At 41.4% G+C, this 72,089-nt stretch overlaps 1 protein-coding gene across 1 annotated transcript; it reads right to left on the reverse strand.

Annotated features, from left to right (window-relative positions):
* Nucleotides 1-1,364: 1,364 nt before the first annotated feature.
* Nucleotides 1,365-56,042, reverse strand: pcp4b (Purkinje cell protein 4b). Its single transcript, XM_029773344.1, has 3 exons — nt 55,846-56,042; nt 28,334-28,385; nt 1,365-1,723 (listed from the first exon to the last, which is right to left on the reverse strand). The coding sequence occupies exons 1-3, from the start codon at nt 55,852-55,854 to the stop codon at nt 1,581-1,583; spliced, it is 204 nt and encodes a 67-aa protein (XP_029629204.1). The 5' UTR covers nt 55,855-56,042; the 3' UTR covers nt 1,365-1,580.
* Nucleotides 56,043-72,089: the final 16,047 nt, after the last annotated feature.

Here is a 72,089-nt window from a genome sequence, read left to right on the forward strand (position 1 = left end):
TTTTTAATAATGGATTTAATGTTGCTCCGTGGGATGTTGAAAGTTTCAGATATTTTTTTATATCCCAACCCTGATCTGTAATTCACCACAACTTTGTCCTTGACCTGTTTGGAGAGCTCCTTGTGTGTAGTGCCGCTTGTTTGGTGGTGCCCCTTGCCTGGTGGTTATGCAGACTCTGGGGCCTTTCAGAACAGGTGAGATCATGTGACAAATCTTGTGACACTTTGATTGCACACAGGTGGACTTATTTTTAATGAATTATGTGAGTTCTGAAGGTAATTGGTTGCACCAGATCTTATTTAGGGGCTTCATAGAAAAGGGGGTGAATACATAGGTGCGCATCAATTTTCCGTATTTATTTATATCAAAAATAAAATTGAAACAAGTTTTTTTTCATTTCACTTCACCAATTTGGACTATTTTGTGTATGTCCATTACATGAAATCCCCCAAAAAAATCTAATTTAAATTACAGGTTGTAATGCAACAAAATAGGAAAAACACCAAGGGAGAAGAATACTTTTGCAAGCCACTGTATCTCAGTATTTGTATTATTTATTTTATAGTCTTTTTTGCTCATCTTTATCAAGGGATCCAATAATTCTGGACCTGACTCACTGTTTCCAACTGGCTAAATTATTGGGATTTGGAAGGCAGCGTAGCGATGACCCTTCTAAAACATTCAATAGCCAATCAAATATTCATCAGTGTTCAGGGAAGAAATCCCAGTTAGTTACGGATTAAGCAATTTGTTTGCAAGTAAGGAGAGCTCTAACAACCATGAGTAAGAAGGAGGAGGACGGAATCGAATAAGGAGAATGAATCAATTAGGATTATTAGTCATTGGGATGGTAACACTGTAGAGGGGAGGGAAGGCATATTCTATTTTTTTGAGTTCCAGAGGGATACGACTGAGTCCCCATGCTACCCTGCAGAGCAGGGTATGCTAATGCCATCCATCAAAGATAGTCTAGTGGCTTACAATAAAAACAGGGTATGCTAATGCCATCCATCAAAGATAGTCTAGTGGCTTACAATAAAAACATGCCATGCTTGATACATACCTGCAGGTAATTTACCCGCTTTCTAATATTTTGACATATGCACTTGTCCACACAGAATGTTTATTTAAATTCAATGTACATTGTTACACAGTAGATCATAGCATGAGGGTGCCATGCAGATAAGAAAAATGCATTTATATTATAATGTGATGAAATCATCTTCTATTCTAGATGGAGAAACCCTGATAAATACAGAAGGGATGGTGGAGGTAAAAAGCAGAATAAATACATCAATACATTCCCTAACACATTACACAAGCTACACACCATGGATGGACAAAATGGCGGGACAGAAAACCGATCTTCAGAACTTTGCCATTTATTGGTACAGCAATCAAATTATAGGTTACATATGCAGTTTCACAGACATGTCACTGATCGACAGGCTTCTGCCTTCCTTTTTCCCCCCCGACCCCACCCCTTGAGTTCGTATGGTATGAATATGTATACATGCAAATGCCACCACGCCAAGCCGCCCCTGCCAGGTCTCCACAGCTACAGGGAAACCCTGCAGTCACTATGACTTGTCGTCAGTCTTCTTCTTAGTCTGAAACTTCCGGAACTGTGATTGGATGGCGACGGCCGCCTTCTCAGTCTCCGGGGCGTCCATGTCGATGTCAAAGTCCTCTGCTGGGACTTCCTGGGACTTCTTGGATGCATCTGGAAGAAGAGGAAATGAGGCTTGTGACTTACTAGGCTCCACAGAGTGGTGCTCCACTAGTACTCTGGGTTCCTGCAACTGGGAGACCCTCTGAATACATTATACAAGATACACACGTACAGTAGAATCCTATGTTTAGTTTTTTTGCCCTAGTACTACACAGCTGATGAAACAAATCTACTCATCAAGCTTTTCATTTTCATTTGAATCAGCTGTTTAGTGCTAGGGCAAAAAAATAAACGTGCACCCAGGGGGGGCCCCAAGACCGAGTTTGGGAAACTCTGATCTAAAGCACAATAATGCATACCAAAAGAAAGGGTACCACAATTGTATTCATTAAAAACGACATGGTCCAGAAGATTATAATTTCCCCTGTAGCTCTCAGGCCTTCATTATGGAAGGGATGGCCATGCAATTCCAGGGGATGAAAAGACAGTGGTTTTCCATGGCTGAGGACAAGGAACACATTAACCCCCAGTTCTCTCTATAGACAGACTCAGCTCACACTCCTAACCGGTGGTGTGAGCCAATCATCTCACAACAGGAAATATTAAAATGGATAAGTAGTAACTTTCTGTGCCAAAGTATTGAGCAGTTTATGAATTAAAAGTTAAAATGTTTAAATATACATAACAATTCAAAAGTTTGAGGTCACTTAGAAATGGCCTTGTTTTTAAAAGAAAAGCACATTTATTTGCCCATTAAAATAACATCAAATTGATCAGAAATACAGAGTAGACATTGTTAATGTTGTAAATGACTATTGTAGCTGGAAACAGCTGATTTTAAAAGGAATATCTCCATAGGCGTACAGAGGCCCATTATCAGCAACCATCACTCCTGTGTTCCAATCGCACGTTGTGTTAGCTAATCCAGGTTTATCATTTTAAAAGGCTGATTGATCATTAGAAAACCCTTTTGCAATTATGTTAGCACAGCTGAAAACTGTAGTTCTGATTAAAGAAAGAATAAAACTGGCCTTCTTTAGACCAGTTGAGTATCTGGAGCATCAGCATTTGTGGGTTCGATTACAGGCTCAAAATAATCAGAAACAAATAACTTTCTTCTGAAACTCGTCAGTCTATTCTTGTTCTGAGAAATTATGGCTGTTCCATGCGAGAAATTGCCAAGAAACTGAAGATCTCGTACAACGCTGTGTACTACTCCCTTCACAAAACAGCGCAAATTGGCTCTAACCAGAATAGAAAGAGGAGCGGGAGGCCCCGGTGCACAACTGAGCAAGAGGACAAGTACATTAGAGTGTCTGGTTTGAGAAACAGACGCCTCACAAGTCCTCAACTGGTATCTTCATTAAATAGTACCCGCAAAACACCAGGCTCAACATCAACAGTGAAGAGGTGACTCCGGGATGCGGGCCTTCTAGGCTGAGTTCCTCTGTCCAGTGTCTGTGCTCCTTTGCCCATCTTAATCTTTTATTTTTATTGGCCAGTCTGAGATATGTCTTTTTCTTTGCAACTCCGCCTAGAAGGCCAGCATCCTGGAGTCGCCTCTTCACTGTTGACGTTGAGACCAGTGTTTAGTGGGCACTACAATATGGATTGATTAAGATTTTCTTTAGTGAACAACTTTTTATTTAGTTAGTAATTTTTTTCAATGGCCATTACACAGGTATAGGTATAATATTCAGACTAATATCAAATCATATATTCAGTTATCATAATTTCTGTTCATATGTTCCCATATACAGTGAGGGAAAAAAGTATTTGATCCCCAGCTGATTTTGTACGTTTGCCCACTGACAAAGAAATGATCAGTCTATCATTTCAATGGTAGGTTTATTTGAACAGTGAGAGAATAACAGAATAACAACAAAAAAATCCAGAAAAACGCATGTCAAAAATGTTATACAATTATTTGCATTTTAATGAGGGAAATAGGTATTTGACCCCTCTGCAAAACATGACTTAGTACTTGGTGGCAAAACCCTTGATGGCAATCACAGAGGTCAGACATTTCTTGTAGTTGGCCACCAGGTTTGCACACATCTCAGGAGGGATTTTGTCCCACTCCTCTTTGCTGATCTTCTCCAAGTCATTAAGGTTGAGTCTGACGTTTGGCAACTCGAACCTTCAGCTCCCTCCACAGATTTTCTATGGGATTAAGGTCTGGAGACTGGCTAGGCCACTCCAGGACCTTAATGTGCTTCTTCTTGAGCCACTCCTTTGTTGCCTTGGCAGTGTGTTTTGGGTCATTGTCATGCTGGAATACCCATCCACGACCCATTTTCAATGCCCTGGCTGAGGGAAGGAGGTTCTCACCCAAGATTTGACAGAACATGGCCCCGTCCATCGTCCCTTTGATGTGGTGAAGTTGTCCTGTCCCCTTAGCAGAAAAACACCCCCAAAGCATAATGTTTCCACCTCCATGTTTGACGGTGGGGATGGTGTTCTTGGGGTCATAGGCAGCATTCCTCCTCCTCCAAACACGGCGAGTTGAGTTGATGCCAAAGAGCTTCATTTTGGTCTCATCTGACCACAACACTTTCACCCAGTTGTCCTCTGAATCATTCAGATGTTCATTGGCAAACTTCAGACGGGCATGTATATGTGCTTTCTTGAGCAGGGGGACCTTGCGGGCGCTGCAGGATTTCAGTCCTTCGCGGCGTAGTCTGTTACCAATTGTTTTCTTGGTGACTATTGTCCCAGCTGCCTTGAGATCATTGACAAGATCCTCCCGTGTAGTTCTGGGCTGATTCCTCACCATTCTCATGATCATTGCAATTCCACGAGGTGAGATCTTGCATGGAGCCCCAGGCCGAGGGAGATTGACAGTTCTTTTGTGTTTCTTCCATTTGCGAATAATCGCACCAACTGTTATCACCTTCTCACCAAGCTGCTTGGCGATGGTCTTGTTGCCCATTCCAGCCTTGTGTAGGTCTACAATCTTGTCCCTGACATCCTTGGAGAGCTCTTTGGTCTTGGCCATGGTGGAAAGTTTGGAATCTGATTGATTGATTGCTTCTGTGGACAGGTGTCTTTTATACAGGTACCAAGCTAAGTTTAGGAGCACTCCCTTTAACCTGGTGTTATGCTACACCTGCAAGGCAGTCCCAGAAGCTGGCAACTTCTATGACACATTAGAGAGTGTGTACTCTTTTTCCTGAGTAGAGACCCACAGAAGCTACTGTAATTGAGTACAAGCAGTGTCTGCTGTGGCAGATGGGAAGGTGCAAGTAACCTGAATGTATTGTATTATTATAAAATGAGTAGAAAAATATACAGTGAGGGGAAAAAAGTATTTGATCCCCTGCTGATTTTGTACATTTGCCCACTGACAAAGAAATGATCAGTCTATAATTTTAATGATAGGTTTATTTGAACAGTGAGAGACAGAATGACAACAAAAAAATCCTGAAACACGCATGTCAAAAATGTTATAAATTGATTTGCAATTTAATGAAGGAAATAAGTATTTGACCCCCTCTCAATCAGAAAGATTTCTGGCTCCCAGGTGTCTTTTATACAGGTAACGAGCTGAGATTAGGAGCACACTCTTAAGCTCATGCGCATAACAGTGGATATACGGTATATCACTTCTGGGTGAATGGCATGGAAATGGGCCTGTACACCAACAACTGCCCTGCTCATGACAGACGCACCATCATAGGTCTGAGCCACACACTGCAGATTCTCAAGGCCATTCTCAAGGCCATTTGACACCAGCATTTGCTCTATTGCTTCAGACTCTGCATCAAAACCGTTCAGCTTTTTTAGCTCCAGGAAACGTTCCTCTAGTGCAGGGATCGGCAACAGAGTGATTTTTTTGGGGCCTCCCAAAGTTTTTAGTATGAATTCAGCCAAAAATAATAATACATTTAGGAAATCTGTTCCCAAGGATTCCCATGAATAAAAGAGACATATAAAAGAGACATATAAACATATAAAAGAGACATATAAACATATAAAAGAGACATATAAAAGAGACATCATTTGTCAATGTAATCAAGGTATGAAGTTATTTCCATATGCAATCTCTTTTTGGGCTTAGTTGTGTTCAATTTGCAGTGTACAAACGATTATAATTATGTTCCGGTCCCCCAACCATCCAATCTGACAAAAATCGGCCCCCGGCTGAAGTCAAACGTCACAACACGATCTAAACCGCTCTGGTGACAAACTTTTTGCTGGTCTCCGTTCGCACACATGGCTATTGGCTGCACTTTGCTTCCACCGAAAATATTGTGAAGATTGCCCATTATTTTGTTTTTGAAAGGACCCAAAAAATGTAGGCAGCGGGAGAACCTATTCATGTAAAAAACATACTTTGTAGGCTAACTCATCTGAGTTGCTAGCTAGCTAACTAACTTTACACACTGTTTGGCTAAGTGAGGTAAATGTAGCAATCATTGTAAATTAAAAACAGTCTCTAAATGCATTTATAGATAACAGCCATGGAAGAGGGTGTGGGTCACCTAAATCATCTTCTTCCCTACCAGTTGCCACTGGCTGCTGCTGTTCTAAGTGCTCCACTGGCCTGCTGTTTTCATCTGTAAGGTAGCAAGGTCGAGGTGCAACATGTAATTAGTTCGTTTTAAAGTTACTGTATATTGATACGACCAGGGCAACTCAACTGTAATGAAAAATTCAAGTGTGTATAACAGAGTGGCAGAACTCCAAACATGAAAGATGTGAGACTTTTAGATTACATAACATTTGAGGACACATAACGTAAAGGACAATTCCACCACTTTAAACTGTTATTATGCTGTTAGTATATTAGAATACCATAAACTATCAAAATAAAGAAAGTCGCACACTCCATGTGTAATCTCCCAGCAATTTAATGGGTATTTACCAACGTTTCAGCATCACTGTGCCTTCCTCAGACCTGATTACACATGGAGTGTGCGACTTTCTTTATTTGATAGTTTTTAGTTTATTCGCCATTAGTCAGCACCTCCACACAAACTATTATTCTGGGTGTGTGTCAGCTCATGTTTTTTTATCTACTAGTATATTAGAATACAACATTTATTATGAAATTTACATGCAAATCACTAAGGAATCCTCGTCTCTCATGATTGAAGCCTGCTCTATCTTTGGTGCTAACATTAGCAAAAAATAACAGCCAAACACAGCCTTAGCAACTGTCCAAGCAACCATCCAAAAACACTGTAGGCCTATTGGAACTAATAAATAAAAAAAATGGCTATTTGGAAAAGGTGCAATAACTGCCGGAGCTGTAAATTCAACAGTGATTGTGGGAGTGGTTTTGGCGAACGGAATCATGGCAGTTTGAGCCTTGAAAAACTATAAATATAAATCTATAGGTTTTTGAGTGTCTATTTAAAATATTTACAGATGTATTAGACAAAGACAACCAGAGCAACATATAGCAGGGAGTTCCAATATGATCAGAAAATAAGTTATATCACTAAATACTTCATAATAACAACCCAAATGTTCAAAGTGACGGAGTTGCCCTTTAAGGGCCTATGTATTACCCATGTTTGGTTCACCTACAATCTAACCACAAAGCTGGCCATCTATTCCACTCTCTTTCTGTCTGCCCTCCCCGTTTCCTTCTAAGTTCAAGAGGAGTGCACAGTGCTATGAAATGCTTACTTGCAGGTTCACCTCTTGACAATGCAACAACAACAGAAAAAGTAAGTAGCTAAGTGAATAAAAAGAGTAATAAAAACAAAAGGTCAATTAAATAAATTCACAGATTTAATAATGGGCAGTTATTTTTACAAAGTTACATAACCTATATGGAAATAACAGACATAAGCCAATCATGTTTACCTGTAGAATGGAATAGGTTATAAGACCTCTATGATTCATTTCATTTCGTCACTTCTACCACCTCAACATAGCCAATTTTAAACAGGGTTAAATATCTAGTTGTACTAAAGTTCAGCTTCAGTCCACAGGGGTGCACTGTGTCACTGTCAGAAGATGTGTGCTTAAGTCAGAAAAACATTCTCTCATCTCTTCGGTCTCAGCTAGCTAGCCAGCTACTGGTAGCTACTGTGGTAGCTAGCCAGCCAAGCTGGAAATATACACTTTTCCTAATAACATGACTTATATCAACATCCTTAGCTTGCCCATTCACTAAATATACAGTTAAATAACTCTGGTGGACAACCAATAGCTTATGGATCTGAGCGCTAACACTAGATTATTAGCATTAGCCAACCCTTATGCTGAGGGACACTAGATAGCTAGCTAGTTAGCTACCATCAACCATGCACAAACTTGAGACTAACTCGTGCTGCTGCTGCACTTTGACTTTCTGGCTGTTCTGCCCTCTCCACCTCATTCACTGCTGCCTGCTTGTGTTCAATCTGCTCACTTTTTTTTGCTTCTCTTTCAGAAGAAGTTCTGAATATCCATATTTGCTCTGTGAAATACTGCAGGCTCTGAATGCGTGACAGGCGTTTTGCTGAGTGATGACTTCAAAGACAGTACAGTAGGAAGATAGACAGAAACTGCTTCTCCAATAGAAATCCAAGATCACACTTGTAGGCGATGTCAAGATTATGCGCAGAAACACGTCATGAAGTCTAACGTTCGGCTCAAGCAGAACTGAGCATGTGCAGGCTGTCAAATCAAAGGCACTTCGATATGAAGTTGTTTTTGACATAAATTAAAACCTGTCACTTTTACGAGGTTGGAGTAATACAATTTTCAACTACTTAAGTCATTGGCTCGAATCTAGGTTGTGCATTTAGATTTTGAGAAAATTAACTACTAAGGAAGCACTTCCATCATTGACTTCTCAAACCCCAAACCCCCGAGTGGTCTGCTTGGTCTGTTTTTCAAGCGTTCCCGGAAGTCTCGCAATGTTGCAACTCTGGGTTTAGAAACTCTATGATGACTTGACATCTAACCGGCACTGTAGGGGTGGGGGAGGGGGAGGGGTCAAGGGACATGAGCGGTCCACTGCGTTGTGAAATCTCGACCAATCACAGCAGGCACCGGCGAATCACTCAGGTGCTTCTTGCAGTGCCTGCTATTGCCTAGCGCAGTATATTTTGTTTATTTTTTCATCAAAATTTGTCAATAAAAAATAAATACAAAAATACTGCATAGTGCAAGTGATGTGGGGTTATGGAAACTCATGTCACACATACAGCCTGAAATAAAAACATTTATAAAATAAATCATCAAAAGGTTTGGGGCTGGACCAAAAACACTGAGGCCTATCATCGTCACTGGCTTCAACCCCTGCATTAACTGGTATTGATTTTTCCTAAGCTCTAATGTGTGCTGTATTCATCTCCCAGCATTAGCTATTGAACTGCGCCCTCCCTGGTTTCAACAACGAGATATATTGATAAGCTTTGTGCTGTGAAGGACAGACAGGTGTTTCCAACCACAACACCTTCCTTTTTACTTTCAGGACTCAAGGCTGATGGGCTAAGTTTGATATCTTATTACAATCTCATTATCTAAACTAGAAATGTCTACATTCAAAATGTTTTAATAAAGAGTTATGGTTCTTGCATGGTCGTTTTTGGGGGATTCTTCATCAAGCTGAAAAATAAATATTTCTGGCCCGAATGACAATGATGGATCATGTTCCTTGGGGTAACTTTAGGAGTCATCTTTTCACCATACAGGACAAATGATCTAAGTTATTACTCGTGGCACCACTTTCAACAGCCATGTCCTTGCTCTTATGTGAATGTAATGCCTGGTGTCAGGGTGACACTCTGAATAGTCTTTAGAATACTTTTACTGCAGGATGTTTTTTTACAGTATATGTTTATCGCAGCTGGATGGTGGTAACAACTGTTATCAAAGACTATGACATCATGCCACAGTGAATTGTTTCACCGTCTCAACGCATGGGCTCCTTGGCCGACTTCAACATACTGTACTCTGACAAAATGGAGCTGGATGGATTTTTTGCCATATAACAAATAGTATTTTCCAAAGTCATAGAATCTGAAAAGGTTCTTCATAAAAGAGGAAGGACAAAAACACGATTGTAGACCTCAGGCAATGAACCCAGGTTCCATTACCTGAACGATATGTGCTCAATGCACAGGCAATAAAATGCACATTTTATTATTACCTACACATGTTACCATCACAAAAGCCTCGCTCCTAATATAATATAATAACAAATTGACAGGTGTGTCTGTGGACTTCCTATTCTCATTCCCATAGGACCATCCCTTGGAAAGGAAAAGACAGCCTCATCAAAGTGAACCAGGGGGCCTTCTCTCACTCCTCTTTAATCAGAGGAAGTGTGTGTGTGTGTGTTTGTGTGCGAGTCCCACATGGGGCTTTACGTGGCTGTGTGTGTGAAGGTCAGGTAAATACAACTAACGCTAGCTACACCTCTGTGTCTCCCCAAAATCAATAGGTTGGGGACTTATTGATCGCTTGCCTTTTGTGTTTTAGTATGTATGTATAGATACATAGACATGTCCTAGTGACAGGTAAAGTGAACTTTAATATCAATGGAGGCTGCTGAGGGGAGGACAGCTCATAATAGTGACTGGAACAGAGCTAATGGAATGCCATCAAACACATGGAAACCATGTGTTCGATATATTTGATACCATACCACTGATACTGCTTCAGCCATTACCATGAGCCCGTCCTCCCCAATTATGGTGCCAACAACCCCCTATGTTCAATATGTACGTTTATTACTCTTTTTGTTTTTAAACAACCATTATTTGTGGCTTTTATTGTTTTGTATTTGATCCTGATGTGTGTAATAATGGGTTTATTCAGATATACATTTGGACTTTCCATAAATATTGGTGATATTTAACAGAACAAGGTGAATTTATTCTGGGTATAATTGAGTGCAGTAGTGCTAATTATGAGAGCATAATAAAATGGGTCATCAGGCCTCACAATGAAAGCTAGTCCATAGCTAATTATAGTACATGATGACTTTGATCTCAAAGGTGAGGGAGTTGGATTATGCTGTGGCTCATTTGAATAGAAATGTATCTGCATAGTTCTCCATTTGGGGATACCTCGCACATTTTTATGAACTGTTATAAAATATGTGAACTATAAACTCTGTGAACTATGTAATTTGTACATGATATGTCTTTTATACATGATCTAACCATGCCATCTCTCAACCATGCCATCTCTCACCTCTCATCAGCTGTTTCTATGAGAGGGACAGTCTATGTGGGGAGTAGGACTTCATACAGCCAGGGAACATATGGTCTCAGTGTATGACAGCTGGGATTCAATCAACCACTCTGTCCAAACTCATATTACCGATTAACTGTAAATGTTTTAGGTAGATATATTAATATTGTGGTTATGTGAATGAGCAATTCCATTCCATCTCTCCGTAGAGACGGTTATCATGCAAAGAGCCTTGGCTTCGACAATGATGTTCTTCAGAAATGCAGAGTACAGAATGAATAGGGTGTACCAGTTAATATGAATACATATCTCTCGCTCTGTTGGTGTCCTTGGTTTCTGAAAGGCCTTCCTCTATTGTCCAGGTATGTCGAGTGGGGGACAGAGTCAATAGCACCGTTGGACTATCTCCTCTGCAGCCTAAGAGCTTTGCCTATGTATTGAGTGGGGATCCAGGATGCTGGGGAAGCATTTTGAATTGTCAAGGTCAGACAACAAAGGCATTTCAGTCTTTTGTGTTGTTGTGTCCATGTGTGTTGTTGTGTCCGTGTGTGTGTGTGTGTGTGTGTGTGTGTGTGTGTGTGTGTGTGTGTGTTTTCCATTGCTTTCTTTAATTAAGTGAACAAAGACAGCAGGCCTGAATCGTAAAGCACAATAACATTGTTTGCCTGTATACTGTACCAAGTCGCTTTTTCTTCTCAATCAAGAGCTGGAGGTGAATTGGATTTCAGTAATTGCTAGTGTTGAATAATGTAAGACAGCATTTTATAGCAGGGTTTCTCTTTACATTCCACCATACATCGTTGGACCACAGAAAAAGGTTGAATTGATAAGTTCATGTCACCTCTTATGAGAGGTCTTATGTCTTTTCAACTCCCACTGTTGATCTCTACACTGTCACTTCACCAATCATGACCTGTAAGTGTATTTTTGTATTTTTCATGCTCTCACCTTTGCTTGTTATAATTGTGTCACTAATTCCTCATTATGGACGTTGTATTTCTTGCTGCACCTTTGTAAAGCAGGGCTACCTTGCAAAAGAGACATTGTTCTCAATGGGACTTCCTTGTATAAATAAAGGTTAAATCAAGTAATAGATCTGCATTCTACTGATAGATTAGTCATCATTCCAGTATCAACACATATCAACATATTTGGCTTCAGTTTGAAGACCACTCATTTTCACTTCCATTTTCCAAGTTTCTGTACTTACTTCACCAGTGAACTTAGCGAACACTAATAATATCTGTGGTCATCTGTTAAGCCATCTGAATTAAGCACATCCCATGCTTATCTGATGAAATAGGGACAGCTTATTCCCTATGATATCATCCTGAATCAGGATCTAATGTCTTGTCAGCTAGACATGTCCTCCACATGTGACAGGGAGCATATAAAACTATGAGAATTCAGAAAGGCACGTTTCAGGGTTCCCATCAAATCCCTTGGACGACGGGCAGCGGGAGAAATTAGTTTACCCTGCTAAAGCTGTTATTTCCCCCAGGATTGGACTGAAACAGACAAAACATTTATATATCTCTGGTTCAAACAGACAGTCCTCAGAGCTTTGGGATTAAAATAACTCTAAGGGTTATCCATTGTCTAAAGGTTTCTTCTTTTATCAAATGGAGTCAGGATATTAACCTGTTGGGGCTAGGGGGCAGTATTTGCACGGCCGGATAAAAAACGTACCCGATTTAAACTGGTTACTACTCTTGCCCAGAAACTAGAATATGCATATAATTAGTAGATTTGGATAGAAAACACTCTAAAGTTTCTAAAACTGTTTGAATGGTGTCTGTGAGTATAACAGAACTCATATGGCAGGCCATAACCTGAGAAGATTCCATACAGGAAGTGCCCTGTCTGACAATTTGTTCTCCTTCTGTGGCATCTCTATCGAAAATACAATATCTCTGCTGTAACGTGACATTTTCTAAGGCTTCCATTGGCTCTCAGAAGGCGCCAGAAAATGGAATGACGTCTCTCCAGTCTCTGGGCGAAAAACCGCAGGACATTTTGTGAGTGGTCAGGCTGAGAACAGTGACACTGGAGATGTGCGTTCATGTGAATTCTCCATGTTTTTATTTCTCTCTTTGAATGAATACAACGTCGCCCGGTTGGAATATTATCGCTATTTTACGAGAAAAATCGCATAAAAATTGATTTTAAACAGCGTTTGACATGCTTCGAAGTACGGTAATGGAATATTTTGAATTTTTTTGTCACGAAATGCGCTCGCGCGTCACCCTTCGGATACTGACCTGAACGCACAAACAAAACGGAGCCATTTGAATATAACTATGGATTATTTGGAACCAAAACAACATTTGTTGTTGAAGTAGAAGTCCTGGGAGTGCATTCTGACGAAGAACAGCAATGGTAATCCAATTTTTCTTATAGTAAATCTGAGTTTGGTGAGGTCCAAACTTGGTGGGTGTCAAATTAGCTAGCCGTGATGGCCGGGTTATATACTCAGAATATTTCAAAATGTGCTTTCGCCGAAAAGCTATTTTAAAATCTGACACCGCGATTGCATAAAGGAGTTCTGTATCTATAATTCTTAAAATAATTGTTATGTATTTTGTGAATGTTTATCGTGAGTAATTTAGTAAATTCACTGGAAGTTTGCTGTGGGTATGCTAGTTCTGAACATCACATGCTAATGTAAAAAGCTGGTTTTTGATATAAATATGAACTTGATTGAACAAAACATGCATGTATTGTATAACATAATGTCCTAGGAGTGTCATCTGATGAAGATCATCAAAGGTTAGTGCTGCATTTAGCTGTGGTTTTGGTTTTTGTGACATATATGCTTGCTTTGAAAATGGCTGTGTGATTATTTTTTGGCAGGGTACTCTCCTGACGTAATCTAATTTTTTGCTTTCGCTGTAAAGCCTTTTTGAAATCGGACAATGTGGTTAGATTAACGAGAGCCTTGTCTTTAAAATGGTGTAAAATAGTCATATGTTTGAAAAATTGAAGTTATAGCATTTAGGAGGTATTTGTATTTCGCGCCACGCGTCCCACCTTGCCCAGGGAGGTTAAAGTTGAATAGTGTCGCAGAAATCCTGTGTTTTGTTAAATATAGATTAGGAATATTGAGTTGTTGAAATACACAGTGTACAGTGCCTTCAGAAAGTATTCACACCCCTTGACCTTTTCAACATTTTGTTGTGTTACAGCCTCAATTGTGTCACTGGCCTACACACAATACCCCGCAATGTCAAAGTGGAATTATGTTTTTCCAAATTTTTCCAAATTAATATAAAATGTAAAGCTGAAATGTCTTTAGTCAACCCCTTTGTTATGGCAAGCCTAAATAAGTTCAGGAGAAAAAAAATGTGCTTAACAAGTTACAGTGCATTCGGAAAGTATTCAGACCCCATGACTTTTTCCACATTTTGTTACGTTACAGCCTTATTCTAAAATGGATTAAATTACAAAAAAATCCTCATCAATCTACACACAATACCCCATAATGACAAAGTGAAAAGAGGTTTTTAGAAATTTGTGCAAGTATTTATTTATTTAAAAGAACTGTATACTTATTTATATCAGTATTCAGACACTTTGCAATGTGACTCGAAATTGAGCTCAGGTGCATCCTGTTTCCATTGATCATCCTTGAGATGTTTCTACAACCTGATTGAAGTCCACCTGTGGTCACTTCAATTGATTGGACATCATTTTGAAAGGCAAACAACTGTCTATATCAGGTCCAACAGTTGACAGTGCATGTCACAGCAAAAACCAAGCCATGAGGTCGAAGGATTGTCCATAGAGCTCCGAGACAACATTGTGTTGACGCACAGATCTGGGGAAAGGTACCAAAACAATTCTGCAGCATTGAAGGTCCCCAAGAACTCAGTGGTCTCCATCATTCTTAAATGGAAGAAGTTTGAAATCACCAAGGCTCTTCCTTGAGCTGGCCGCCCGGCAAAACTGAGCAATTGGGGGAGAAAGGCCTTGGTCAGGGAGGTGACCAAGAACACAATGGTCACTCTGAAAGAGCTCCAGAGTTCATCTGTGGAGATGGGAGAACCTTCCAGAAGGACAACCATCTCTACAATACTCTACCAATCAGGCCGTTATGGTAGAGTGGCCAGACGGAAGTCACTCCTCAGTAAAAGGCACATGACAGCCCACTTGGAGTTTGCCAAAATGCACCTAAAGACTCTCAGACCATGAGAAACAAGATTCTCTTGTCTGATAAAACCAAGATTGAACTATTTGGCCTGAATGCCAAGCGTCACATCTGGAAGAAACCTGGCACCATCCCTACAGCAAAGCATGGAGTTTAGCAGCATCATGCTGTGGGGATTTAACATTAACTAAAGCATCTCTGTGCTCTGTAGCCATTACACTTGGAGGGGGTAAACCACAGACATGTTCAAAAGTTCAGTACAGGTTACAGTCATTCATTACAATACGTAAATTAAACAGGAGTTGTTCAATTTGATAAACTCTTTGGTTAGTGTCAGTTGATCTCAAAAAGTATTTGTATAGTTAGACAACCTTACATTTAAAAATATGAAATGATACCTGGGAGACTAGTCAGGATCAAGAGAAGGATGAACTGAGCAAAGTACAGATAGATCCTTGATGAAAACCTGCTCCAGAGCACTCAGGACCTCAGAATGGGGCGAAGGTTCACCTTCCAACAGGACAACAACCCTGAGCATACAAGACAAGTCTCTGAATGTTCTTGAGTGGCCCAGCCAGAGCCCGGACTTAAACCCGATCGAACATCGCTGGAGAGCCCTGAAAATAGCTGTGCAGTGACGCCCCCCCCATCCAACCTGACAGAACTTGAGAGGATCTACAGAGAAGAATGGGAGAAACTCTCCAAATACAGTTGTTCCAAGTTTGTAGTGTCACACCCAAGACCTGCGTCTGTAATCGCTGTCAAAGGTGCTTCAACAAAGTACTGAGTAAAGGGTCGGAATACTTATGTAAATGTGATATAATTTTTTTTTTATACATTTGCAGAAATGTCTAAAAAACTGTTTTTGCTTTGCCATAATGGGGTATTGTGTGTAGATTGACAAGGGGAAAAAACTATTTGATACATTTTAGAAGAAGACTGTAATGTAACAAAATGTGGAAAAAGTCAAGGGGTCTGAATACTTTCCCAATGCACTGAACATAATAAGTTACATGGACTCACTCTGTGTGCAATAATAGTATTTAAAATTTTTGAATGACTCATCTCTCTACCCCACACATACAATTATCTGTAAGGTCCCTCAGTCGAGAGTGAATTTTAAACACAAATTCAACCACAAAGACCAGGGAGGTTTTCCAATGCCTATTAAAGAAGGGCACCTATTGGTAGATGAGGAATATATATATATATATATAGTGGGGGGAAAAAGTATTTGAACCCCAGCTGATTTTGTACGTTCGCCCACTTACAAAGAAATGATCAGTCTATAATTTTAATGGTAGGTTTATTTGAACAGTGAGAGACAGAATAACAACAAAAAAATCCAGAAAAACGCATGTAAAAAATGATATAAAATGATTTGCATTTTAATGAGGGAAATAAGTATTTGACCCCTCTGCAAAACATGACTTAGTACTTGGTGGCAAAACCCTTGTTGGCAATCACAGAGGTCAGACGTTTCTTGTAGTTGGCCACCAGGTTTGCACACATCTCATGAGGGATTTTGTCCCACTCCTCTTTGCAGATCTTCTCCAAGTCATTAAGGTTGAGGCTGACGTTTGGCAACTCGAACCTTCAGCTCCCTCCACAGATTTTCTATGGGATTAAGGTCTGGAGACTGGCTAGGCCACTCCAGGACCTTAATGTGCTTCTTCTTGAGCCACTCCTTTGTTGCCTTGGCCGTGTGTTTTGGGTCCTTGTCATGCTGGAATACCCATCCACGACCCATTTTCAATGCCCTGGCTGAGGGAAGGAGGTTCTCACCCAAGATTTGACGGTACATGGCCCCGTCCATCGTCCCTTTGATGCGGTGAAGATGTCCTGTCCCCTTAGCAGAAAAACACCCCCAAAGCATAATGTTTCCACCTCCATGTTTAATGGTGGAGATGGTGTTCTTGGTGTCATAGGCAGCATTCCTCCTCCTCCAAACACGGCGAGTTGAGTTGATGTCAAAGAGCTTCATTTTGGTCTCATCTGACCACAACACTTTCACCAGTTGTCCTCTGAGTCATTCAGATGTTCATTGGCAAACTTCAGACGGGCATGTATATGTATTCTTGAGCAGGGGGACCTTGCGGGCGCTGCAGGATTTCAGTCCTTCACGGCGTAGTGTGTTACCAATTGCTTTCTTGGTGACTATGGTCCCAGCTGCCTTGAGATCATTGACAAGATCCTCCCGTGTAGTTCTGGGCTGATTCCTCACCATTCTCATGATCATTGCAACTCCACGAGGTGAGATCTTGCATGGAGCCCCATGCCGAGGGATATTGACAGTTCTTTTGTGTTTCTTCCATTTGCGAATAATCACACCAAATGTCGTCACCTTCTCACCAAGCTGCTTGGCGATGGTCTTGTTGCCCATTCCAGCCTTGCGTAGGTCTACAATCTTGTCCCTGACATCCTTGGAGAGCTCTTTGGTCTTGACCATGGTGGTGAGTTTGGAATCTGATTGATTGATTGCTTCTGTGGACAGGTGTCTTTTATACAGGTAACAAGCTGCGGTTAGGAGCACTCCCTTTAAGAGTGTGCTCCTAATCTCAGCTCGTTACCTGTATAAAAGACACCTGGGAGCCAGAAATCTTTCTGATTGAGAGGGGGTCAAATACTTATTTCCCTCATTAAAATGCAAATCAATTTATACAATTTCTGACATATTTTTGTTGTTATTCTGTCTCTCACTGTTCAAATAAACCTACCATTAAAATTATAGACTGATCCTTTCTCTGTCAGTGGGCAAAAGTACAAAATCAGCAGGGGATCAAATACTTTTTTCCCCCCACTGTGTGTGTATATATATATATATATATATATATATATATATATATATATATATATATATATTGAATATCCCTTTGAGCATGGGGAAGTTATTAATTACACTTTGGATGCTGTATCAATACACCAAGTCACTACAAAGATACAGGCGTCCTTCCTAACTCAGTTGCTGGAGAGGATAGAAACCGCTCAGGGATTTCACCATGAGGCCAATGGTGGCTTTAAAACAGTTAGAGTTTAATGGCTGTGATAGGAGAAAACTGAGGATGGATCAACAACATTGTATACGGAAAAATATAAACGCAACATGTAAAGTGTTGGTCCCATGTTTTATGAGCTGAAATAAAAGATCACTTTATCTAAAATGTTGTGCACAAATTTGATTACATCCCTGTTATTGAGCATTTCTCATTTGCCAAGATAATCCATCCACCCGACAGGTGTGGCATGTAAAGAAGCTGATTAAATAGCATGATCATTACAGAGGTGCACCTTGTGCTGGGACAATAAAATACCACTAAAATGTGCTGATTTGTCACACAACACAATGCCACAGATGTCTCAAGTTTTGAGGGAGCATGCAATTGGCATGTTGACTGCAATAATTTCCAACAGAGCTGTTGCCAGAGAGTTGAATGTTCATTTCTCTACCATAAGCCGCCTCCAACGTCGTTCGAGAGAATTTGGCAGTACGTCCAACCGGCCTCACGTCCAACCGGCCTCACAACTGCAGACCACGCATAACCATGCCACCCGGACAGCTGGTCTGAGACTGATGAAACTGATGAGTATTTCTGTCTGTAATAAAGCCCTTTTTTGGAAAAAAACGAATTCTGATTGGCTGGGCCTAGCTCCCCAGTGGGTGGGCATGGCTCCCATGTGGGTGGGCCTATACCCTCCAAGGCCCACACATGGCTGTACCCCTACCCAGTCATATGAAATCCATAGATTAGGGCTCTGATTCAGAGGGGTTGGGTTAAATACGGAAGACACATTTCAGTTGAATACATTCAGTTGGACAACTGACTAGGTATCCCCTTTGCCTAATACATTTATTTCAATTGACTGATTTCCTTATAGGTAGAGGTCGACCGATTAATCGGAATGGCCGATTAATTAGGGCCGATTTCAAGTTTTCATAACAATCGGTAATCTGTATTTCTGGCCACCGATTTGCCGATTTTTTTATTTTATTTTTTTTAAATAATTTTTTAAAACCTTTATTTAACTAGGCAAGTCAGTTAAAGAACACATTCTTATTTTCAAAGACGGACTAGGAACGGTGGGTTAACTGCCTTGTTCAGGGGCAGAAGGACAGATTTTTACCTTGTCAGCTTGGGGATGCAACCTTACGTTAACTAGCCCAACGCTCTAACCATCTGCTTTACGTTGCCAAGGTAAGTTGCTAGCTAGCATTCAACTTATCTTATAAAAAAACAATCAATCAATCATAAACACTAGTTAACTACACATGGCTGATGATATTACTAGTTTATCCAGCCTGTCCTGCTTTGCATATAATTGATGTGGTGCGCATTCGCGAAAAAGGACTGTCTTTGCTCCGACGTGTACCTAACCATAAACATCAATGTCTTTCTTAAAATCAATACACAAGTATATTTTTAAACCTGCATATTTAGTTAATATTGCCTGCTAACATTAATTTATTTTAACTAGGGAAAATGTGTCACTTCTCTTGCAAACAGAGTCAGGGTATATGCAGCAGTTTGGCCCGCCTGGCTTGTTGAACTGTGAAGACTATTTCTTCCTAACAAAGACAGCAGACTTCGCCAAACGGGGATGATTTAACAAAAGCGCATTTGCGGAAAAAAGCACAATCGTTGCACGACTGTACCTAACCATAAACATCAATGCCTTTCTTAAAATCAATACACAGAAGTATATATTTTTAAACCTGCATATTTAGCTAAAAGAAATCCAGGTTAGCAGGCAATATTAAACAGGTGAAATTGTGTCAGTTCGCTTGCGTTCGTTGCACGCAGAATCAGGGTATACAGAATCTGGCTCGTTGCGAACTAATTTGCCAGAATTTTACGGAACTATGAAATAACATTGTAGGTTGTGCGATGTAACAGGAATATTTAGACTTATGGATGCCACCCGTTAGATAAAATATGGAACGGTTCCGTATGTCACTGAAAGAATAATGTTTTCGAGATGATAGTTTCCGGATTTGACCATATTAATGACCTAAGGTTTATTATATTATAGTTAAGTCTATGATTTGATATTTGATAGAGCAGTCTGACTGAGCGGTGGTAGGCAGCAGCAGGCTCGTAATAGTCAAAGGTATATGGTTTAGAGAGAAATAGTCGACGCGTCATAATTCCTGTAATAACTTGCGGCTGAACTTGAAAGGGGTTCCTTCGTTATTTTACCGTTCATGTATTCCATAGAGAATGTCTTGATCTACTTAAAATAAGGTCTGTGTTTTGTGCTTAAACCGCCTCTGCGTTTTGATACCCGTGTAAATCTCACTAGGTAACGTTTGTCAACATATTTTCATAAATCCCCTCTACAAAATGTTTTATCTTCGCTTATATTGATCAGAGTTATATCCTATGGATATCTACACAGTTATAAAATTGGCAAGGTGGTGTAAGCCTAAACCAAACACAGACCTTATTTTAAGTTAATCTAAAAATATCCTATGGAATAAATGAAGGAACCGCTTTTCAGATTTTGCTAGAAGGTGTCATGGGAATTATGACTCGCACTTTGGTAGTCAATTGTTACCATGCCCATTATTAAAATAGGATTTCCTGCATATAGAAATTACAGTTTTTGTTTTCAGCATTCATCACAGGTAACTTAAACTCTATTTTTATTATTCAAACAGTTGAGAGTATTTGTCTCCTAAGCAGACTCTTCAGTATCGTTGTCACTTCAGAGCTGTGTGTGTGTGTGTGTGTGTGTGTGTGTGTGTGTATATATATATATTTTTTTTATTTCACCTTTATTTAACCAGGTAGGCAAGTTGAGAACAAGTTCTCATTTACAATTGCGACCTGGCCAAGATAAAGCAAAGCAGTTCGACAACATACAACAACACAGAGTTACACATGGAGTAAACAACATACAGTCAATAATACAGTAGAAAAATAAGACTATATACAATGTGAGCAAATGATGTGAGATAAGGGAGGTAAAGGCAAAAAAATGCCATGGTGGCAAAGTAAATAAAGTATAGCAAGAAAAACACTGGAATGGTAGATTTGTAGTTTGAAGAAAGTTCAAAGTTCAAATATAAATAATATGGTGCAAAGGAGCAAAATAAATAAATACAGTAGGGGAAGAGGTAGTAGTTTGGGCTAAATTATAGATGGGCTATGTACAGGTGCAGTGATCTGTGAGCTGCTCTGACAGCTGGTGCTTAAAGCTAGTGAGGGAGATAAGTGTTTCCAGTTTCAGAGATGTTTGTAGTTCGTTCCAGTCATTGGCAGCAGAGAACTGGAAGGAGAGACGACCAAAGGAGGAGTTGGCTTTAGGGGTGACCAGAGAGATATACCTGCTGGAGCGCGTGCTACAGGTGGGTGCTGCTATGGTGACCAGTGAGCGGAGATAAGGGGGGACTTTACCTAGCAGGGTCTTGTAGATGACCTGGAGCCAATGTGTTTGGCGACGATTATGAAGTGAAGGCCAGCCAACGAGAGCATACAGGTCACAGTGGTGGGTTGTATATGGGGCTTTGGTGACAAAACGGATGGCACTGTGATAGACTGCATCCAGCTTGTTGAGTAGGGTATTGGAGGCTATTTTGTAAATGACATCGCCGAAGTCGAGGATTGGTAGGATGGTCAGTTTTACGAGGGTATGTTTGGCAGCATGAGTGAAGGATGCTTTGTTGCGAAATAGGAAGCCAATTCTAAATTTCACTTTGGATTGGAGATGATTGATGTGAGTCTGGAAGGAGAGTTTACAGTCTAACCAGACACCTAGGTATTTGTAGTTGTCCACAAATTCTAAGTTAGAACCGTCCAGAGAAGTTATGCTGGATGGGCGGGCAGGTGCAGGCAGCGATCGGTTGAAGAGCATGCATTTAGTTTTACTTGTGTTTAGGAGCAGTTGGAGACCACGGAAGGAGAGTTGAATGGCATTGAAGCTAGTCTGGAGGGTTGTTAACACAGTGTCCAAAGAAGGGCCAGAAGTATACAGAATGGTGTCGTCTGCGTAGAGGTGGATCAGAGATTCACCAGCAGCAAGAGCGACATCATTTATGTATACAGAGAAAAGAGTTGGCCCAAGAATTGAACCCTGTGGTACCCCCATAGAGACTGCCAGAGGTCCAGACAGTAGGCCCTCCGATTTGACACACTGAACTCTGTCAGAGAAGTAGTTGGTGAACCAGGCGACGCAATCGTTTGAGAAACCAAGGCTACTAAGTCTGCCGATGAGGATGTGGTGATTAACAGAGTCAAAAGCTTTGGCCAGGTCAATGAATACGGCAGCACAGTATTGTTTCTTATCGATGGCGGTTACGATGTCGTTTAGGACCTTGAGCGTGGCTGAGGTGCACCCATGACCAGCTCTGAAACCAGATTGCATAGCGGAGAGGGTGCGGTGGGATTCGAAATAGTCGGTAATCTGTTTGTTGACTTGGCTTTCGAAGACCTTAGAAAGGCAGGGTAGGATGGATATAGGTCTGTAGCAATTTGGGTCAAGAGTGTCACCTCCTTTGAAGAGGGGGATGACAGCAGCTGCTTTCCAATCTATGGGAATCTCAGACGACACGAAAGAGAGGTTGAACAGGCTAGTAATAGGGGTTGCAATAATTTCGGCAGATAATTTTAGAAAGAAAGGGTCCAGATTGTCAAGCCCAGCTGATTTGTAGGGGTCCAGATTTTGCAGCTCTTTCAGAACATCAGCTGAATGGATTTGGGAGAAGGAGAAATGGGGGAGGCTTGGGCGAGTAGCTGTGGGGGGTGCAGTGCTGTTGAATGCAGTAGGGGTAGTTAGGTGGAAAGCATGGCCAGCCGTAGAAAAATGCTTATTGAAATTCTCAATTATAGTGGGCTTATCGGTGGTGACAGAGTTTCCTATCCTCAGTGCAGTGGGCAGTTGGGAGGAGGTGTTCTTATTCTCCATGGACTTTACAATGTCCCAGAACTTTTTAGAGTTGGAGTTGCACGAAGCAAATTTCTGTTTGAAAAAGCTAGCCTTGGCGTTTCTAACTGCCTGTGTGTATTGGTTTCTAACTTCCCTAAAAAGTTGCATATCGCGGGGGCAGTTCGATGCTAATGCAGAACGCCACAGGATATTTTTGTGTTGGTTAAGGGCAGTCAGGTCTGGGGAGAACCAAGGGCTATATCTGTTCCTGGTTCTAAATTTCTTGAAAGGGGCATGCTTATTTAAGATGGAGAGGAAGGCATTTTTAAAAAATAACCAGGCATCCTCTACTGAGGTCAATATCCTTCCAGGATACCAGGGCCAGGTCGATTAGAAAGGCTTGCTCGTTGAAATGTTTCAGGGAGCGTTTGACAGTGATGAGTGGAGGTCGTTTGACCGCTGACCCATTACGGGTGCAGGCAATGAGGCAGTGATCGCTGAGATCTTGGTTGAAAACAGCAGAGGTGTAATTAGAGGGCACATTGGTTAGGATGATATCTATGAGGGTGCCAGTGTTTGCGGCTTTGGGGTTGTACCTGGTGGGTTCATTAATAATTTGTGTGAGATTGAGGGCATCAAGCTTGGATTGTAGAATGGCTGGGGTGTTAAGCATGTCCCAGTTTAGGTCGCCTAGTAGCACGAGCTCTGAAGATAGATGGGGGGCAATCAGTTCACATATGGTGTCCAGAGCACAGCTAGGGGCCGAGGGGGGTCTATAGCAGGCGGCAACGGTGAGAGACTTGTTTTTGGAGAGGTGGATTTTTAAAAGTAGAAGTTCAAATTGTTTGGGTACAGACCTGGATAGCAGGACAGAACTCTGCAGGCTATCTCTGCAGTAGATTGCAACACCGCCCCCTTTGGTCGTTCTATCTTGTCTGAAAACGTTGTAGTTAGGGATGAAGATTTCACAGTTTTTGGTGGACTTCCTAAGCCAAGATTCAGACACAGCGAGGACATCCGGGTTGGCAGAGTGTGCTAAAGCAGTGAATAAAACAAACTTAGGGAGGAGGCTTCTAATGTTAACATGCATGAAACCAAGGCTATTACGGTTACAGAAGTCATCAAAAGAGAGCGCCTGGGGAGTAGGAGTGGAACCAGGTACTGCAGGGCCTGGATTCACCTCTACATCCCCAGAGGAGCAGAGAAGAATAAGTATGAGGGTACGGCTAAAAGCTATAAGAATTGGTCGTCTGTGACGTCCAGAATAGAGAGAAAAAGGAGCAGGTTTCTGGGGGCGATAAAATAGCTTCAAGGTATAATGTACAGACAAAGGTATGGTGGGATGTGAGTACAGAGGAGGTAAACCTAGGCATTTAGTGATTATGAGAGAGATATTGTCTCTAGAAACATCATTGAAACCAGAAGATGTCATAGCATGTGTGGGTGGAGGAACTGAGAGGTTGGATAAGGTATAATGAGCAGGGCTAGAGGCTCTACAGTGAAATAAGCCAAAAAACACTAACCAGAACAGCAATGGACAAGGCATATTGACATTAAGGAGAGGCATGCTTAGCCGAGTGATCAGAGGGTCCAGTGAGATTCAGACAGCTAGCCGGGCCATAGGTAGCAAGCTGGTGGAAGATGGGAGGGAGGTCTGTTTTTAGCCACCTCGTGCGTTTCCGTCTGTGGGTTAGTGGGGTTCCGTGTGGAAGGGGGGACCTGTCCAAGTTGGCAAAATAGTTAGTTATAGTGGCCCAAGAAAAGTGTCCGATAGACCTATTCAGATCGCAGCCGAAAAGACAGCTAACGATTAGCCGGCCGCAGATGGGCGATCAGGTTACGCCGCGACGGAGGGGCCAGTTGGACAACTCCCTCGGGCAGATAACGTCGGTGGTCCAGTCGTGAAGACCCGATGGGGCTCCGCATCGGCAGTAAAACGGGTCAGGATAGGTGAGTAGTAGCCCAGGAGACACTTCAGCTGGCTAGCTCAGGAATAGCCCACAAGTGGCTGACGGAACTCTTCAGCTGGCTAGCTGGCAAGCTCCGTAATAATGTGTGTTAATTCCGTGACCGACGTTGCCAATAGTCACTCAGGTAGCAGCTAGTTAGCTGCAAGATCCAGGTGTAAATGTCCAGAGCCTGCGGTAGAAATCGGGGAAAGGAGAGAGAATAGGTCCGATATGCTCTGGTCTGAGTCGCGCTGTACAAAAACTGCCGATAGCTTTTCGAGCTAATGGACAGCTGAGGATGGCTAACCGTGGCTAGCTGAACTTCAACGTTAGCCAGTGAAAATGGCTAACCTCTGGCTAGCTTCTGTTGTGGAATTCAGATGAGGTAAATAATACTTTCTTTTTTTTTTTTTAATTGGTGAGGCGGGTTGCAGGAGAGTGCTTTGAGGTTGAGTATTTGAATAAAAAAAAAATGTAAAAAGATAAGTGAAGAAAAAAATATGTAAATATATATATACACGAGACACGACAGGACGTCTGAACTGCTACGCCATCTTGTATATATATATATACATATACATATATACATGGTCTTATATATATATTTGGTCTTCCAATAATTGGTATCGGCGTTGAAAAATCATAATCGGTCGACCTCTACTTATAGAAACTGTAACTGAGTAAAATCGTTGAAATTGTTGCATGTTGCGTTTATATTTTTGCTCAGTAGTTACTCCACAACACTAACCTAAATGACTGTACAAAATAAAATATTCCAAAACATACATCCTGTTTGCAACAAGGCACTAAAGCAATACTGCAAAAAATGTGGCAAAGCAATAAACTTTTTTTTTAAATCCAATACAACACATTACTGAGTAGCATTCTCCATATTTTCAAGCAGAGTGGTGGCTGCATCATGTTATGGGTATGCTTGTAATCGTTAAGGACTGGGGAGTTTTTCAGGATAAAAAAGAAATGGAATGGAGCTGTCTTCTACAAAGTATTAACTCAGGGGTGTGAATACTTATGTTAATGAGATATTTAATTTTCAATAAACATTTCTAAAAAAATGTTTTCACTTTGTCATTATAGGGTATTGTGTGTAGATGGATGAGATGGATATGTTTTATTTAATCAATTTTGAATTCAAGCTATAACAACAAAATGTGTAATTAGTCAAGGGGTATGAATACTTTCTGAAGGCATTGAAGAGAATCTTCTACATGTCAAGTCAGCTTTGACATTGGACTTTGAACTCCCTCTGTGACGGTCATAACAGGGTTTGACGGACAGCCCTTTGGGCGCTCCTGTTCCTGTCTACGTGCGTCCTTCAGCCCTCATCACCGTCAACTACATGACATCACCAGGAAGAGAGAGAGCGGCAGAAAGTGGGCCTTTTCAAGCTAGTTTAAGGTGCATTGGGCCAGCGTGTCAGTTATGCTCTATCCACCTCTCTCCCTCTCAGTCCACGTCAGCATGCAGCTCTGGCTGCAACCCTGTGGCCAACTGTTCTCTTTTTTTGCAGAAGGGCACAAAAGTGCATGTTTTAAAATGCTTACCAGGCTCTGGCTTCATTTAGTGGCCATAACGCAGATCAGCAGTGTTTTATTGGGAACTTAGTCCCGTGGGGAAACATTGAGTGACTGAACGAGCAGCACTTTTGCTCTGCTGCTAGTGTTGTTGGTGGTGTGGTGCCTCAGTAAGTTATTGGTAAGGAAACTCAATGTGACTTCCTGTAACTTTGGTTCTCCATGCTGATGGCCAGATGGAGCATATCTAACCCTAGTAGAAGACTCCTGACATTAAAACTTACAATAAGATGCTGTTGTTGACAAATTTGTAATAACAAAAAGAAAATACATAACACTGACAGGTTAAAGGCCTTACAAGGACATATACAGTTGAAGTCAGAAGTTTACATATACTTAGGTTGGGGTCATTAAAACTCGTTTTTCAACCACTCCACAAATTTCTTGTTAACAAACTATAGTTTTGGCAAGTCGGAAGGGACATCTACTTTGTGCATGACACAAGTAATTTCTCCAACAATTGTTCATAGACAGATTATTTCACTTATAATTCACTGTATCACAATTCCAGTGGGTTAGAAGTTTACATACACTAAGTTGACTGTGCCTTTAAACAGCTTGGAAAATTCCAGAAAATGATGTCATGGCTTTAGAAGCTTCTGATAGGCTAATTGACATCATTTGAGTCAATTGGAGGTGTACCTGTGGATGTATTTCAAGGCCTACCTTCAAACTCAGTGCCTCTTTGCTTGACTCTTTGCTTGACATCATGGGAAAATCAAAGAAATCAGCCAAGTCTGTTTCATCCTTGGGGGCAATTTCCAAATGCCTGAAGGTACCATAATCATCTGTACAAACAATAGTACGCAAGTATAAACACCATGGGACCACGCAGCCGTCATGCCGCTCAGGAAGGAGACGCATTCTGTCTCCTAGAGATGAACGTACTTTGGTGCGAAAAGTGCAAATCAATCCCAGAACAACAGCAAAGGACCTTGTAAAGATGCTGGAGGAAACAGGTACAAAAGTATCTATATCCACATTAAAACGAGTCCTATATCGACATAACCTGAAAGGCCGCTCAGAAAGGAAGAAGCCACTGCTCCAAAACCGCCATAAAAAAGCCAGATTATGGTTTGCAACTGAACATGGGGACAAACAATGTACTTTTTGGAGAAATGTCCTCTGGTCTGATGAAACAAAAATAGAACTGTTAAGCCATAATGACCATCGTTATGTTTGGAGGAAAAAAGGTGAGGCTTGCAAGCCGAAGAATCATGTTGTGGGGGTTCTTTGCTGCAGGAGGGACTGGTGCACTTCACAAAATAGATGGCATCACGAGGTAGGAAAATTATGTAGATATATTGAAGCAATATCTCAAGACATCAGTCATGAAGTTAAAGCTTGGTCGCAAATGGATCTTCCAAATGGACAATGACCCCACGCACACTTCCAAAGTTGTGGCAAAATGGCTAAAAAGGACAACAAAGTCAAGGTATTGGAGTGGCCATCACAAAGCCCTGACCTCAATCCTATAGAAAATTTGTAGGCAGAACTGAAAAAGCGTGTGCGAGCAAGGAGGCCTACAAACCTGACTCAGTTACACCAGCTCTGTCAGGAGGAATGGGCCAAAATCCACCCAACTTATTGTGGGAAGCTTGTGGAAGGCTACCCGAAACGTTTGACCCAAGTTAAACAATTTAAAGGCAATGCTACCAAATACTAATTGAGTGTATGTGAACTTATGACCCACTGGGAATGTGATGAAAGAAATAAAAGCTGAAATAAATCATTCTCTCTCCTATTATTCTGACATTTCACATTTTTAAAATAAAGTGGTGATCCTAACTGACCTAAGACAGGGAATTTTTACTAGGATTAAATGTCAGGAATTGTGAAAAACTGAGTTTAAATGTACTTGGCTAAGGTGTATGTAAATTTCCGACTTCAACTGTAGTAAGTCCTCCGTTCCATATTGCAAGACTTTTATATAATTACTGGTACTTTAAAATTATGTTTCGGTTACCTTGTCCTCCAGATGTTTTGCTGTTTCCGCCCGCTGTACCAGATCCTTGTCTCTGTAAAACACACAATGGACACAAAAAAAAAATTTGGTTTAGGACTTCCAATCTGTATTAATAGTATTTTTTAGAAGCGTTATTCAAGGAAAACCCCCTCTAGACTCCATAAGGAAATGTGTAAATTCCCATGATCCTCTGGGTTTCAGACATTACCATCACAGTCCTCTGAAATATCATGGGTACACTATAATTAATGTCTTTCCATATCTGATGCAAAATAACAGTGAGTCACCTACAGTGTGAAATTACAGCTTATCTTGCCTACATTCTGATGGATGCTGCTGATTTTAATCACTTTACATTCCAAAAGCTCTACCTTTCGTCACATTAACTTGCAAATCAGCTCCATGCTCTGGGGAAATACAGAAGCGGTGTGTAAAAGGTATCTTCATCTGCTCTGATTTGGGTAGCGAGAGCGTTCTGGGTAGCGAGGCTCCACTACGAGGTGAACCGGGTTCAGACACAATATGCTGTTTGAGCTTCTGAGTGCAGGTACTGTCCAGATAGCGCTACATATGTAGGATCTTAAGTTGAGCCCATTTGCTACAGTAGGAAAAGTAATCCTGCAGCAACAGGAAATCTAAATTATTATGTGTATTATAACTAAATGGACATTTTTTCACAAGGGAAAATCAAGTCAAATTTCTGTGGAAATGACAAACTTAAGAAGACTTTTTCTAAACCTCAAATGCACTACACGTTTTAAATTTCCTGCATTGCAGAAGTTCTGGGTGATCAAATGAAGATCCTTCATCTGCATTGCAAGGGCTCAGGTTGATCAAAGTAAGATCCTACATCTGTACACTAAAAGACCCAGGCACGGTAAAAGCAGATATTACATTAGAGAGGAGTACAGGAGTGACACTCGCTTTCACAATGGAGAGATTAAGGAGGCTATTCTTAGAATCATATTATACTCATCCTTTTAATATGCGGCAGCGGTGCAAGTGAGAGAAGGGATATCACAGGGAATGACAAAGGAGGAGACTCTTACAAACTGTAAGGCATTAGGGTTGTTAACAGCAGCAGGCATGTTCTGGTGAGACGTTTCAAATCATTTCAATGTAAATAAATAGTGTAATGGAAAGTGGCAAACGTTTCTATGAATGATGTCACAAGATGTTTTCCAACGTGTGAATGATGGGTGTATCTCAAGATAGCAACATACTACAGTAGCTATGCATCTATCTAACCCAGTTTAGCATTCGGTCTGACTAAGGGACGATTACACAGTTTGGGGCATTTTCTTCATTTATTGTAATGAAAGGTTAAGCATCAACGGACTGTAAATATACACTGCTCAAAAAAATAAAGGGAACACTTAAACAACACAATGTAACTCCAAGTCAATCACACTTCTGTGAAATCCAACTGTCCACTTAGGAAGCAACACTGATTGACAATAAATTTCACATGCTGTTGTGCAAATGGAATAGACAACAGGTGGAAATTATAGGCAATTAGCAAGACACCCCCAATAAAGGAGTGGTTCTGCAGGTGGGGACCACAGACCACTTCTCAGTTCCTATGCTTCCTGGCTGATGTTTTGGTCACTTTTGAATGCTGGCGGTGCTTTCACTCGAGTGGTAGCATGAGACGGAGTCTACAACCCACACAGTGGCTCAGGTAGTGCAGCTCATCCAGGATGGCACATCAATGCGAGCTGTGGCAAGAAGGTTTGCTGTGTCTGTCAGCGTAGTGTCCAGAGCATGGAGGCACTACCAGGAGACAGGCCAGTACATCAGGAGACGTGGAGGAGGCCGTAGGAGGGCAACAACCCAGCAGCAGGACCGCTACCTCCGCCTTTGTGCAAGGAGGAGCAGGAGAAGCACTGCCAGAGCCCTGCAAAATGACCTCCAGCAGGCCACAAATGTGCATGTGTCTGCTCAAACGGTCAGAAACAGACTCCATGAGGGTGGTATGAGGGCCCGACGTCCACAGGTGGGGGTTGTGCTTACAGCCCAACACCGTGCAGGAGGTTTGGCATTTGCCAGAGAACACCAAGATTGGCAAATTCGCCACTGGCGCCCTGTGCTCTTCACAGATGAAAGCAGGTTCACACTGGTGTGGGGTGGCATTTCTTTGGGGGGCCGCACAGCCCTCCATGTGCTCGCCAGAGGTAGCCTGACTGCCATTAGGTACCGAGATGAGATCCTCAGACCCCTTGTGAGACCATATGCTGGTGCGGTTGGCCCTGGGTTCCTCCTAATGCAAGACAATGCTAGACCTCATGTGGCTGGAGTGTGTCAGCAGTTCCTGCAAGAGGAAGGCATTGATGCTATGGACTGGCCCGCCCGTTCCCCAGACCTGAATCCAATTGAGCACATCTGGGACATCATGTCTCGCTCCATCCACCAACGCCACGTTGCACCACAGACTGTCCAGGAGTTGGCGGATGCTTTAGTCCAGGTCTGGGAGGAGATCCCTCAGGAGACCATCCGCCACCTCATCAGGAGCATGCCCAGGCATTGTAGGGAGGTCATACAGGCACGTGGAGGCCACACACACTACTGAGCCTCATTTTGACTTGTTTTAATGACATTACATCAAAGTTGGATCAGCCTGTAGTGTGGTTTTCCACTTTAATTTTGAGTGCGACTCCAAATCCAGACCTCCATGGGTTGATAAATTGGATTTCCATTGATTATTTTTGTGTGATTTTGTTGTCAGCACATTCAACTATGTAAAGAAAAAAAGTATTTAAATCGGATTATTTCTTTCATTCAGATCTAGGATGTGTTGTTTAAGTGTTCCCTTTATTTTTTTGAGCAGTATATATATGTTTACGGTATAGTCCACTGAAAAAGATCATGCTGTAATACCAAGGCTCATATACCACAATGAAGGATGTTAAATGCAACAATAAAAAGGTGATTACATCAGATGATCTTGTCGTTTCCTACTCCACCATATCTAACCATGCTAATTCAACACTAAGCATCTCTCCTGTAATTGATGTCCCTGCGCCTGTGCTCAGGACTGTGTTGGTGTCTTCATTTATCTTTAGAGCCACAACAAATAATAGCTAGAGGCATTCTATGGAGAGGAGCACGAAGGAACCAAATTTCAATACTCAGTCACTGCCGCAAACATTACCACACCGTTCATTCAATATGTACATCATTATCTCTATATAACTTTCATAAGGACTACAACAACTAAACAAAATGAACGTAGGACTACCTGCCCAATGAGCCACTGCTCATGGTCGACCACAATTGAATTATTCCACCTGAAATATTAAAATGGCTAGGCCTATCGTGTATTATCTGAGTCCTTGCATTACTACAACATTATCTATTTAAAATGGTTTATCTCATGCATTAGCTACCCAATGGCGTCATAAAGGTATTTCAGATCTTGCAAAGTCACCTTCCTCATCGCCATATATCCCAGTTCCCAGCCAGCTGGCCGGATGGAGGGGAGACAAAGAGGTTGTCAGCTCATGTTTCCCTACGGCTAATCAGGGCTGTCTGATGAAGGGAATTTCTCCTCATGAACATAAGTAGAGGGGGAAGGAGAGGGGGATCGATACCTCCTGCAGTTCCAAGACTAGCACAGACAAACATTGGCAAGGAGAAGATGTGCTCAATTGGGTGGGACTGCAGCATCTATGCTTTCCTCCTCTCTCTGCAGGATTTTCAACTGATGATCCAGAATCTGAGCCATAATGGCAGGGTCTTAAGTTAGCCACTGACTGATATTTGTACTGGGCATATTTTAAAGCTTGGTACTGCAAAAACCAGTCAAATCTGGATGGATCAATATATATATTTTATGATTCTTTGTGTCCCATGAAACATCCATGTGCGTATCCATGAAACATCCATGTGCGTATCCATGAAACATCCATGTGCGTATCCATGAAACATCCATGTGCGTATCCATGAAACATCCATGTGTGTATCCATGAAACATCCATGTGTGTATCCATGAAACATCCATGTGTGTATCCATGAAACATCCATGTGCGTATCCATGAAACATCCATGTGTGTATCCATGAAACATCCATGTGCGTATCCATAAAACATCCATGTGTGTATCCATGAAACATCCATGTGCGTATCCATGAAACATCCATGTGTGTATCCATGAAACATCCATGTGTGTATCCATGAAACATCCATGTGTGTATCCATGAAACATCCATGTGCGTATCCATGAAACATTTCATGAGGATTTTTCTTTCCAATTCCAACAAATCAGAGGAAATGCTATTGGATGGGGAGTTTACACTGCAACACAAACACAGGAGGAAATGGTTTATGTCGCTATCTTGAATTCTGGACTCTATGGGATTCCCCCATAGCGCTATTCTCACCAGTACTTCCACCCCTATAACCCATTCCCTTTTGCCCACAGCTTCTCCATTTGGTCACGTCAGAGAGGCTTGCATGCTTTAATATCCGAGGAGGTGAAGAGGCACAGTGCTACATGTTCTCCTTCTGCACATCTCTTCCTGCATCAGTAATGGAATGCTTTCAATCAATTTCCAACAGTGTGCACAGTGCTTTGATGCTGAGGGGAGGGGGGAGTTGGAGTGGAGGGGGTGGGTTGGTGGGTGGGAAGAAGGGGAAGGGGGAATGGGGGGATTGAAACGTCCTTACAAGCCTAACAACCCAGCCTTATGGGGAAGCAGTCTAATTCAAGAAAAGTCTCTTATGCAATTTTGGATTTTATAAGACCTTATTATTCTACTAGCTGTGAAATATGCAAATGTGAAATCACTGTTGTTGTTTACCTGTAAAAACACTTCCCAGCTCTCACCCGGGACACAATCTCTCATTACCTTGACACAATACGAGGAGCTGCAACTCCTGTCTAAAAACAGTTATCATAATAGACGGATAGGCTGATGTTTCTTATGAAGTCAGAGTTGAGAGGCTCCCTCCTGCCTTCCTCCCTGCAGCTCCAAACAATCCCCAGTAGATAGGGAGGCTGTTTTGTTCTCGATGGCTGCTAATCCCAGTTCAAAGGGAAGAGCCGTGTCTCTGCATCAGGGCCCTGTAATGCCCATGAAATGAACTGATGCCTGCCTGCCTGCCCTGTCTGTATGCCTGGGCTACGCTAACGTGGCTCCCATCGCTAGAATAAGCAGCACTCTGACTAGGAGAAGAGAGCACTGCAAAGGCGCCCCCCCCCCCCCCCCAAAAAAAAAAAAAAAACAGATCAAAAGGCACTGAAGCTGGAGGCAGGAAGCTGGAGGCAAGAGGCAGCCCTTCAGCTCAACCACAACAGATTATCTGTGTTATTGGAGCAGTGAGGTTGCAGCAACATTGCAGAATCATTGCAAGAACTTTGGGGTAATCTATGCATGAGCTGTGAAGGCATTCAAAGATGGTTAACCTAAAGGCAACTCATTCACAAAGACCCTGTGGTTTGTATGACATTTCAGCAACATTGTAGCCATTGTGGTTTCTTAACCAAGACTGTGGAGGAGCACAGCGCACCTCCTTTAAACATAGGGATAAATAATGGAGTTATGCTTCCTCGGACAACATAGCACAGGGCTTCAGATCACTCCAGAGGTGATGAGAGACTAATGCACTGAAAGACAGGGGAGAGGAAATACCATTAGGGTTGAGGCTGAGCCAATTGCAATAACAGCGGCTCGGTGAGTGTGATTACTGATGGGGAAAGGGCTATCCTCAGTCTGCAGATTTACAAAAGTATGCACACACACACACACACTAATACACATACACACATGCACAGAGGCAGGGATATCCTCCGTATGATGTCACACACACACACACACACACAAAGCTATACTGCAATTAGAGATATGGGGGAGAGCGAGATGGGTAGAAACCCATCAAGTGCAAAGAGACACTAATTACATTGCAATGACAGGGAAGAGAGGGATACACAGTGGGCCTTTCATTAGGCATTTAGAGTTACATACTCACACGAACATTAGGCCCTTACACGTGTCTGCACACAGACACACATCCATACACAAACACATAGACATACACAAATGAACGTGCACACTCACTGCAAATTCCATGGTGGCTGCGGCAGCATTCACACCTCTGGGCTGTCAATTACTTCAAGGAAGTAAACGCACACACACAGTAATAAACAATTCCCTTGACAGGCAAAAGGCAGGTGCAGGAATTAATGCACACATGATCAGAAAAATGTAACTATGTTTCCTCCGACTGGGCTGTGGTCTTCGGAAGGGCAGTCAGAATAGAGCTTTACACAGAGAATCTTTTTACATGATTTCAACCTCCTTTCTGCTGAGAGCTTCCTACTTAGTCGACATCTCCTCTGCAGTAGCGTACGTGTTGCAGATTCTAAAAGGTCCTCTACCTTTTCTCAGCTGGACTAGGTCTGGGAATCTCATAGAACCTATTCATTCTGTCACTCTGCTGTTACCTGGTGGTGTAGTGGAAGAGGAGGATGGCTCTGACTGGGTCCATAATAGCCGGTGAGGAATGGTGTCTAGACTCATTACTGGTTACACTCCTTCATCACCATTAATTATACTCTTGCCTCAGTCCCACCTCCACTATGCCTCTCCACCTGGCTAACATCCGCTGGACAGTAGCCTCACCTGACCAACACAGAGGTTGGGAAGTTGAGACTACTGCCAGAAGTGGACAGTTATGAGAATGCCGGCATGCTGGTTTAGAGATAGGTCTGGCTACAGTTTCTAAAAAGACATACAAAATGTAGCTGTGGAAAGCCAGTTTAATCCTCCAGACACCTTATCCTCCTACCTAAAATTTCAGCAATCATCATAGTATGCTACTCCCTGTGTTGGCTGTGAAACGAGAGGGCTTCACATGGGGAGGTTCCTGATTTGTTCATCTCTCTTTGTGAGAGAGGCTGTTACATAAACCATGCTGTCATCATGCCTTTCAGGCATGGGGTGGAACATCATCATGGCAGTAATAGGTCTTCACAATGGTTTTTGGTTCTCTATTTTGTATTCTTGCATGTAACCAGAGAGGTAGAACTCTCTGCTCTTACTGGGGCTTGAGCTGAACAAATGATTACCACCAAATGTAATCAGTGTTCATTCATTTCATGCTAGAGAGGCCTCTTGGGAGGTGGTGAATGGAAGGCTGTATCATATCTCCTAATATCAACAGGGCAGGCTGGAGGTTTTCTTCTAATTAGGTACCCTTTGGGGAGAGGTAGAGCGGGACAGTAAGACAACATCTCGCTTAAGTTGAAGGGAGAGTGGCAGATTTGGGTGTCATAAATATCAGCTGTTTGACATTGATTGGCGAAGGCTCAGCCAAGGCACAGTCTGCCGGCATCCCGGGTGGCGCGCTGCTCAGCTGTGTTCCCTGGGTTCTTCTATTTCATGGCAGTAAAGACTCCTGCCGCATTCTGAAGTGAACTGTTCTGTCAGTCCACCACGTCAAGAGTAACCCCCCCACTTCTCTCTCTTACATCCACCCACACATATACACATGCCATATCTAAATTTGAGCCAGTTTCACACAGCAAGAAAATAATCCTGCAGCAACAGGAAAAGTCAATTGCTATGTGGATTAAAATTAATGGACATTTTTGTAGGGGTTGATACATTTTTTGTTCGGGAAAATCATGTCTGAAATTAAAGTGGAAATTACAAACTTTTGGAGTCTTTAAAACCTTGAATACACTACAAATGTGCATTTCCTGCTGTGCATGAAAATTCCTGCAACAAAAGGATGATGAAATTAAGATACGGCATCTGTACACACAGACAACCTCTTTGGCTGGCTTCGGGAGCTATCTCCACAAGGGATGCACAAACTTTCAAACAAAGCGCATAGACTTGCATATAACAGTTTAAAAAAATGTCCCTTCCTACTTTAAACTGAAGGGGGTTGCAGAATGTTTGTGCAGAAATTCTGTGTATTACTCACCCACAGAGCTGACCCCTCATAAGGGAAAAACACAAACACACATACGCACACTCAGACGTCATACCTTTACTATTTCATACTGATTTCATATGTTTGTGAATTGTGATGCACAATTTCTAAAGAAACATAATTGGTGAGTACTTGTCACCCGTACATGGTCAGGAAAGCCATACAAAGGTAGCTGTCCCTTCAGAAAAGCATTTGTTTTCCTTCTTACACACTACTGCTACAGTAAGAATGCTTTGATTCACGCCAATTACCATGTGCAGGGAGAGAAAAAACAGGTTAACGCTCTTCTTCAAACTTGCGTTTGTTACACAGCTTAATGAGCCTTGAAATTGGTGAGATTACTTTTTTGTACGTTTATTTCAATAGCGAGTGTCTCCAGTCTCAGAGGGATTGGTTTCCCCCTGGACGATGACGACTGTATACAGTATGTTGCGTGCGTGCAGCTTCAGATCACGTGAGGGAGCATAGCACTGCAGTGCTACAGAGAGTAAGTAACCACTGGTCTGAGAAATAGGTGAGGGATTCCCCCTGATCACAGTGCAGTTGAGGGTGCCATTAGCCAGCTGATTTACTTCAGGAGCTACATGGTGCGTTGAAGTCCTGGCAAAAAAAGATGGTGTCACTTTGGAGGTGCCACTCAGGTGACTCAGGGTCAGATTACTATTTTCAAAACCTACTACTACGCCTGCAATGCTTGGTTCGACTTCTTCAATGAAAACTGTTCCTGGTAAACTATCCTGTCCTTTATAGATGCTGTTCAGATCGAGACAATGAGGACATTCCCACAGTCCATCCCCATGCTTACCGCTACAGTATGACAACACAGATGATCTGGAAGCCTCCTGGGCTTACTGGATGTGAAAATCAATAGCCTTTTTTCCCTGCCAGACCCCTATTAGTTTGCTAATCTGTAATTCCTGATGCATAAACACAGTTGGCATTATGAAGAGATGGATATTTTATGGATGTTTTGGCCAATGTTACTGGATCAGCTAACACCCACCACTTTGAGTCGCTTTCAGTCCCAGAGAAGCACTCATTTAGAGTCGGACCGACAGACATTCTGTCACACGTCATCGCCACCAAACTCATGTGACTCTTCCCTCATCCCTCACCGTAACCGGACGACCCAGATAGCGCTCTGCCTGTCTTTGTGGGCCACGCAGCAGGAGAATAGCTTGCAAATTAGCCAAAAAGAGCAAGGTGTTAAATTTAGGCCCCTAATTATGTGAAATTATGAATTTGTCCTCCAACATGTGCTGCCCCTTGAAGATGGTTGGACCAGAAGCATCCCACATAGTGTCCCCAGGGGAGAAGATACCCCTCTCCCTGAACTGAGAATGCTAGAGGAAGAAGATGATCTCATGAATCTACAGCAAAATGGTTACATTCCAGCAAATGTTTACATCCTTCTCAAACTCTTGCGATCCTTGAAAGATGTTGTTTTGTTGTTGTTACTATTTGTCGTGTCTGGGAACAAGATAACTATTTGTCATACTATTGTGGTTATACTAATAATACCTACTGTATAATGCTAGCAAATTCAAAACCTCAGTGGGTGGGCAGAAAATTGACCCTCTTCTGTCCAAATGCACAGCAAATCTAGTGGCAAGGGTGGAATTACTCAAATAAATAAATAATCCCACACAGCCGTTTGTAGTGCTATTTTAAGGCTTTTGGCAGCTTGAGTGGTCTGAAAGAGTTCCATGCAGCACTCAATGTCCATTAAGAATTTAAAGAGGAGATTCAGAACTAGGCCACAGACAATTCAAGAAGAAGAAACACAAGGCTCGATCGCTTCCTCTCCCTCTTGTTCAGTCTGATGGCTTGTAGATAAAAATTGTCTCTGAGACTGTTGGTATCAGGCTCATGCTCAGATACCGTCTGCCCGACGGTAAGGGAGTGAACAGGTCATGGCTGGGGTGTGTGGGGTCCTTGATGATGATGCGGGCCTTCCTCAGGCACCGTTTCAAGTAGATGTCCTGAATGGGTGGGTGCAATTGATGTACTGGGCCTTGCAGGCGTGGACGGAGCAATTCCCTTACCAGGCCAAGAAGCAACCGGTCAGGACGCTCTCGATGGTTCAGTGGTAGTATTTGGAGAGGACCCTGGGTGGGATGCCGAATTTCTTCAGCCGCCTTAAGGTTCTATCAGAGTACCAAACGTGTACGTGTATGCACAGCAGTGTTCTGGAATATTGAACCTTTGGCATTCATACTTTTCAAATTCTCAGCGCAGCTCATGCAATTTCTCCAACTGTCAACACATTCAAATGAACAGACAACGTGTACAGGAGACAAGTTGGTTGGGAATTGTGGGGAGTTGCGTTCCACGCAGATGGTGGTCTCAGAGCCGCGTAGCTATGTCATAATGGGAAGCCGGACTATCAGTGTCTGTGGACTATTATTTATGCATAAGAAAGTAGAAGCGCTGTTGCACCCTTTCGACAAGAGTGGTGGTGTTGGTCCATATCAAGTCCTCGGTGATGTGGATACCGAGGAACTTAAAACTGCTGACTCTTTCTACTGCAGTCCCGTTGATGTGGATTGGGGCATGTTCCCTCCTCTGCTTCCTGAAATCAACAATCAACTCCCTTGTTTTGCTGATGTTGAGGGAGAAGTTGTTGTCCTGGCACCACAATGCCAGTTCACTTACCTCCTGTGAGTCTAGCCGTGGGTCACCCCGAGAGAGACAGTCAACTCCACATCCTGAGCTGGATGGGTAGAGAGCTCAATTCAATTTCCATTGACGCCTACTGTACAAACTCAGAGTGGCAACTACCGTGGAATAAGTTGAGTTCAGCAGGGCTCTTGAAACAAGCCATGAGGGGAAACCTTGTAAACCATAAAGGTTGTTTGGGCCACTATAACAAAACCAAATCATCAACTTTCCATACAATGACTGGTTATAAATCTAGACAGGTAATGACTTTTTGATGTTTGACAATCTACTTTGTATGTATAGCGTTCTGACAGATCACAATTACTGAGGGGCTTTATAATGCACATGGGGAAGTGACAGTTTGTCAAACATTAAATTGTGTTGAGCTGTACTGAGAAAACTAGAAAATGTCTCACTCCCATCACTTCCTTTGATTAATGATAAATCTGTAGTGTTCCCAAGGTATACAGCTTGTATTAGTATTCACTCCAACCCTTACAGTACCATTGTCTCATAGGACTATGTGGCCACCTACAAAATAATGCCTCAAAAGTCTTTATCATTTCTGTAACATCCAGAGAGGACATTATCAGGCTCCTGGCTCAGATGGTCTATTAATCTGAGGTGGGATTCTGACATAGTCACTTTGAGAAATGCCATAGTCAGAGCGGGATTGCAAGAAAGGTTAGATTGGACCTTGCCGAAGACAAGTGACAAAGCTGTTCTAAGGATCTAAGGTCCTTGGATTTCCCTGACGCAAACCACATCATCACTTCTGAGACTCTAATTTCACTTCTGTTAATCCAAACAGTGGAGTGAGTTATTCTACTTCTTGGAAGAATTCACTTGTCTCCATATGGTGAGCATTACGCTCCCCGCGATATGCAACTTTTCAGGGAAGTCAGGAACCAATATACACAGTCAGTTAGGAAAGCAAAGGCTAGCTTCTTTTGCCACAGGGTTCAATCCTCGGCCGACTCTTTTCTCTGTATATATCAATGATGTCGCTCTTGCTGCGGGTGATTCTTTGATCCACCTCTACGCAGATGACACCATTCTATATATATCTGGCCCTTCTTTGGACACTGTGATAACAAACCTCCAAACAAGCTTCAATGCCATACAACACTACTTCCGTGGCCTCCAACTGCTCTTAAATTCTAGTAAAACGAAATGCATGCTCTTCAACCAATCGCTGTCCGCACCCGCCCACCCGACTAGCATCACTACTCTGGACGGTTCTGACTTAGAATATGTGGACAACTATAAATACCTAGGTGTCTGGCTAGACTGCAAACTCTCATTCTAGACCCATATTAAGCATCCCCAATCCAAAATGAAATCTAGAAATCTGCTTTTTATTTCGCAACAAAGCATCCTTCACTCATGCTGCCAAACATACCCTCGTAAAACTGACTATCCTACCAATCCTTGACTTCGGCGATGTCATTTACAAAATAGCCTCCAACACTCTACGCAGCAAATTGGATGCAGTCTATCACAGTGCCATATGTTTTGTCACCAAAGCCCCATATACTACCCACCACTGCGACCTGTATGCTCTCGTTGTCTGGTCCTCGCTACATATTCATCGCCAAACCTACTGGCTCCAGGTCATCTAAGTCTTTGCTAGGTAAAGCTCCGCCTTATCTCAGCTCACTGGTCACCAATGCAACACCCACCCGTAGCACGCGCTCCAGCAGGTATATTTGACTGGCCATCCCCAAACCCAACACCTATTTGGCCGCCTTTCCTTCCAGTTCTCTGCTGCCAATGACTAGAACGAATTGCAAAAATCACTGAAGTTAGAGACTTATATCTCCCTCACTAACTTTAAGCATCAGCTGTCAGAGCAGCTTACCATTGCTGCAGCTGTACATAGCCCATCTGTAAATAGCCCATCCAACCAACTACCTATCTCATCCCCATATTTGTTTTTGTTTTTCTGCTCTTTTGCACACCAGTATTTCCACTTGCACATCCTCATCTGCACATCTATCACTCCAGTGTTAATTGCTAAATTGTAATTACTTCGCCACTATGGCCTACTTATTGCCTTACCTCCTTACTTCATTTGCACACACTGCATACAGATTTTTCTATTGTCTTATTGACTGTACGTTTGTATATCCCATGTGTAACTCTGTGTTGTTGTTTTTGTCGCACTGCTTTGCTTTATCTTGGCCAGGTCGAAGTTGTAAATGAGAACTTGTTCTCAACTGGCCTACCTGGTTAAATAAAGGTGAAATAAAAAATATTTTAAAAAATACTAATCTTGGGAGTTCAAAGTTAGAGAACTTTAACAAGTCTGATGCGATCAAAATCACAACAGGGATCTCTTCTGTACGCATCCAAGAGACAGGTAACTCCCAAATTAATTAAGAGTTGAGAGATTGAATGACAGATGTTGAGCAGAAGAGATTATTTATGGCCGCCTGTCAGGCAGTCCCCTGGAACAACACCACAGGAAATGCCTCAAATCTCCAACCACATCGTAGCCTGTGTCTTTACTCAATCTTCGTCTATCACTAACTCATCCAGATCATTTCAGTCCTGGCAGGAGATTTCTCTTCCACTTTAATGAGTTTAGAAATGAGCACACCAGTGTTGCTCCATTTAGCCAGTAATGGGAGTTGAAAATGCCATCAATAATACTAACTCTAGCCACCCAACCAGGCCGGCTGAGACTGTACAAGAGACCGTTTGGAGACGTCTCATGCAACTTTCTGTTTCACCTCGGTAACCTTGCCTACCGGTAGTTTTAAGGGAGATGAGAGGCCAATGACCCTCAAGAAAAACAGCGCAATTGCATCACCGATTCCACAGCTGTAGTAGACACCAACATTAACCCTCGTCTGTGCTGCATTTTCCAGCTCTATACCTAATTTCTGTGCTACCCTGATATTGGTGGCAAATTGCCAGTAGATTTAGGGAAGGAACTAAATCTTCTGAGGGGAAGGTCGGTCTGGAGCTCAAGCTGTGCTCCCTCGTCAGAGTCATTACCAGTCGAGCTCAGATAATTTACCACACCATCCGTTACACCATTTACCAGTGTCTTTAAATTAAGCTGGTTGTCAACTCGCAATCAGAATAGAATGAATAATATTTAAGATTATCTCTCTGACTTTACACTTGAGTTTTAAAATAACTCAGTAGATGCTTTTTACGCCACGGAGACACAAAAAACCCAATGAAGTTCCACCTCTCTGCTGTCAGATTAAGTTGGCCCGTTTGAATGGAGATTACTCCCCATCGATAAAAAGCAAACAGCTTTACTTTACAATATGCAACTCCATTTAAAATGCACAAATCCTCTCAGGCACATCATTCATCATTGTGAATTCAGTGTTGAGTAACGTCCGTAAAATGGATACAAGAGAATTAACAAAACTTAAAATGACATGCTTCCCATAAGAACTATTAGGCTAGCTTCAACCCCTTTCCCTGAAAATACCAAAGCGGTACTGGGACATTTTCAAATCTCTTGAACATACTTTGGGAAAATTGAAAAAGTGGGTTACATTAAATTCACTTGCATTGTTATTGCAATGAGAACTACAGAATTGCAAAGGATGCTAGCCAAGTTTTGTTTCTGCCTTGCAACCTATACTGTTGTTTGGAAGATCTGATAAAAAATCCTGCACGGCATGTGAAGCAAAGAGAACATCTTGATCTGGGCTTGATGTTTTAACAAAGAATGAAAATACAATTCTTGATACCAGTATATGCACATCCAATTAACAGGAACATATGTATACTCATAATGTACTATTCCCAATCACACCCAAACAGAAGATTATTTTAAAATGATTCTTCACATTTTAAATGCCGGCCAGAGCTTCTACAGAACTGTACATTATGATGTTCCCGGATGTTGTTTGTCTCCATTACATTGGTCCGGAGACCCTTGCAATCCTCGATGTGATGTTTTCTGCCACAAATCCGTGGAGTGTACTGCTGTAATGAATTCTGGGAGGAAAAAGATGTTGTGTATGGCAAGAACTGTCGCTCTGCTAGTTCAGCCCCCCCATCGCCACCCACCCACTCATCTTGTGTGGTGAGAGACCAGCATACACAGGGAGGGCAATGCAGTGTTGCTGACACAGCTGAAACGGCTATATGATTCACACGCATGTGGTGAGAAGAAATGACTTTGTGGAATTCCATGATAGCTGTTTTCATTCTGCAGTGTTTCATATTGTCAGATGGATGCACACTAGTCAAGCAATCCATTGTTGTCAAAACCTTTCAAACCTGTTAGTCCTCACATCTACCATGATTTAGGTTTCACAGTAATTCATGTCACACATACTGTAAAGCACTCGCATAAAACACCAGACTGGAACACCATAACATTGTAATAACAGCCACACCCATTGTTTCCTGATTCATGCATTTACAATAAAAAGAGTATCAAAGTCCCCCCACATGGATGCTAATGTGAGCGATTCCCATTCAGTGTTCTGCTAACCATTTACCCCCATAGAAATCCCATTACAATGAAAGACACATTTACATACTTGTTATGTTCCACTTGCTGACTGAGTCTCACCCATCATCCGATGGTGTTGTTGACCTCCAATGCATTTCTCCTAAGCAACAGGCTTAATAAATAAAGACGTCAATTTGTTTTATTGATTTAATTTACCAATAGGCATTGCCTCTGCCAGATGCAGTGCAGAGGCCTATTATAAAACTGTGTGCAGGGCTGCAAACATTTATTTGCAGCACGATAGTAATCAAACAAATTCCACTCACATTAAAAGGACTATTTATTTTCCTGAAAATACATAACCTCTCAAAGCTCAGTATGTTGGTAAGTGTTGAACACAGACACAAGTGATGTATGATCTTCTAATTGGAGCAAATAGCCAGTTGGATCTTCTTAGCCTGTTAATAAAGGTCTAGGTCAGTGGTTCCCAAACTTTTTATAGTCCCGCACCACTTCAAACATTCAACCTCCAGCCACGTACCCCCTCCAGCACCATGGTCAGCGCACTCTCAAATGTTTTTTTGCCATCATTGTAAGACTGGCACACACACACACACACACACACACACACACACACACACTATACGATACATTTATTAAACAAGAATGAGTGTGAGTTTTTGTCACAACCCGGCTCGTGGGAAGTGACAAAGAGCTCTTATAGGACCAGGGCACAAATAATAATAATCAATAATTTTGCTCTTTATTTAACCATCTTACATATAAAACCTTATTTGTTCATTGAAAACTCACCACAGGTTAATGAGAAGGGTGTGCTTGAAAGGATGCACATATCTCGGCAATGTTGGGTTGTATTGGAGAGAGTCTCAGTCTTAAATCATTTTCCACACACAGTCTGGGCCTGTATTTAGTTTTCATGCTAGTGAGGGCTGAGAATCCACTCTCACATAGGTACGTGGTTGCAAAGGGCATCAGTGTCTTAACAGCACGATTTGCCAACGCAAGTTACTCTGAGCACAGCCCTATCCAGAAATCTGGCAGTGGCTTCTGATTAAATTCAATTTTCACAGAACCGCTTGATGCAATTTCGATGAGGCTCTCTTGTTCAGATATCGGTAAGTGGACTGGAGGAAGGTCATGAAAGGGATAACGAATCCAGTTGTTTGTGTCATCCGTTTCGGGAAAGTACCCGAATAATTGCGTACCCAACTCACGCAGGTGCTTCGCTATTTCACATTTGACATTGTCCGTAAGCTTGAGTTCATTTGTACAAAAAATAAATCTGACAATGAGTGAAAGACCTGTGTGATGTCCTTTTTAATGCAGCAGAGAAGAGCTCCAACTTCTTAATCATAGCCTCAATTTTGTCCCACACATTGAATATAGTTGCGGAGAGTCCCTGTAATCCTAGATTCAGATCATTCAGGCGAGACAAAACATCACCCAGATAGGCCAGTTGTGTGAGAAACTCGTCATCATGCAAGCGGTCAGACAAGTGAAAATTATGGTCAGAAAACTTTAAGCTCGTCTCTCAATTTTTAAAAAAAAGTATATATTTTGCCCCTTGATAACCAGCACACTTCTGTATGTTGTTAAAGCGTTACATGGTCGCTGCCCATATCACAGGTTTGCAAACTGCTGAGGGCCCAAAAGGGTGACTTTTTTTTTTGCACTAAAACATGCAAAAAATCCCTGCTATTGGGCAATGCTGGTTTTAACTAATTAAACAACAAATAATATGATCTACATGATCAGTCTCTGTGTGTAAAATAAAAACTGGTTAATGTGAACCTAACTCACAGCTAAAAAAATGTATAGAAAGCAAACCAATGTTATTTGTTGCCTAGACTTTACTGCAAATGACACTCACGACTTGAGAAAAAAACAGTATACAAATATTGCAATTAGCCATGACAGCCTTTATAATAGAACACTTGTGACCACACACACATCTAAATATATCTTAAAGTAGAAATAGAATGAAATAAATAGGCATTCTATTTTTGCTCTATTATAGTGGCCACTATAGTAGATGTCGATCAAGTGCACAAGGCTACATGTGTGCATAAATATTGTTCACCGAGTAAAAAATGTTATAATCCCCCCTTACTCGTGTTACTGTCAAGTTCAACACAACAAAAACAATATATTTGTGCTACACTGCACATTATTACAGTGTACACTTTCTGCCTTTGGACATCGATTCTACAACATGCCAGCAGAGCATGATACCCTTTGTTGGCATAATTGATCTCTTTCAGGCAGAGAGGACACCTGACATACCCCTTTATATCCACTGTTTTGAAAAAGTGAGAAAGAGGGAAAGTGTGTGGTGTTCCTTTCACCTCTATAGTGGGATCCAGCTTAAGCCTGGCCCAGCTCCAGCTACACTTGATCCCTGAATCCACTTGTTAAACAAGCAACGCCTCATTTTCACCTAATTCTCTCATTCTGAAAATGAACCACATACTGTAGAGGGAAAACATTAGTTGACAGACAGTACTCTAGTTAGTTCGCTAACTTGTTAACATTTCACACAGATTGCCAGGGTCCAGTAAGCAAAGGCAGCTGTCAATGATCACGTTAGGCTGCGTTTCATTTGATTTGTTATGGCGGTTTGATCGCGGAGGAGGCACTAGTAATGTCTGCAGTTTTCGGTTTGTCATTTTGTTTTAAGTGTATTAGTCTATAAATAAATCTCTTTGCCAAAATTCATCTCTCCCATGTCTTATTCAACTAGTAGTTGTTCTGAAATGTTTATTGCTTGCCTACATTTTACTCCCTCCTCTATGTTTAATATAACACACATACATTCATTATTCATTTTGGTTGCCTATCCTGATGTGAAGTTAAATCTATAGAAAGTTTTTGACTCTGATGTGTACCACAGAAAGTATTTGACTCCTAGTTCAAATCCAATCAAATCAAATACTTACAAAATTAAGGAAATTAGAAGGGGGTGGGGATTGCGGCAAGGCCATTTTCTTGCCTGCCGAAATTCTCCCCCCCCCCTTCTATTTTGGGACTGCAAGGCCTGGCACACTTCATAATCATTTTGGTAGCTTAACAGACAAGTGAAGAGCAGAAATCTCAACTAGCAAGCATGTCGCAGCAATGAAGAATTGAGTGTGTGTGCGTTCAAGTGAAGGGGGGGGGGGGGGGATTCTGCCAGGGGGTAGATTTTCGGCACAACAACGGCAAGGAGTCATATACCAGTTAATACTATAGTGAAATAGTTAGGTTATTAACGTTAGCTTATCTGATGTTGTAACGTTAGCTAGCTAATGTTAGCTGTCTGACCTTATTAGCCAGCTAATTTTCACACCATAAATTATTTGATCAGTTAAGTTGGCTAATGTTGCTCAATATTTCTCTGGATAGCTAACGGAGAATTCTATCCAGCTACTGTAGCAATATACTTAAAAATGCTAATAATACTTGTTCCACCACACTTTCTACCCTCACCTCAAACTTTCCAAATTCCAGTTGTTTTTCAGTTACAGCTCATGAAGTACGCATTATCACCTTCTCACCCCTGTCTCCGTAGTCAGGCTTCTCACCTACCTCTAAGTTATTGTTCAGTGGACGTGCTGCTGTAGCTGGTAAACTGCCATTCCACCCTCCGCTCTCTCAGCGCTCGCTGATGCTGTAACTGGCACATTGGTTGTCTCTTCTCTCTTCAGTCGCGTGCTGCATTCTATTGTTATGTGAATGATTGGCTGAACCTTGGATACAGCCAGTATTGCTCCAAAGGCGCATCACTCGTTCGCTTACCGCCAGTAGTCATCCAAAGCCCCCCCCCGTCCAAACTTTTCACATCGGATCTACATGAATCACCTAGGTCACCTATTTTGGATTCAAAACTGTGAATATTGCTGAAAGGTGACTAGTTTGCATCCCTGATATCAGTGCATAATGCAAAAAATACACGAGAGTTCAGGGGCCTTGCTTTAAGAAAGTTAACCATTTTCACTGAAGTGTTTATTTTTTAGGTGAATCACATTTTTATTTGGCGTACCCCAGACGGCATTGCGTGGCATACCCCTGGGGATACGCGTACCCCAGTTTGAGAATACCTGGTCTAGATAGTTCATATACTATTTACTTTCCATGTGTTGGAAAAACCCCCAGATATTAGTGAAAAACGACACAAATATTGTTTTCCACTAGGTTTAGAATAAGGCTAAATGTTTCCTGGATTCTAACCATCTGTGTCAGTTACATCACCCAACATTTCAACAGTAATAATCCGGGGGGGGGGGGGGATACATTTGCAACATCTCAAATGTATTCTTGAGATGTTGCACTTTATCCCGGCAGCGGGACGTTGCCATTTGGACAGGCTAAGCCTATTTAACCCGTGTGTCATTAGAGAAGGAAGATCCCTCAGCTTGCTCTGCCTGCCTGTTGTACACACTGTCCCGAGTATCAGTCTGGCAATGTGGGAGGCCACACAATACAACAGCAGAGCATCTATTCTATACAATCCACAAAAGTCCCCTAATCCAGGCCTGCAACAAAAGTATCCCCTAAAGCAGCTTAATATTGTAGAGTAGAGAGAAGCGGCAGCCCTCCAGTCTCTTGAAGGCAATCAATCTGGAGAGATTGGGATGTTCTGCTTATCCTTTAACTCTGGCCTGGTCCATATATGCAGACTTGTACCCTAAGATACAGCCTGTGCTTTGAAGATTAAATAACTGCTTTCTGAACTCTTGGTAAAGCCTTCGACTACCAGCAGTCTCCTACTTGAATCGATTACAGTGCAAACCCTTGAACTAGGATGAAAAGTGTTCAGAGAAAATCTGAAAAAGTGCCTTCAAATCTGATATCTCTGTGCCAAATCTGATTTCCCTGTACTCTATCATATCTCAACTCATGGTAATATAGGTAGATTAATGCAAATTATTATTCTCAAATTCCCTTTTCCACACAAAAGAATAGCTTTACTGATCACAGCTGAACGTCTCTACCCTAACTGAGCCACACAGACCCATTCAGTAGAGACCCCTCCCCCAACCTAGTTATTAAAAACGATACATCAAACTGTAGCAGGAGGGTAACAAATTGCAAACTGCAAGACAATAAAACAGTTGATCTACAGTAGCTCATGGCAGGATGTGTCCAATCTGATTGCTGCTAGCCTGCCCGGTTGCTCTGCAAGGCCTCTTGAGTAGCATAAAGCAATCCAATCTGGGGAATGGGAGTGCAATGATGTGTGAAGATGCCAGTACAGAATTAGAGGGAAGAGGAAGATAGAAAAGCACAGTCTGAAATCAGGAGGATGGCAATTATTGGGGGGCTGTCATAATCAGATTAAAACTCTACGGGTCCTCTGTGATTCTATCCATACAGAAACTATTCACACCTCTTGACTTTTTCCACATTTTGTTGTGTTCTAGCCTGAATTTAAAATTGATTACATTTAAATTTGTTGCCACTGGCCTACTCACAATACCCCATAATGTCAAAGTGGAACTGTGTTTTTTTTAAACATTTTTACAAATAATAACATTAAGTCTCGAGTCAATAAGTACTCAACCCTAAATAAGTTCAGGAGTAAAAATGTGCTTAACAAGTCACACAATAAGCTGCATGGCCTCTATGTTCAATAATAGTTAACATGATTTTTTTTATCTCTGTACCCCACACACAATTATCTGTAAGGTCCATTAGTCGAAGCAGTGAATTTCAAACACAGATTCAACCACAAAAACCAGGGAGGTTTTCCAATACCTTGCAATGCTATCCCTTTTAGCATGGTGAAGTTATTAATTACACATTGGATGGTGTATCAATACACCCAGTCACTACAAAGATAAAGACGTCCTTCCTAACTCAGTTGCCGGAGATGAAAGAAACCCCTCAGGGATTTCACCCCGAGGCCAATGGTGACTTTAAAACAGTTATAAAAAGTGTTATGTTTGGGGCAAATCCAATACAACACATTACTGAGTACCACTCTCCATATTTGCAAGCATAGTGGTGGCTGCATGTTATGGGTATGCTTGTAATCGTTAAAGACTGGTGAGTTTTTCAGGATAAAAAAGAAACGGAATGGAGCTAACCACAGGCAAAATCCTAGAGGAAAACCTGGTTCAGTCTGCTTTCCACCAGACACTGGGAGATTAATTCACCTTTCAGCAGATCAATAACCTAAAACACAAGGCCAAATCTACACTGGAGTTGCTTACAAAGAAGACAGTGAATATTCATGAGTGGCCGAGTTACAGTTTGACTTAAATCTACTTGAAAATCTATGGCAAGACCTGAAAATGGTTGTCTAGCAATGATCAAAAACCTATTTGAGAGCTTGAAGAATTTTGAGAATAATCATGAGAAAATATTGCACAATCCAGCTGTGGAAAGCTCTTAGAGACATACCCAGAAAGACTCACGTCAGTAATCGCAACCAAAGGTACTTCTACAAAGTATTGACTCAGGGGTGTGAATACTTATGTAAATGAGATATTTCTGTATTTCATTTCCAATAAATTCGCACAAATTTTAAAAAACATGTTTTACTTTGTCATTATGGGGTATTGTGTGTAGATGGGTGAGAAAAAACACAACACAACGTGGAATAAGTCAAGGGGTATGAATACTCTCTGAAGGCACTGTATGAACCGTAATGTGATTTTGGTCATGAATAGATAGGGAGGTGGGTATCTAGATGGGTTCATGAACTGAGTGAATTACTATTTCTCTTCGCTGAAAGATCCTATTTGGCATGTCTGCCATCATGCAAACTGATAGTATCTGCAGAAAGGGAGGATGCTTTTATAGATGGACCTATATAAGTGATTAACTTGTTTTTCAAGCAAAGCCAAGCGATTCTAGTAAACCGACCAGGTCTTCCAGCTAAGGTCTCTTAAATTCAGTCCTAGCCTGGTCACATTGTCTGTAGATTTAGGGGTAGTGAATATCGCACGACACCTCTGTCATCCAAGTTTAAATGTTTTGGGGTTATTGAAGAGAAGTGTCAAATTCCTATTGTCCCTTAAAGTGGATTTAAACAGCTTTTTCGATGAATGAACATCAATGACTCTTGGATTTAGTCTGAAATAGGAAATAAGGAGAGGCAAATGCAAATTGGTGGAACACGGCATATGGTCTCTCACTGCAGTCCTCAAAATAATTGGCAGCTTTCTTTAGATATTAAGAACTCTAATACTCCAAGGAGCTGGAACATGTGGTAATGACCTGGCAGGATAGATCTGGGCTGAGCTTATGCTAATTTACTGTCACGTAATTAGCTTCCCTATCCATTCTACAGCTCGGCAGACTTGTTCAAAAGTGTTGCAGGTCGTAAAAATTTGAGGTGAGAAAAACCCCCACATAAGAACTAGAGGTCGACCGATTAATCGGAATGGCCGATTAATTAAGGCCGATTTCAAGTTTTCATAACAATCGGTAATCGGTATTTTTGGCCATCGATTTGCCGATAAAAAAAAAATTACACCTTTATTTAACTAGGCAAGTCAGATTAAGAACACATTCTTATTTTCAATGACGGCCTAGGAACGGGGGTTAAATGCCTTGTTCAGGGGGATTCGTTTTTGCAACCTTCTGGTTACTAGTCCAACGCTCTAACCACCTGCCTTACATTGCACTCCACGAGGAGCCTGCATGGCGGCTGACTACCTGTTACGCGAGGGCAGCAAGAAGCCAAGGTAAGTTGCTAGCTAGCATTAAACTTATCTTATAAAAAACTATCAATCTTAACATAATCACTAGTTAACTACACATGGTTGATGATATTACTAGTTTATCTAACGTGTCCTGCGTTGCATATAATCGATGCGGTGCCTGTTAATTTCTCATCAAATCACAGCCTACTTCGACAAACGGGTGATGATTTAACAAGCGTATTTGCGAAAAAAGCACTGTCGTTGCACCAATGTACCTAACCATAAACATCAATGCCTTTCTTTAAAATCAATACACAAGTATATATTTTTAAACCTGCATATTTAGTTAATATTGCCTGCTAATATGAAATTGTGTCACTGCTCTTGCGTTCATTGCCTGGCTCGTTGCGAACTAATTTGCCAGAATTTTACATAATTATGAGATAACATTGAAGATTGTGCAATGTAACAGGAATATTTAGACTTAGGGATGCCACCCGTTAGATAAAATACGGACCGGTTCCGTATTTCACTGAAAGAAAAAACGTTTTGTTTTCGAGATGATAGTTTCCGGATTCGACCATATTAATGACCTAAGGCTCGTATTTCTGTGTGTTTATTATATTATAATTAAGTCTATGATTTGATAGAGCAGTCTGACTGAGCTGTGGTAGGCACCAGCAGGCTCGTAAGCATTCATTCAAACAGCACTTTCGTGCGTTTTGCCAGCAGTTCTTCGCTGTGCTTCAAGCATTGCGCTGTTTATGACTTGAAGCCTATCAACTCCCGAGATTAGGCTGGCAATACTAAAGTACCTATTAGAACATCCAATAGTCTAAGGTATACGAAATACAAATGGTATAGAGAGAAATAGTCCAATAATAATTACAACCTAAAACTTCTTATCTGGGAATATTGAAGACTCATGTTAAAAGGAACCACCAGCTTTCATATGTTCTCATGTTCTGAGCAAGGAACTTAAACGTTAGCTTTTTTACATGGCACATAAGGCACTTTTACTTTCTTCTCCAACACTTTGTTTTTGCATTATTTAAACCAAATTGAACATGGTTCATTATTTATTTGAGACTAAATTGATTTTATTGATGTATTATATTAAGTTAAAATAAAAGTGTTCATTCAGTATTGTTGTAATTGTCATTATTACAAATATATATATAAAAAAATTGGCAGATTAATCGGTATCGGCTTTTTTTGGTCCTCCAATAATCGGTATCAGTATTGAAAAATCATAATCGGTCGACCTCTAGTCTTAAGAGAGGATCCACAGTGTCTGGAGAGGTTAACAGTCTGCTGCTGATGCAGATTTTCAGGGATCACAGTGCTCTCAGGCAACCTCAACACACACACACACGGGTGGACACACGGGCGGACACACACCGGCAGACACACACACAAACGGGCGGACACACATACACGGTTGGGCACAGGCGTGCACGCACATACACGGGCACACGCCCAGCAGGTTTCTTCCACAACTCAGATGGTATTTTCAGCACAAAATGTCCGTAAAGTGACAGTGTCATCCTCGCTTCAATCTACCCCAGAGTCTGTGTGCTACCAGCCTAAATGTGTGAGTAAACTCAAATGCTAACGTGTCATTCATGTTCTGAAGACAGAATGTCACAGTAAGAGCACAAAGCCTGTTAATTCCCTGGGTGGCAGAAAAGCCTTCTTAATCTTTCACTCTTTATTTTTCCACAATTGTGACTGACTTCTCAGCAGAACTGAGAGCTGAACATATGACTTTACAGACAATAAGCTGACAGACAATTCATAATACTTGTGTCCCAATTCAAACTAACAAAATGTCAGATACTTGGATGGGATATGGCTATAGCTTATTACAGTATGTAAAGAGTATATGGGTGGACAAAGCATGGAAAACACCATAACAACACGGTTATTCAACATTAGGTCAGCAAATATGTGTATTGCATGCTGTCAGTCAAATTACTTAAAGGCCCAGTGCAGTGAAAAACGTGATTTATCTGTGTTTTATATATATTTACACACTATGAGGTTGGAATAATACTGTGAAATTGTGAAAATTATGATAATGCCCTTTTAATGTAAGGGCTGTTTTCAGCCTGTTTTGGTGGGATGGAGTTTTGACATCACCAGGCAGTAAATTAGTTAACAGACCAATAAGAAAGAGAGTTCCAAGCCTCTGCTAGTATTCTGTTTTCCCCTGCCCATTCAGACCACTCCCAGACAGTCCTAGCAAAATTATTTGAGAAATGGCTCTTCCTAAGAAGCAATTTTGGGTTATTTTTGACCATTTCTGGTGAGCGATTAACCGACATTTCATTTTTTGGGGGGTTATTAAACAACTAATTGACCGACATCTGTTCAATTACTTCAATTCCATTAAGTTCTGCTTTTTTTGTGAGCTCTAGAGAGAAATCAAATCATTCACGACAGAAATCAAGTCAAGAACTATGTGGGACGCTGGACTGAAGGGAGTTTTCATTAAGCAAATATTCAACCTAGTTCAGCTCAGAAACGTGGTAATTAACTAATTAACCAGTTTTTCAGTCTCGGGCGGAGATGGATTAGAGAGAAAGAGACAAAGCGAGAGCTTTCATTCTCGCCCAAATCTGTCCAAAATAAGCCCAATCCGTTTCTATAGGCTTATTTTGGATCTAAATTTGTCGCCTGCCTTCCCGTCTTTGGGACAACGACTCCCATTTTTAGGGCAGAGACATGAGCTTCCCATCATTATATACAGATCTCTGGACGGATACACTTTTATGCCTGCTGTATTAGGTTAGAAACACACAGACCGCATGAGAGAGTAATGTACACAACACAACAACTGGAGGGACAGAGACAGTTCGTGAAAGTATGCCTTCTCTACTTTGAAGAATTAGTTAAAAAAATTACATTTCACAAAGCTGCAGCATAGGCTAATTAGGCAGGCTAGCTAAATAGGATGACTAAAGACAGTACAGTATGGGGAGCACATAGATAACGTTAGGTTTGGCTGGCAGACTGCTACTGCCTGAACAGAGATGAGATGACTTTAAGGAATTTTTTTATAATAAAGTAATCAAATAAAAATGAAGTAATATACACAACTGAAATATTGTATTATTTATAGTAATTTCCTATTTTTCTATTGATGTCTACCCAATGTAGACCTAACAGAGACAATGGAATATTTTCAAAGTTTTGGCAATTGAATGCTACATAAAAAAAAGCTATATTTCATGCCTTTGATGTAAAAAAAATAAAATGTTATACCAAAATCAAAAAACGTAATTATTTTTGCATAATTCAACCGAAACGACGTCAGAAAGCACTAATCGCTCAACAGTATAGCCCATTTTAAGGGGCGGCAGATAGATCAATGCTCTAACCACTAGGCTAACAACCGAAAGGTTGCAAGATCGAATCCCCGAGCTGACAAGATAAAACACTGTCATTCTGCCCCTGAACAAGGCAGTTAACCTATTGTTCCTAGGCTGTCATTGAAAATAAGAATTTGTTCTTAACTGATTTGCCTAGTTAAAACATTTTTTATTGAAAAAAATCACAGTAAGGTACTTAATTGTTACCCAGAAATAATTTCATATTGAGATAAAAACAGCTGCATTGGACCTTTAACACTGTAATGTGCACAGTGCCAAAGTTTATGGCATTATGAAACTCTATTAACACTAAAGTTTATGACATTGTCACATATAGGCAAGCTATTAACACCATAGCTGCAAAAGGGATTGGTGACCTCCGCCAATGTGTGAATATTCAATAACGAACTTTTTAAACTCTGCCTGATAAAATGTTCTTGCTCTGACAGCAAAAATGGCTATTAATATCCCCCTCCAACCACTTTGAAATGAATCAAGCCCGGAACATCTGCGACTAAGGATCAGAGGCCAGTTAGCTGTGGGAAAACCTAACAGCAGTTTCCCATTCCAAGCTGTAAACCCCTGTGAAGTTGGAAGTGCTCGTGTTGCCTATGACCGCTGTATATTGAGTAGCCAGTAACCAGTAACCATCTCATTCATCACCTAACATATAGACTGCCAGTGGTACAGTAGCTTATATGAATTGAGAGGAAAAGATCATTCGTTCTCGAATGAATGATAAGAAACATTAATGACAGTCATCAAGTTATTTGTTCTTCAAGGAAATGGTTAAGACATGTTTACATGGTGCTATATTATATTGGCCATTGCAATTCATGGTGCGGAATCATTGACATTTTATCTTAATAAAAGTTCCTCTTCATAAGACATTTTGAACTGTGATATTCTCAATACACTCATTAGCCTAAGACTGGAAATTAATTACTATACTCTAGGCACCCGGAATTCACCTGTCCATGCAACAATTACTTAAAACCTGTTCCAATTGGCACAGTTCCCGCGTATGTCACATTTAATCGAAAAACAATTAGGCTTCTGACATATCTATTGTAAAGTCATAAACAAGAGTTTCGTGGTCATATTGCAACTCAGTGCCCATGAATGAAGGGTAGGCTAAAGTTTTTTAGTCTACTCGTAAACCCATGTAAACCTTAGTAAACGACAGGTGAGTTGAGGATAGTACAGACGTTATGGTGCAGCATACAATTCTGCAAACGTGGATCATGTCTGTTCGCAGCATCAGTGGATTCAAGGTAAATAAACCACATCATTTGGTAGTACTGTAGCAATCTGTCGGTTATGGAGCATGAGGAATATTAAAAGATACCTATCTTATGTATTTCAATTTATTCAGAACTAGGCTATTCACACAAGAGCTGTGCTCGTGTGTAAATACTTCATTCTAAAAATGTCCATTCAAAATATAAAATGATCCTACCTCACTCATGATGTACAGTAGTAATCTCGAGGTTGCTCTCGGTTTCCAACGCTTGAGTTCACCTATTAGGAGTTAACTGTCGTCTTTTTCGCAATGGCTCACCACGGACAGAGAAGCTTTATAAAATATTATGCCGAAGTCCTCAGTGTCATCACGCTCCCACTAAACCAATAGGAATGCCGTCGGCAAATTTGTCTCACAAGTCACCACCCAACTTCTTGAAATATTCATAGACTGTGAAAGCTTTTTTTATTATAATAAAACAGGGCTTCTGATTCTTTCTGACAAACGTTAGGTTATGAATTAAAACAGGGGGAGGCATTTTATGAATGTTTTATTTTTTTAAAATCGAAGTCATTATTTCATCATTGCGCATCGCATCATACGCAGAGCGCAGGAACGACAATGTATCCGCCTTTCTTGACACATACAATACCAGTCAAAAGTTTGGACACACATACTCATTCAAGGGTTTTTCTTTATTTTACTATTTTCTAAATTGTAGAATAATAGTGATGACATCAACACTATGAAATAACACATATGGAGTCATGTACTAAGCAAAAAAGTGTTCCACCCAAAGTAGCCACCCTTTGCCTTGACAGTTTTGATCACTCTTGGCATTCTCTCAACCAGCTTCATGAGGTAGTCAATTGGAATACTTTTCAAACAGTCTTGAAGGAGTTCCCACATACGTTGGCTACTTTTCCTTCACTCTGCAGTCCAACTCATCCCAAACCATCTCAATTGGGGTTGAGGTTGAGTGATTGTGGAGACCAGGTCATCTGATGCAGCACTCCACTCTCCTTTTTGGTCAAATAGCCCTTACACCTGGAGGTATGTTTGGAACTCATCAGACCAAAGGACAGATTTCCACCAGTCTAATGTCCATTGCACGTGTTTATTGGACCAAGCAAGTCTCTTCTTAATATTGGTGTCCTTTAGTAGTGGTTTCTTTGCAGCAATTCGACCATGAAGGCCTGATTTACGCAGTCTCCTCTGAACAGTTGATTTTGAGAAGTTTCTGTTACTTTAACTCTGTGAAGTATTTATTTGGGCTGCAATTTCTGAGGTGCAGTTAATTGTCGATTTCTGAGGCTGGTAACTCTAATGAACGTATCCTCTGCAGCAGAGGTAACTCTGGGTCTTCCGTTCCTGTGGCGGTCCTCATGATAGCTAGTTTCATCATTGTGCTTGATGGCTTTTGCGACTGCACTTGAAGAAAACTTCAAAGTTCTTGAAATTTTCCGCATTGACTGACCTTCATGTCTTAAAACCCGTTGGGGCTAGGGGGCAGTATTTTCACGGCCGGATAAAAAAACGTACCCGATTTAAACTGGTTACTACTCTTACCCAGAAACGAGAATATGCATATAATTAGTAGATTTGGATAGAAAACACTCTAAAGTTTCTAAAAATGTTTGAATGGTGTCTGTGACTATAACAGAACTCATATGGCAGGCCAAAATCTGAGAAGATTCCATGCAGGAAGTGCCCTGTCTGACAATTTGTTGTCCTTCTGTTGCATCTCTATCGAAAATACAGCATCTCTGCTGTAACGTGACATTTTCTAAGGCTTCCATTGGCTCTAAGAAGGCGCGAGAAAGTGGAATGAGAGCTCTGCAGTCTTTAGGCGAAAAACAGCAGGAGTGTTTGTGAGTGGTCAGGCAGGGAACACTGACACTGGAGCGCGCGTGCACGAGAGGACTCCATTTTTTTCTTTCTCTCTTTGAACGGATACAACGTAGCCGGTTTGGAATATTATCGTTTTTTTACGAGAAAAGTCGCATAAAAATTGATTTTAAACAGCGTTTGACATGCTTCGAAGTACGGTAATGGAATATTTTGAATTTTTTTGTCACGAAATGCGCCCGCGCGTCACCCTTCGGATACTGACCTCAACGCACGAACAAAACGGAGCTATTTCAATATAACTATGGATTATTTCGAACCAAAACAACATTTATTGTTGAAGTAGAAGTCCTGAGAGTGCATTCTGACGAAAAACAGCAAAGGTAATCCAATTTTTCTAATAGTAAATCTGAGTTTGGTGAGGGCCAAACTTGGTGGGTGTCAAATTAGCTAGCCGTGATGGCCGGGCTATCTACTCAGAATATTGCAAAATGTGCTTTCGCCGAAAAAGCTATTTTAAAATCTGACACCGCGATTGTGTAAAGGAGTTCTTTATCTATAATTCTTAGAATAATTGTTATGTTTTTTGTGATCGTTAATCGTGAGTAATTAAGTAAATTCACCGGAAGTTTGCGGTGGGTATGCTAGTTCTGAACATCACATGCTGATGTAAAAAGCTGGTTTTTGATATAAATATGAAGTTGATTGAAAAAAACATGCATGTATTGTATAACATAATGTCCTAGGAGTGTCATCTGATGAAGATCATCAAAGGTTAGTGCTGCATTTAGCTGTTGTTTTGGTTTTTGTGACATATATGCTTGCTTTGAAAATGGCTGTGTGATTATTTTTGGCAGGGTACTCTCCTGACATAATCTAATGTTTTGCTTTCGCTGTAAAGCCTTTTTGAAATCGGACAGTGTGATTAGATTAACGAGAGTCTTGTTTTTAAAATGGTGTAAAATAGTCATATGTTTGAGAAATTGAAGTTATAGCATTTATGAGGTATTTGTAATTCGCGCCACACGATTCCACTGGCTGTTGACTTTCCGTCCCACCTTGCCCAGGGAGGTTAAAGTAATGATGGACTGTCATTTCTCTTTGCTTATTTGAGCTGTTCTTGCCATAATATGGACTTGGTCTTTTACCAAATAGAGCTATCTTCTGTATACCAACCCTACCTGGTCACAACACAACTGATTGGCTCAAACGCATTAAAAAGGAAAGAAATTCCACAAATGGACTTTTAACAAGGCACACCTGTTAATTGAAATGCATTTCAGGTGACTACCTCATGAAGCTGGTTGAGAGAATGCCAAGAGTGTGCAAAGCTGTCATCAAGGCAACTTTGAAGAATCTGAATTATACATTTTTTTTTAACACTTTTTGGGTTACTACATGATTAGATATGTCTTATTTCATAGTATTGATGTCTTCACTATTATTCTACAATGTAGAAAATAGTACAAATAAAGAAAAACCCTGTCACGAGTACATGAGTAGGTGTCCAAACTTTTGACTGGTACTGTATGTAGGCTAGTACTTTTTATACTTTTACTTTGATTTCAAGACTAGGCTATAGGTTGTGTTGAGAGGTTTGAACACCTGCATCAGAGAGTTAATGAGAGTAAATTGTACAAAGTTCCGCATGATCTCACCATGCTTGAGTGTTTGAGTTTTATGGCTTCACAGAATCTCTGAGGTGAACTCAGACATAAAACTGCCATTTTTGTTCAGAATCAGTTAGAATTCCTCTGGCAAATCCTCAGTCACAGGGTTTAGATTGAATTGGTAGAGTCAGAGAGACAATTGTGTTTAAAGGGGTTTTTCTTTAGGACAGTTTTCTTGGTGTTATAAGGATATGGTAATTCATATTATGACTAGCTATATCAACTGTTTGACAATCAGGACATTTCCCCAAACAATTCTGCTAAGGGATTGAAAAACTCTGATGTTATTTGTCATATTATTATGATTATTAGTAGGCTAGTCCTCAACGCCATTGCATGCCATTGCATATAGGCCTATTGGCATGAAAACATCCACTATTACTACCCCAACCACCCTCCTTTATAATCATTATAATTTGCTTCAAAGCTGTAAATGTTTATCTCTGAACATAATGGACAGAAATGAAGCCATGGCAAATTCCATTCACTCAATAGGGAAGGAAAGATTTCACCCACATTTAGCATGCTCCCATTCACACTCATCTCTTTGTTTCTTTTTCTTTAACAGAAATAATATTTGACATGGAGGAATTGCGGATGAGCGATATTCTCAGTGCCTTTGTAGTTGGTTTTCACTGTAAGGGTGTACAGCAGAACAGGCTGGTGGGAGGAGCTATAAGATTATGGGCTCATTGTAATGGCTGGAATGGAATAAATGGAACGGTATCAAACACATCAAACATATGGAAACCGTGTGTTTGACTCAGTTCCATTAATTCCATTCCAGCCATTACAATGAGTCTGTCCTCCTATAGATACTGTAGCATCCTGAGACCGGGACTGTCATCAGAGTGCCAGTGTAGTCCCTGAAGAGTGATGACAGATGGAACGGAGAATGATTACAAATGTAGCCGAGGCCTCTTGTCTGTGTCCTTTTGATGAGGGCATCACCTCATCTAGAGGAAATATCTATCCATTTCCATCCAGTGAGACCCATATGGGCTCCCGAATGGCACCGCGGTCTAAGGCACTGCATATACGTGCTAGAGGTGTCACTACAGACCCTGGTTTGATTACAGGCTGTATCACAACTGGCTGTGATTGGGAGTCCCATAGGGTGGTGGACAATTGGCCCAGCGTCGTTAGGGTTTGGCCGGTGTAGGTTGTCAATGTAAATATGCATATCGTCCTTATTATCATACATGAAAAGAGAAGCCAAAGGACATTCATATTCACTATGTGCCAATGAGAAACCCCAGTTCTCAAAGGTACTAAATGTCTTGTACCCCACAATGAGTTTATGATGATAATGTAGGAGGCTTAGCTCTTCATTAATAACTTTGCATATTTATCCTTCATATCTCACCTTTGTGTTTGTAAACATGAAGTGTGACCCCCATAGTGTATTTTAAGGGATAGCATTGTATTTGATTGTATTTGCTTAGTTAGTTCTGAGCATTGCTCATCCCTCAGTGGGTTGCATAGAGTGTCTATTTCAGAGGCGTGTGTGTACGTATGTGTGTGTGTGCGTGCGCGTGTGTGTGTGTGTGGGCGCTGTACGTGCGTGTGAGCACTGCTCCTCTCATTCCCAGGTAAGAGAAAAACATTGGTCCCAAGTCAGATGCTCCTGGCTCAGACACGGTTCAGAATCAATCTCCTCTTTAATACACGAGCCAGAGGAAACTGTTAGACCATAAATAGACAGCTTCTCTTTTTATCTCCAGCAGAAAGAGCTCACCTTACGCTGCAGAAGAGTGGAGGAACAAAGACAAGAGCTAACAGAGAGACAGTAGGTAGCCTAGCAGTTAAGCGTGTTGGGCCAGTAACCGAAAACTTGCTGGATTGAATCCCCGAGCCAACTAAGTATAAATTCTGTCCATATGCCTTTGAGCAAGGTACTTATATACCTGAAATGAAACTGCATGCCCTTGTTGACTGTGTGGGATGTTATTGCATAATACAACCTCCTGGTCTAACCAGCCTCATATGCATGTATGAGCCAAGTTTAAATACTGTAGAAAACAGTTGAATGAACAACACCCATATGCTGTTTTATTACTATAATAATTGGTCATAGCTTCCCTGTCTATACAACAGCAACCTGTCATTCAGGCTAGGTGGGGCACTTTAGCTAAAAATATAGATTTTTTTATTAGATTTTTTTCTTCTGTTTTGCAAGTTAATTTGGCATTAATTTGTATCACATATCAGTTAGCGAACAATGTAAAAACACATTTATTGACTGAATAAAGCCGCATACACACGGTCTCTTTCTTGCTTTCATGAGTAAGGCAGCTCCAAAATGTAGGTGTTTCAGCCTAACTCAGTGCTTTCTGTGGTAGAGGGGCAGCCAGCAGAAAATACAGAGCGTAGGCATTGGTCATCTTCTCTAATTGTGCCGTGATTGGCTCAGTGTTCTGTCACTCATGGGGATACAACGTCACCGCAAAATCTACAGGAAGAGCTAGGCAGTTCAAGCCCCCTTGAGTGCTGCCAAAGATTTACATTAGAAGTTCCCATCCAAGAAGGCCCAAGGTCATTGGCCACATATAAAATTACGTCAAATAACGTTATAGCTACCGTAGCTTTGATTGGACGGATCATGTCAACATCATACTTTCAAAATCTTAGCTAGCAAGCTAGACAAGCAGTCATTATTTTTTTTATTTTTTTTATTTCACATTTGTTTAACCAGGTAGGCCAGTTGAGAACAAGTTCTCATTTCCAACTGCGACCTGGCCAAGATAAAGCAAATCAGTGAGACAAAAACAACAACACAGAGTTACACATGGGATAAACAAACGTACAGTCAATAACACAAAAGAAAAATCTATATACAGTGTGTGCAAATGTAGCAAGATTAGGGAGGTAAGGCAATAAATAGACCATTGTGGCTAAATAATTACAATTTTGCATTAACACTGGAGTGAAAGATGTGCAGATGATAATGTGCAAGTAGAGATACTGGGGTGCAAAAGAGCAAAAATAAATAACAATATGGGGATGAGGTAGTTGGGTGGGCTATTTACAGATGGGCTGTGGGGATGACCAGTCAAATATACCTGCTGGAGCGCGTGCTACAGGTGGGTGTTGCTATGGTGACCAATGAGCTGAGATAAGGCGGGGCTTTACCTAGCAAAGACTTATAGATGACCTGGATGTAACAGCCGTTGAAAGGATGGGACCTAGGTGCAGCGGAGAATGAATTCATCTTTTTTAATAGAAAAAATGAACACTTTACAAAATAAACAAAAACGACTAGCAACAGTTCTGTCAGGTTATCAAGAACTAAACAGGAAAATAGCTACCCACAAACCCCAATGGAAAAACAGGCTACCTAAGTATGGCTCCCAATCAGCGACAACGATGTACAGCTGTCCCTGATTGAGAGCCATACCAGGCCAAAACAAAGAAATACAAAAACATAGAAAAAAAGGACATAGAATGCCCACCCAAATCACACCCTGACCAAACCTAAATGGAGACATAAAAAGGCTCTCTCAGGTCAGGGCGTGACACTGGAGCCAGTGGGTTTGGCGATGAATATCAAGCGAGGGCCAGCCAACGAGAGCACACAGGTTGCAGTGGTGAGTAGTATATGGGGCTTTGGTGACAAAATGGATGGCACTGTGATAGACTACATCCAATTTGCTGAGTAGAGTGTTGGAGGCTATTTTGTAAATTACATCGCCGAAGTCAAGGATCGGTAGGATAGTCAATTTTACGAGGGTATGTTTGGCAGCATGAGTGAAGGAGGCTTTGTTGCGAAATAGGAAGCCGATTCTAGATTTAATTTTGGATTGGAGATGCTTAATGTGAGTCTGGAAGGAGAGTTTACAGTCTAACCAGACACCTAGGTATTTGTAGTTGTCCGCATATTCTAAGTCAGAACTATCCAGAGTAGTGATGCTAGTCGGGCGGGTGCAGGCAGCAATCGGTTGAAGAGCATGCATTTAGTTTTACTAGCATTGAAGAGCAGTTGGAGACCATGGAAGGAGTGTTGTATGGCATTGAAGCTCATCTGGAGGTTTGTTATCACAGTGTCCAAAGAAGGGCCAGATGTATACAGAATGGTGTCATCTGCGTAGAGGTGGATCAGAGAATCACCAGCAGCAAGAGCAACATCACTGATGTATACAGAGAAAAGAGTCGGCCCGAGAATTGAACCCTGTGGCACCCCCATAGAGACTGCCAGAGGTCCAGACAACAGGCCCTCTGATTTGACACACTGAACTCTATCTGAGAAGTAGTTGGTGAACCAGGCGAGGCAGTCATTTGAGAAACCAAGGCTGTTGAGTCTGCCGATAAGAATGCGGTGATTGACAGAGTCGAAAGCCTTGGCCAGGTCGATGAATACGGCTGCAGAGTACTGTCTTTTACCAATGGCAGTTATGATATCGTTTAGGACCTTGAGCGTGGCTGAGGTGCACCCATGACCAGCTCGGGAACCAGATTGCATAGCGGAGAATGTATGATGGGTTTCGAAATGGTCGGTGATCTGTTTGTTAACTTGGCTTTCGAAGACTTTGGCAAGGCAGGGCAGGATGGATATAGGTCTGTAACAGTTTGGGTCAAGAGTGTCTCCCCCTTTGAAGAGGGGGATGACTCCAGCAGCTTTCCAATCTTTGGGGAAATCAAACGACACGAAAGAGAGGTTGAACAGGCTAGTAATAGGGGTTGCAACAATTGCGGTGGATAATTTTAGAAACAAGGTCCAGATTGTCTAGCCCAGCTGATTTGTAGGGGTCCATATTTTGCAGCTCTATCAGAACATCAGCTATCTGGATTTGGGTGAAGGAGAAGCAGGGGTGGCTTGGGCAAGTTGCTGCGGGGGGTGCAGGGCTGTTGACCGGGGTAGGGGTAGCCAGGTGGAAAGCATGGCCAGCTTTAGAAAAATGCTTACTGAAATTCTCGATTGTTGTAGATTTATTGGTGGTAACAGTGTTTCCCAGCCTCAGTGCAGTGGGCAGCTGGGAGGAGGTGCTCTTATTCTCCATGGACTTTACAGTGTCCGGAATGCGTGCTACAAGATGCACATTTCTGTTTGAAAAAGCTAGCCTTTGCTTTCCTAACTGACTGTGTATATTGGTTCCTAACTTCCCTGAAAAGTTGCATATCATGGGGGCTATTCGATGCTAATGCAGTACGCCACAGGATGTTTTTGTGTTGGTCAAGGGCAGTCAAGTTTGGAGTGAACCAAGGTCTTTATCTGTTCTTAGTTCTAAATTTATTAAATGGCACATGCTTATTTAAGCTGGTGAGGAAAGCACTTTTAAAGAATAACCAGGCATCCTCTACTGACGAGATGAGGTCAATATCCTTCCAGGACACCCGGGCCAGGTTGATTAGAGGCCTGCTCGCTGAAGTGTTTTTGGGAGCGTTTGACAGTGATGGGGGTGGTCGTTTGACCGCGGCCACATTACGGACCCATCATAATGAATCACGTCGACAATCTACTGGCAAATCCTTTTCAATCCTTGAGAAATTATAGATAAAACGTATCGGTGCTCATCGGCCATGAGACGTAAATATTACACAACAAGTTGGAAATCGCAAATTCAACATTGAGTGGTTTGGAAGGAGTCAGCGGCTAACTGCAAGAGTTGCAAAGCAATCACTATTTTGCTCCCCTTGCCTGCTATTTGGTGGAGAGGATGTGTGGTCCAAGTCTGGTTTTAAGGATTTAAAACATCTGTCTGAAAGGGTCTATTTTCCAAGCTTAAAAGAATAAACATTTATATGCAACACCATGGGCCAGAAAAGGTTGAATACATTGGCCATGCTGTCAATCCAGCATGACGTTCTGCCATGTTCAAAACAACTGGAAACTCGGAACTAGGAAATCTCAGACTTCAGTGAGTTCAAGACAACTGGGAACTCGGAAAAACAAGCTCTGACTGGGAAAATGAGTTTTGAACGGTCATCCAACTCAGAATTCGAAGTCCAGAACTTGGGCCTCTTTCTAGAGCTCCGACCTGAAGATCACTGACAATGATTCAACCTTGTTTTTTTCCGAGTTCCCAGTTGTCTTGAAAGCACCATAAATCCAGAGAATTCCAGACTTTGATGACACTAGTTTGATCCGCCACGCCACCTTCCTGTTCAAGTGAGCACAGCACAACAACGGTGAGACCAAAAAGGTATTGTATGCTGCTGGATAAATTATGTACTATGCCAGGGAGATATGTATACTGTAGCTAAGAAAGTAATACTAAGTGTATGTTGTGTAGTAAGCTGTTACTAGCCCATGTGCCTCACCATAATAATTTGGTTCCTTTCCCCCTCTGAAATTAGCCTACTGTTCTGACTTGGTGGTGCACATGTAGCCTATAGCCTGTTTTAGAAAAATGTCATCATCAAATATTGTAAGAGCTTACTTTGTCTGCTTATATGCCCCCTTTATTTATAATACGGTTCTGACTTAGTGTACAGGGAGACTACTGTAAGAACGGCCCATGTTCTGAATTATGTCACTGTACATTTCAAAAGTGATGAACCAATAGCTATATTTACATTTACATTTAAGTCATTTAGCAGACGCTCTTATTGACTACATCCATTTTAGCTCGCTCATTAATGTCTTAATCTAAATGTTGGATTGCCTCTTATCTGCTCATTGCTCCCTTTGTCATAGTTTGTACATCTTAATTGTTATAGGCCTATTGCTTCTATAGGATAATCTCATTAGTATCTTTTTCATAATTTTAGGCAATGTTGGAATTATTTCATTGTTTTTCTTACTTTGTGTATTATAATTAGCTCATGTTCTTTTCTTGACGAGGAAAAGATACTATACAGTGAGGGAAAAAAGTATTTGATCCCCTGCTGATTTTGTACGTTTGCCCACTGACAAAGAAATGATCAGTCTATAAGCAGCTTGGTGAGAAGGTGACAACAGTTGGTGCGATTATTCGCAAATGGAAGAAACACAAAAGAACAAGATCTCACCTCGTGGAGTTGCAATGATCATGAGAACGGTGAGGAATCAGCCCAGAACTACACGGGAGGATCTTGTCAATGATATCAAGGCAGCTGGGACCATAGTCACCAAGAAAACAATTGGTAACACACTATGCCGTGAAGGACTGAAATCCTGCAGCGCCCGCAAGGTCCCCCTGCTCAAGAAAGCACATATACATGCCCGTCTGAAGTTTGCCAATGAACATCTGAATGATTCAGAGGACAACTGGGTGAAAATGTTGTGGTCAGATGAGACCAAAATGCCTATGACCCCAAGAACACCATCCCCACCGTCAAACATGGAGGTGGAAACATGCTGCTTTGGGGGTGTTTTTCTGCTAAGGGGACAGGACATCTTCACCGCATCAAAGGGACGATGGACGGGGCCATGTACCGTCAAATCTTGGGTGAGAACCTCCTTCCCTCAGCCAGGGCATTGAAAATGGGTCGTGGATGGGTATTCCAGCATGACAAGGACCCAAAACACACGGCCAAGGCAACAAAGGAGTGGCTCAAGAAGAAGCACATTAAGGTCCTGGAGTGGCCTAGCCAGTCTCCAGACCTTAATCCCATAGAAAATCTGTGGAGGGAGCTGAAGGTTTGAGTTGCCAAACGTCAGCCTCGAAACCTTAATGACTTGGAGAAGATCTGCAAAGAGGAGTGGGACAAAATCCCTCCTGAGATGTGTGCAAACCTGGTGGCCAACTACAAGAAACGTCTGACCTCTGTGATTGCCAACAAGGGTTTTGCCACCAAGTACTAAGTCATGTTTTGCAGAGGGGTCAAATACTTATTTCCCTCATTAAAATGCAAATCAATTTATAACATTTTTGACATGCGTTTTTCTGGATTTTTTTTGTTGTTATTCTGTCTCTCACTGTTCAAATAAACCTACCATTAAAATTATAGACTGATCATTTCTTTGTCAGTGGTCAAACGTACAAAATCAGCAGGGGATCAAATACTTTTTTCCCTCATTGTATAATGTTGTTGTGTCTGTAACCATGTTTGCCAGTGACAGTCTCTTCTCTTCTTTTTCAACAAAATGTTCCATAATAGACCCATGTAATTCCGGTTGATGTCGCGAGGGTTGTTTTGTTTGCGCAATCTACTGTCTGTGCGTCGGTATATTGTATATAAAAGTGGACCCTCACGATTAGATTTTCCTTCCTTTTTAGACCACATAGGCCTATTAAAATACTGCAAATTGTAGGCTAACCGAGTGTCTCTCTCTCTCTCTCTCTCTCTCTCGACTTAAAGAAGAGTAAAGTTAAGGCCTCAACATCTTGCTGAATTTATCTGAACTAACATCTTTCTGAATTTCTGTCGGTGTCCATTTTGAAAGTGCTGAATGAATAGGTCTACCTCTTCGCAGCTCGTTTGCTTGCACTTGCTTATACTTAGAGCTAAGTGTTGATGATATAAGAATTAACATTATGAATTCACTGAACATAAATGTAATAATGTTGGTGCATGGTTCAAAAGTCAAAACTCATTTTGGCGTTTGTTATTATTGAAGGAGAATGCGATTCTTAACGACTTACACAAATTCACAAGGAGTCAGTAGTAACCACATTTGTTTAAGCAAGTCAGCCATATCAGCTATGGTTTTTAAAAAGGCAGAAAATTAGGCTGAATGAACTGTTTCGCTGCCAGTCAAAGGTCCGCTGATAGCCAGGTGCAGTGGAGATAAGGATTCACTCCATGGTGCTGAAAATAAAGCTCTATTGTTGGCACAGCTTTCTGTAGGCCCTAACAGTTTGTGGGTACCGTTTGTCACCGTTATAGTCCAATTAAAGTATTATTTAGTGTTGTGTTGTGTAGTGGCTTTGCTAAAATCGGCACTCTGTCTGTGAACTAAATACTACAGTAATAATACTAATACTACACATGCAAAGTGTGGCACAGAGGATGATAACAACACCATTGTATTGTGTTGTAGTGAGCCAAACTCTGCATGCTGACAGCTGATGTAGAGCACTGCTTTTGTGGTAGCAGCCCCTTTTATCTATTCCATAAATATGGCATGCGCTGTGGGTCTTCTCTGACCCCTTTAGGAATCTAAATACACAAACAGTCCATCTATTTAAATTACAAGATAAACTACAAATGGAATGATGGGAAAGAAAACTGGTGAAAACAAGGATATAAGGCTAATATTATTTTAATTTTGTGGCACTGCTATTATGTGCTAATGTTATTACTATGTGAAAACATTGTTTTAGCAGCACATGATATTTAAATTACAAACTTCAGAAGGCTTTTTCAAACCTCAAATACACCACACGGTTTTGATTTCCTGCATTTCAGAAAATGTATCCTGCAACAGGCTGATCAAATTAAGATCCTACGTATGTAGTTATTGACAAAGAAGAGAGTTGAATCAGTGACATCATTAGGGGAAGGCTCTTGGCTTTTCTCACAGATAAATACTTGTCTTTGATTAACCAAAATGAACCACTAATGTTATCTTCCTTTAATTCATTCATTTAGATTAGTTTATCATGGAAAGTATCTCCACTGCAAATATGGTGGGGACATTTGGTCTATAGCAATGAAATTACCTAGCTAGATCATCGATCGTGGAATGGATCTTAATGGTTTGTTGTTGTTTTTCTCATCATAATGAGAGTTTAATTTGTTGGCTTAATCGCTTTGGTTTTACTTATATGGTAATATTCAATGTTTATTCTAGATCTAATGTAATGCTGTGTTTAAAAGGTCAAGGGGTAGATTAGTTACTGCTACATGCAAATATTTATTTCATTGATAAATTTAACATCGCATTTAAATCCTTTGTTGTTGTACCTAAATTATTTTACATTTAATTTAACTAGGCAAGTCAGTTCAGAACAAATTCTTATTTACAATGACGGCCTACCCCGGCCAAACCCTAACCCAGACGACGCTGGGCCAATTGTGCGCCGCCCTGTGGGACTCCCAATCACGTCCGGTTGTGATAGAGCCTGGGATCGAACCAGGGTCTGTGGTGACGCCTCTAGCACTGAGATGCAGTGCCTTAGAACACTGATTGATATAATTCTGAACATGTAAGGAAAAACATCTCCATATGGGTTGACACACAGTGATGTACACAGTCCAGGCCTTATTGCTATCTCTGTCGTCCTCAATATCGGGACAGTTAGACCGGTATTAGCTGAGCTTGGTTATATGTCCATGCACTCTCTCTCCATGCCTTCAACATAACCTTGAGGATGGTATGTGGGTGTTTGTGTGCGTTTATGTGCACGTGTCTGTGCATGTCTTGTGTGTGTGCCTTAACCTTTACCCTCCCTACATAACCTCTCTTCTCTCTGTATACTGCCCTGCATCCAGAGATCCTACATCCAACACTGGTGTGCCTATCTGTGCACTCTCCAAGTAAACAATGTGACAAAAGAGCCTGGGGACATTCTTAGTGTTTTCATGACTATAGCAGGAAACTTAATTTAATCCTGTGAGCATGGGCACTGCCAGCAACCCCAAGACAGCATAATGAAACCTCACACAGGGAAAGCCTGACAGCTCTCCCTGGGCCATGCTGGGCCCAGAACTATTTTAAGTCTCTGTGGGCTGTCTGCTGTCTCTGTCGTTCGCTCTTCCTCCCTTCATCCTAGCCTGTTGTGTCTCCCAATTGCTAGTCGTGTGCCTCACTGTTGTTCAGTCAGATAGACGCCGTTTTGTCAGTGAAGCCCAAGCGTTTTTTGCGCGAAGTCCCTTCTCTGGAGAATCCTCTTTATCAGAATGTGCACAGTGATTGGCTTAACAACTGTTCTTTGGCGCTCTAAGTGGATGGGTGCATCTGCTCCCATTACCTCAAAGCTCATTGAAGGAAAAGTAGGGTGGCTTTAATGCAATGCAATTTGTCTTCCCTCCTGAGTTCATGATCAATACCAATTGGAGCAGTGCCAAGCTTATTTGCACTGTCAGCAGGTGTATATTGATTGACGTGCCCAGAAATATTGGCATAAGCGGTGTATTTCCTCCATCCAAATGGCAGCTGGCTTTCATTAAGTCATTCCATGCAAAAACCTTCAAATTGTAATTGGATCCATTTCATGTCAGTTTCATTCAGGAAATGCATCGATATCAGGGATTATTGTCGTGTGTGTCACGCCTGCTCCCGGTCCCCCTCCCATGCGCTCGAAGGCGCCAGGCTCCGCAGCATTACGTACTCCTGCCACCATCAGGTTCTGTCCCCCGTCATGCGCATCAGCAATTATTGGACTCACCTGGACTCAATCACCTGTGCCATTACCTCTCCTATATCTGTCTATTCCCAAGCTCTGTTCCCTGCTTCAGGATTAATGTTAATATGTCATTACGTTTCCCGGTGCTGACACTGTTCCTGTCTTGTTTGATGTCTGTTCTACATTAAATGTTCAACTCCCCGTACTTGCTTCTCTTCTCCAGCGGCGGTCCTTACAGTGTGTATGTCATGCGGATTGTTAACGGGGTCACTAGACATTTTCTGATTGCATTTGAGTGATGATATTGAATTGCCTGATATGTCCAATGAGAACTCAGGTCAACAAAAACCCGAACAAAAGCATGCAAACAACAATTTAGAGAGAGACATGATATCTAACACAGAAACTCAAAACATATCTTGAAGATATTTCAGAATCTGAAGACAGCTCGACCCACAGGGCACACCCTGGTTGAATCAATGTTGTTTCCACGTCATTTCAATTAGCAACGGGCATTCCCCTCCCACCTGAGGATCTGTCTTTTTCAGACATCTATTTCCTGTGTTTGAGGGGTAAAAAAAAAATCTACTTGTCACTTAAATCTTGCTGGATTGATTGCTTTCATTTTACACCTGTAACTCTCACTCTTGCTCGCTTGTCGTTTTTTGAAGTTAATGTTCCAACCACGGAAATGTTGGTAATGACAATAGTATCTATAAGCCAGAATGTTCAATACAATTATATTTGACATTACTTACATTACCGTTTGTACATGTTGGTCCTTTTGGCTTTAGGAGGTGGAGATAGGGTATCCACAGGAAAGTGTTGTTTACCCAACTTTGTGGCGCTTGTAGTTTCTGTCGCATGAATTTTTTATTTTTTTTAATCTCTTCTTGACTCATTGCACGTGATGCACAATATGTAAAAAACAGCCGAATGTAACCGAACGTAGTCCACCGAAACAAGCTTCCTTGCAATCAGCTGGATGTGTTTGCCTTTTGGTCTGTGGTTCGGTTAGGCCATATTGTGCAAGTGTATGTCACATGCAAATTGCATCAGCATTGAAAATAAAAACCGGAAGTACAAACCAAAAAACAGAGTTGGGTTAATAACACTACTCTGTGGAAATTTGGTCTAAGTTTTCAAGCAGCAGAAGGACAAATCACAGACAAACGGTAGAGCAAGTTTAAATGTAATTTTATTCAACATTCTGGCTTGTAAGGAACATTTACATCATTTTGCACACAAGTGTCTCAGGCTGTACAGTATATATCAATTCATTGTGTATTACAACTTGATTAATCAGACAAGGCTCAATGGAATACATTGTCTTTCCTTTGAATCTATAAGAACACTAAAGCTTCATCAGGAATTTAAAGCACCATCTCCACACTTACAGTACCAGTCAAGATTTTGGACACACTGACTCATTCAAGGGTTTTTCTTTATTTTTACTATTTTCTACATTGTAGAATAATAGTGAAGACATCAAAACTATGAAATTAAACATATGGACTCATGTAGTAACCAAAAAAAGTGTTAAACAAATCAAAAAACATTTTTAGATTTGAGATTCTTCAAAGTAGCCACCCTTTGCCTTGATGACAGCTTTGCACATTCTTGGCATTCTCTCAACCAGCTTCATGAGGAAGTCACCTGGAATGCTTTTCCAGCAGTCTTGAAGGAGTTCCCACATATGCGTACAGCGTAAGTTGAGATGCCTTGAGGTAAGTGGGTAATAGTGCTGGTTGGTCAAAGTTTAATTCATGGGACAGGGGTGTGGTATATTGTA

This window comes from Salmo trutta, chromosome 13 (genome assembly GCF_901001165.1).
Source record: "Salmo trutta chromosome 13, fSalTru1.1, whole genome shotgun sequence".
NCBI classification, from domain to species: Eukaryota; Metazoa; Chordata; class Actinopteri; order Salmoniformes; family Salmonidae; genus Salmo; species Salmo trutta.

Excerpts from the sequence above, each read along its gene's own strand:
- pcp4b (XM_029773344.1), bottom strand. Across the intron at positions 1,724-28,333 it reads CAAAACATCTGGAGGACAAG|ATGCATCCAAGAAGTCCCAG; the intron begins GTAACCGAAACA and ends CTCTTCTTCCAG.